The sequence below is a fragment of the Dendrobium catenatum genome, unplaced genomic scaffold (genome assembly GCF_001605985.2).
Source record: "Dendrobium catenatum unplaced genomic scaffold, ASM160598v2 fragScaff_scaffold_651, whole genome shotgun sequence".
In the NCBI taxonomy this organism is placed as follows: Eukaryota; Viridiplantae; Streptophyta; class Magnoliopsida; order Asparagales; family Orchidaceae; genus Dendrobium; species Dendrobium catenatum.
In genome coordinates this window covers 1,589,595-1,649,636 of record NW_021319113.1, presented here as the reverse complement: position 1 = coordinate 1,649,636, position 60,042 = coordinate 1,589,595, and the positions used below count along the sequence as shown (strand labels likewise).

Sequence of the window (60,042 nt, the reverse complement as noted above, 5' to 3'; positions counted from 1 at the left end):
TATCTTTCCAGCCAAGGATATGAGCTTGCTTCCCCAAGTGTTGATTTTCATTAATGATTTCTCAATGATGAATTGATAATCATTAGCCTTCAATCTTCTTAGTGCCATCTTGATTTCAAGGTAAGTAAATTCTTTTACTTCCTTGATACCCAAAGTTCTTGTAATAGCCCTCCTTCTATCAACCACCTTCCCAAATAGAACTCCAGATTACCCCATGTTTATATATTGACCAGTCCAATTGTTGAAATTGGATAGAATTCCTTTAACCTCCAAAGCCACCTTCTTGCTAGCTTCAGAATATAACAAAACGTCATCTGCGTAAGCAAATATGAAATTCAAGGTCCATAAGTAGAGATGTTAACTTCAATAGAAGTCAATGCTACTGCATTTGAAAGAAGCTGTGAGCACAAAATAAAAAGAAATGGGGACAATGGGCAGCCTTGCCGGAAACCACTCTAGGTTGAAATCCTTTCCGATTGGCTCCCATTGAAAATAATTGAAAACCTTGGCTCCAACACACATTCCAAAATTAATTTGGAGAACAATGGAGGAAATTCAAAGTATTTCAAGACTCCTTCAAGAGTATCCCAACTCATTGAGTCATAAGCTTATTCCATATCAATTTTGTAAGCTACTAATCCTTTAGTAGAATTAGAAAACCTGAATTTGTGAAATACCTCTTGAGAAATCAAAACATGATATGAAATAGATCTCCTTTGGATGAATGCCGCTTGCTCCTCTGAAATGACTTTGGGAATAACCAAGCTGAGCCTGTTAAGAATAACTTTAGCCGCCACTTTGTAAACAAAGTTACAAAGACTGATTGGCCTAAAGTTGGAAGGAATCAAAGGATTTGAAACTTTGGGAATAAGCACTATTAGGGTATCCTTCCACGACTTATCCATTTCTCCATATTGTAGAAAATAACTGATTGCATTCAAAAAATTAGTTTTAATAATGTCCCAATAAGATCTCAAAAATGAGTATGTGATTCCATCACTACCCGGTGCAATGTTAGCTCCCAATTGTTTAATAACAAACTCTACCTCTTCCACCGAGAATTCTCTATCCAGCCAAGATTTGTCACCACAATTCAAGGTAAAGATCGGCTTAGGCCAACCCTCCAGCGTGCATTCCCTATATCTCCACTTTTGCTTAAAGAAACGGATAAGTGTTTCCTCAATTTGATTTTGTTCTTCCAGAACATTTCCATCCTCATCCTTGATCTTCACAATGTTGTTCAACCTTCTTTTTGCACTAGCATATGAATGAAAAATTTAGAATTGCAATCTCCATCAACCATCCATTTGACTTTAGCTCTTTGTTTCCACCATATGTTCAATCTAGCCAATGTAGAATTCAGCTCCAACACCATGGCTTATAATTTCCAGCAGTCTTCATCAGAGAGACAACCCATTTCAGCTTCTTGATCTTGAATTTCCAATATATCTTCCATCAGTTAATCTTTAGATAAATTCAAGTTAACCTTCTTAGCCTTACTCCAAAAGAAGAGAGATCTAAGAGATCTTCTAAATTTAGAGTTTAAAATATGAGCTTGGCTTCCCTGATAATTAATAGCCCAAGCCTTCTTGACCACCTTGAGTGCAGCCGGATAAGAGACCCACACATCCTCAAACTTGATAGATTTCACGGTTGGTAGTTTCAAATTGAGGATATTGAGGATGATGGGACAATGATCGAAAGCTACTCTAACTAAGTGCTTAACAATCAATTGAGAAGATAAATTTAATGCAAATGAGTTAAGGAAGCACCTTTCCAGCCTTTCCAAGATTCGAGCTTCTCCAATTTTGTTGTTGCACCAAGTGAACCAGGGTCCAATGAATATTACCTCATGGTAATCATTATTGGAGAAGAAGGACTCCATTTCTTTAGAACCTTGAGTATATTGAAACCTTTTACCCCCTTTTTTATCTTCCCTTGAAGTGAGACAGTTGAAGTCTCCAGCAACCACCATGGGAAATCCAATAGAATAATGGATTTCCAACATCTCCCAAAGTTCTCTCCTTTTACACCATTCTTTGTTGGCATAAACTGCAACCACCCTCCATTTGTTGTTATTATTAATCAATAGATCTCCAATGATGCATTGATTTGAAGAATCAACCATTATGAAATCAGCTACATTTGCATTCCATAATGCAATAGTTCCACCTAATAATCCATCAAAGGAAACCATAACATAGTTCCATCCATCACCAATAAGAGAATTAACTTCTTTCCTTTCAAAAGAAGACAATTTAGTCCCCAACAATCCCACAAAAATCACATTATGCAATCTCACAAATACTTTAAGGAATAGAGAAGCACTCCTCTTCTTTGCTCCTCTACAATTCCAAAAAGCTAATGAATACATTAATGAGTGATGAGGGATTGAATCCCCAAAGTACCGTTTGCTTCCATTCCATTCTACTACTCCTCAAATTTGAACTGATAGGACCCAAGTCCTTCAATTGCTTAGATTTTTTCTTCCTCACTGTAATAGATTCATCTTCACTACAATGCACCAAAGGAGTTATGATACTACTAGACCCAATAGTTATCTTATCTGGAGGTTCTTCTATAACTTGGTCTTCAACAAAGATTTTTGGAACTATTTCCCCCCCTTCCACATGTTTGCTCAATATACTGAATCTATTGCCATTAGATTGTCTTAGATTGCTCACACCACCTGGAATATTAATTCCAGAATCATAATCATGCTTTGGTTGATCTTCAATTATCACTTCCGGGTCAGTGTTTTTGGACACAGGAGCATCAGCAATAACTTGATCAGCTTCTGTATTCTTCATATCAGCATTTCCAGAATTCCTTGTAGCTTCTTTTTTCTTCCACAAATTTTTGTTAACTATCTGATGAGGACGGTTCAGAACTTGATTTTGCTTTGGATAATTAAATGACTTCCTGCTTCAGTTCACTATTAGCCATGGCCCATACCCAGCACCCTCTATATTCCCATCCTTTTTGTTTTCAGGATGTACATGGTTTCCTGCATTACTTGTTTCAGAGACAGAAGCCTTCTCCGAATTTAATTTAACTTCTACACCTTCTTTGCAACCTTCTATGTTGTGACCAATTAGACCACACTTTAAGCAGAAGTTTAGAATTCGTTCATACTCAATTCTTTGGTAGAATCTCCCAGCTTTCCCTTCAATCCAAACGCCAAGAGGAAGCTTGCTATCCAGCTGGATCTGGACACAAACTCTTCCGAATTCTCTTCTTCCCCATTGGAACATATTTCCATCAATCAAATATGGTTTTGCAACCATCGAAGCAATTCTACAAAGATTGATATTATCCCAACATTGAAGAGGAAGATTTGGTAATCTAATCCAAATCGGAGCTGTCAAGCCTTTTAGAGAGTTTGGAGAAAAAGTTTGGGACCATTTGTCCATCCCAATAATCTTCCCATTGACAAACCATGGTCCATTTGTCATCACAGCTTCCATATGCTCTGGTTCATAAAAAGAACATAGCACCCATCCCATGCCTAGCATAGTTAGATGAAATTTTCCATACTACATCCACTGTCTCCTAAGTTTAGAGCTGATAACTCGTAATGTAGGATCTCCTCCAAATACCTTGATGACAATTGAGTTACAAAGCTTGTCTACATTATCTTTTTTGTTTTGCTCATGCAATTTCACAGTCACACCGTCTTCAGCTATGAAGATGCCCAAATGAAGTTCTGAAACTTTGATATTCTCCTTTTTCCTCCACGCATTCTTCAATTCTCCGTCGTCATCTCCAGTCAGGATTGGAACAGCCTCTACGCAGATTCCCTTATCAGCTGCTCCACCTCTCTAACTTTCAATAAATCAGAGAATAAGATTTTCATCTTCTGTATAGCTGATTTCTTCTTCTCTTCCAGGTTCTTCGTATTTGCAGAGCTTGGACTTCCCAACGAGCTTAGAACAAGCATCTTATTCTCCTTGCCATTAACATTTCCATTCAATGAGGGGCTTTCTATCATAATTGATTTGGAAGACGGCGATGCATCTAAACCTTCAGAAGGTATCAATGCAACTCTGTCTTTGAAAAAATTTTTAACATCCCCTTCAATAACTATGCTTTTCCCTTTTCCGATAACCTCTGGTTCTCTCCTTGGTACAAAACCTCCTTTAATAACAATTCCTTTGTTGCCTTTGGATTTATTAATCATACTAAATCCAATTTTTTCATCGCTGAACGCCGGAGGTGAGAGCATTGGACGGGATGAACCATTCATAACCTTCGGAACAGAACGACTATCCTCCAGAGTTCCGCCGGCAGGAAGATGCCGGAGAACGTCCGCCGCCATCAATCTCCGCAACTCCCGTGAAAAGAAAAAATTGAAATCCCGTGAAAAATTCAAACTATTTTCTCAGAGTTTCTCTCACTACTTTAGGTGTAAAGATAGGATTATTCAACTAGATTGATGCCTTAGGGTGGGTCAAATGCATTACATTTATAAGCCTAGGGTCTTTTAATTAAAAACTTCAAGATTTGAAGTGATTAATTAATAAGGTTCTTTAAAATCAAAATTAATAAAAACACATAAATAAAATGAAGTGCTTTATGCATATGGCATGATCTCTTAGGGCGGATAAAATACGTTACAATTATGACCCTAAGATTTGTTGATCAACATCTTCTAGAAATTAGGCATTGTTAAGCACCATGTTCTTTAAAACTTACAATTAAAAAACATAAACATTTAAACATATTTTAATAAAATGTAAAATACTAAATCATGATAACATAAATTTTAATTAAACACTTTGACGTTTTATAAAAAAATAAATGAAAAATGTTGATAATGTAAACAAATTAAAAACTAATCATATCCATGCTACATAGCTTGTCACACACTTTAGATTTCTTTTCTATGATAAATGATTTTAATTATAGCTAGGATGATGTTCCATTTTCAAACTTTGATATGGTGTGAGATACCTATCTTGGATTATGTCTACTTACTAAAAACTTCAAGATTTGAAGTGATTAATTAATAAGGTTCTTTAAAATCAAAATTAATAAAAACACATAAATAAAATGAAGTGCTTTATGCATATGGCATGATCTCTTAGGGCGGATAAAATACGTTACAATTATGACCCTAAGATTTGTTGATCAACATCTTCTAGAAATTAGGCATTGTTAAGCACCATGTTCTTTAAAACTTACAATTAAAAAACATAAACATTTAAACATATTTTAATAAAATGTAAAATACTAAATCATGATAACATAAATTTTAATTAAACACTCTGACGTTTTATAAAAAAATAAATGTAAAATGTTGATAATGTAAACAAATTAAAAACTAATCATATCCATGCTACATAGCTTGTCACACACTGTAGATTTTTTTTCTATTTTAAATGATTTTAATTATAGCTAGGACGATGTTCCATTTTCAAACTTTGATATGTTGTGAGATACCTAGCTTGGATTATGTCTACTTACCATGTTCGTTTACTTTCTTTGCCCTGATAAGTCGAGCATTCATTGCATTGATAGAAATTGAAATTACACATTATTTTTACTTGCACTAAAACCTTACTTAGAATGTTGCATGATCATTTATTTAGTGTAAATATTTACTTTTTTTTTTTGCGCAAAGAAGAATGTAAATAGGAGAAATTTAAAGTGCAAATTTGTAATGAAAATGTAAAGGGTAGATCTCTTGTATAGTTAGATTTAGTTGTAAAGTGTAAAGAGTTGTAAAATATCTAATGGTGATTGCTTATATGCACATGTAGAGCTTTAAAAGGAAATGTTGAATTTACATTTATTGAGTTAGTGTTAGTATTTACATTTTTGCATAGGGGGTTAATGTAAATAGGAGAAATGTAAAGTATAAATTTGTAAATGTAAAAATAAATTGTAGATCATTATAATATTATATTGAGTTATAAAGTGTAAAGAGTTATAAAAGATCTAAAGCTGATTGCCTATATACACTTGTAGAGCTCTAAAAGCAAAATTTTCTCTTCCTTTGAGAGACAATCCCTTTTGGAATTCTATAGAAGGCCAGAATCTTGAAGACATAACGATAATAAGAAATCATATTTAAATATAAACTATTCATATGAGTAGAAATCCAAATTTGCTATGGTGGATCCTAATCACCTTACTTTTTAGTAGATCCTCAGTTGTACTTTACTATATTTATAAATACATAAATAAAGGTTTTTTTAAACATTATTTCATACATCATGCATTGTATTTATATTGGTGGTAGGTTGTAATAAATCATAGATGACATTTTTATAGGATTTTTGTGTATATATTATTGACTTTAAAAAAACATACATACAAGATATAGGATGATACAATAGTAATACTCTATGCATGAACACTTTTCCCCTGACATGCATACATACATACATTTTACTTTCAGTAATGTACAATAGTCCAGTACACACGCCAATGATAAGCAAGAAATAAATCTTGCATGTGGGGCGGAGTCTGCCATTCCTATTGACTTGGATTAAAATTATATCCTTAGTCTAAATTATGAAAGTTTAAATAACGTTGTTAAATCATAAATAAAGTCTAAATTCCCTTCTAGTTTAAATCATATCCTTAGTCTAAAGACTTTTGGACTTGGATTAAAATTAAATCCTTAAAGTCTAAATTATGAAAGTTTAAATAACGTTGTTAAACCTTATTAGCCCAAGGCACACCAAGAGGGGGGATGAATTGTTGTTTAAAAAGCTATTTTTCTTTATAAAATTTGAATCAAATACATAAGAGGAAGCAAATAACAAACAACCAAATAATATTTAAATTTTTTATTTTGTAGAAAAATGAATAGAAATATATTTTTGTTCTTTTTTATTTTCAATTTTTTTCTTTCTCATAAACATAAATCCAAAGAAATCACAATACTTTCAATCCATATTTCTAAGAATATAATATGTTGAAAATTAAGAATGCAAAAGATCAACGTATTAAATAAAAAAGAAAAAAACACAACAAAATATTTTTATAGTGGTCTAGTCAAACTTTGACATATGTCTACTCCCTATAGTACTCTTTGGGTATTGAACTAATCATTTAAAAACACTCTTTTAACTCCCACAACAAGGAAGAGAAGCCCTTACAAAATCACATTCATCCTTCCATGATGCGACGAAAAAGCTGAAATCCTTTTTACCCTCCTGGTAGGGTAGAAAACTTAAATCTCTTTCACCCTCCTGGTGTGGCAGAGAACCCTGAATCTCTTCGACCAACCTTGTACAGCGGAGTGGCTGAATCCTTTGATGCCATGAGGCTCTCATTGGAGTATCCCTCAACCAAAAAAATCACTCTTGGAAGAAGAAGGTGAATGTTCAAGAAGCAATCGTGTAGAACCCCTCTCACACACTCCCTTGATCTCACAAGGCTATTCTATCTCAAAACCTCACCTCACTCTCTCCTAAAACCGTTGCTCTCTCTTCATACCCTAACTTAAACACAAATCTCTTAGATAAAATTGGCCAAAGATAATCTTAGATGAAATAAGATATGTTTAAATACAAGGCTCCAAAAAACCTTAATTTTTCTATTTAACCAACTCTGTTCATACAGCACTATAGTTTAAAAACCCTTGTCCATTTTGTAAAATTAACAAACCCTAGTATGATTAGTTCAAGAATGTTAAACTGATCATATAGTATGAATCATTGATAGAGTAGTACGATTAGTACATTTTTCTTATGTTCATCCTAGATGATTCTGGGGACAATAAAAATCTTCTCTAGTAATCGTCCAGCATAATTAATACTGTATTGTATAATTGTATTCATTAATTTAACCATGATTTAATTATTTAATAACAGGGGCTAGTATAGACATGATTTCAAATATAATACAATACAAATTTGTTCGTACATTACGATTAGTTCAAAACTCAAAATTAATACTTAAATTTGATTGGTGGCTAGTGGCTCGGATGTAAACTAGTCATCATGTATGTTGAGTTCACATTATATGATTAGTTTAACAAATTTAATCTCTCTATTACCCATTTTAATTATTACTTAATGAGCATATCATTCAGTACAATATAGATGCTATTGTATGATCTTTATAAAATCTAAACTTCTAAATTTCACTCCCCCGCCTATGTGTGCACAATTGCCAAGCTAGCATACATCTTCTGTTAAACTTTTGATTCAAAAAAAGATAAAAAAATAAGCAAAAAATACACTCTTGCAATTATAAAACCAATTCTACCCAATCTTAAGTCTTGGTCCTTTATTGATGCATGGCATATGATCTACCAGAAATATTACTGCACATAAAAGAAATATGCAACAATAGTATTAGGAGAAATAAAGTGAAATCCAATAATGTTTGTTATTATTAATATCATGAGCTCAATATCCCAGTTTGTAACAAACTAAACTCCAAAGTTATTCCAGTTTAAACTTATTCTAGGGATTTAGTAAGTTCAGCTCAATATTTTCTTTGGGCTTAAATGTTTTTATCTAAACCCAACAAGTTTAGAAATGGATTCATAATTCTAGTTCAATTTTAGAAAGTGGTATAAAACTGATATTTTGCTTCCCAATAAACTCAGTTTCATTTTCAACAAGACCTAGTCTACTGAGAACCCTATGATCAATTTTGTTCTTGATTCAATAACATTAAGTTCACCTTCACTACACCACAACTTAAATGTTTTTATCTAAAGCCATCATCAACATCTAATAAAAATTTAGTTCCTCTAAACAATCAAAACTGTTACACATTGATAAAGTCTTTGGGATATAAAGTTTTGGATCAAGGTGGTATAACCCCAATATCTCCAGCTCCTCCTTGTCAATCTATAAATAAATTTGTTAAAATCTTTTGTTACTCTTTTTTTCATTGATCAACAAGAGTTAAGCTGCATCCCTTAGAAGTTAGTGAATCATCCTCATGTTACAATATGAAGAGGTTGAAGTCATTAAATCACCCAACCTTAGTATCTTACGGGATGAAGGTTTGGTGGCCTGAATTGGTTGTGACTTTGACAACACTCATCACAAATAAAAATCATGTAGTGGAGGAAAGAAGAAGTAAAGGATAATCTCCTGTAAACTTTTTCACACTAAGAGAGTACACTCCAATTGATCCACATATTATCTTAGGAATATTAATAAAAGAAACAATGGATCAGCTAAAGGAGAGTACAAGAAGATAGACAAAGAAGAAGCTATTGAGATGTGTACTCTTTATGAGTAAATGCGTGGGATATCTCAGAATCTACTCAAAAAGAAAAATGTAAGAACAAAGTAAATCCTTTAGATATAGAGGTAGAAGAAGTTGATATATTGAACCTAACGCAGCATTTATTTGATAAACTAGGTCAGAAAAATGAATAAATAACAACAAGAACATCAAGCCTTTATCCCATTACGTGGGGCCGGCTACATGAATCCTTTTTCTCCATTGTAAAAATGAATAGATATCTACAATGGAGAGAAACATGGAAGAGTTAATGGTTGCTAAGGTCATTTTTTAGAATAAAGAATTTCCATCTAAAGCTCAAATTGAATCAGTTCTAGTAGAATTTGTTCATTATTGTAGTAAACGTAAGAAAATAATTAAATAAAATAAAGAAATAATAGTCAAATTATAAAAACAATTAATACAACCTATATAAATCTAGCAGTTAGTAGGGGCAGCAAGTCAAAGAGTCTTTAACACACTCCTAGGGCATTTCATCTGTTCTAAAGAGTATAATGTACTGATAGGAAACACTTGGATTCACAAGTGTTCCTAGCCAAAATCAGTAAACTGCAGCGATGATATTGCTGTCCACAGCAGGAAACAGCCCACAAACAGAGAAAAACAGGAGTTTTACACGAGAAATCTGAGAAAAAACCAAACAAAACCCTTGTATTTTACTAGTAGATGAATAAAACAGCAAAGATACAATTGATCCTCAATTCGAGAGGAGGATCGATCTCTCCCAAATCTCTAGACGCCGCTAGAGCCCAAAGAAAACCTAAATCTAAGATATCTCAAATTTCAGCCAAATTCATGATACTCAAACCCTAGCAAAATTAACTATTTAATGCATACAAATCAAAAGGAATTCCCTAAACAGTCCCTACATTCAAATTTCTCTCTGAAACCCCCCAAAAATCCTTCCTAAAACGCTCTGGTTTAGCTGTCGGCCCGCCCGATCTCCGCAGGAGGCGGAGATCCCGCCTGTTCGCGCCTCTGCGGGTCCCGTGAGGACCGGCTGAACCGGTCCAGTGGACCGGTTTAACAATACTCCCCTCCCGAAAATCCACCTTGTCCTCAAGGTGGAGATATGCTCGTGTTCCAGAGGAGGTGGCCATCCTTGAGGTGACTAAAAGTCCTTACTGTATTGCTGAATCAAGGGCTGCACGGACAGGGAAACATCCCCTCCCTCTTCCAATCTGATTGCATCCCACTGTGTAGTCCCACTAGATAATCTTCCCCCACCTCTTGTACGTCCCTAACCATGGTCTTAAGTATTGTGATGGCTTTGGATAGCCCTGCATCTCCCCTTATGACTACCCTTCTCCCATCCACCATTAATTCCATTGTGAGTGCTCCCCAATTGTCCTTGGTTTCCCCCAAGGTTTGCAACCACTTCATCCCCAGGATGACATCAGTGCTTTCTAACTCTAATGGGAGAAAGTTTGATAACATAAATTTTAATTAAACACTCTGACGTTTTATAAAAAAATAAATGTAAAATGTTGATAATGTAAACAAATTAAAAACTAATCATATCCATGCTACATAGCTTGTCACACACTGTAGATTTTTTTTCTATTTTAAATGATTTTAATTATAGCTAGGACGATGTTCCATTTTCAAACTTTGATATGTTGTGAGATACCTAGCTTGGATTATGTCTACTTACCATGTTCGTTTACTTTCTTTGCCCTGATAAGTCGAGCATTCATTGCATTGATAGAAATTGAAATTACACATTATTTTTACTTGCACTAAAACCTTACTTAGAATGTTGCATGATCATTTATTTAGTGTAAATATTTACTTTTTTTTTTGCGCAAAGAAGAATGTAAATAGGAGAAATTTAAAGTGTAAATTTGTATTGAAAATGTAAAGGGTAGATCTCTTGTATAGGCAGATTTAGTTGTAAAGTGTAAAGAGTTGTAAAATATCTAATGGTGATTGCTTATACACACATGTAGAGCTTCAAAAGGAAATGTTGCATTTACATTTGTTGAGTTAGTGTTAGTATTTACATTTTTGCATAGGGGGTTAATGTAAATAGGAGAAATGTAAAGTATAAATTTGTAAATGTAAAAATAAATTGTAGATCATTATATTAATATATTGAGTTATAAAGTGTAAAGAGTTATAAAAGATCTAAAGTTGATTGCCTATATACACTTGTAGAGCTCTAAAAGGAAAAATATTATCTTCCTTTGAGAGACAATCCCTTTTGGAATTCTATAGAAGGCCAGAATCTTGAAGACAACGATAATAAGAAATCATATTTAAATATAAACTATTCATATGAGTAGAAATCCAAATTTGCTATGGTGGATCCTAACGACCTTACTTTTTAGTAGATCCTCAGTTGTACTTTACTATATTTATAAATACATAAATAAAAAAAAAATTTAAACATTATTTCATACATCATGCATTGTATTTATATTGGTGGTAGGTTGTAATAAATCATAGATGACATTTTTATAGGATTTTTGTGTATATATTATTGACTTTATAAAAACATACATACTAGATATAGGATGATACAATAGTAATACTCTATGCATGAACGCTTTTCCCCTGACATGCATACATACATACATTTTACTTTATGTAATGTACAATAGTCCAATACACAAGCCAATGATAAGCAAGAAATAAATCTTGCGTGTGGGGCGGAGTCTGCCATTCCTATTGATAAAGGGCTATTATATTGCTAAATTTTTTTTAAAAAAAATTGGTCATGTATATTAGATTATAATTAGAGTATAGAGTTCCTTAAGTGCATCATAAAGAATCTCTAAGTTAAGTGAAACATAAATTTTAAAAACATTAGCCAGGCCTTTGCATTTTTTTAAATACTTGATTAAAAATTTGAATCCAATCCATAGATTTTAGGCAACTCTGCTTGAATTTTAAATTATATGCTTTAGGTGGTTAGCTAGTTGTCCACTTCATGTAGACATAAGTTCAGGTAGCGTACACTTTCTATATCTTCCTCCTCGGGAGGGTTATCAAAATCTTAAATAAATTTAAAATTCAAATCAATTTTTAATCATTTTATATTCAAACTTTTGATCAAATCTTTATACATTTTAAAAAGTCTAATCTCACTTTAATAAAGAGTTTTCATGATACTTATCTTGAGATGAAATTAACAATAAAGGCTTACCTCTATTAGGAGTTTAGAACATTATAAAAAAATAAACCCTACCTTAGTTCTAAAAAATTGGAATAAAATCTTATGGACACACACATAACTTTATTCCTTCGTTGGTTATATATTGAAAACAAAAGGTTAATATTTATTTTATTTTTAAGTTGAATTTAAATTCCTTATGCCAGGTTTGATTATGAACATAAATTATATTTCTATTTTTTGATCGATAGTGAAGCATTAATTCATATTTTGAGATGCTATGTTGTTATTTTTATAGATTTGATTATAAAAATATAAATCAAACTAGTTGGCACAATTAATCTTATCTATAGATTTTTTTTGTTGGCTCTAGTGAGGATAGACTCTTTTGTTCATCTTTGGTGAGGACTAGATTTTTTTTTTTTTAATATATAAAGATTTTATTAAGCATTTGAGTTTACTAGATATTTTACCATTATACCCAAGTTCAACCACTATAGATGTCCAACATACTAATTTTGTCCTACATCTGGTGGAAACCATGGTTGATTCTTGTTCAATTTTAAGTCTAAATTTCTTATCTTAATTGCCTCCCTCGTCTAAATTCTTGTTGACTGGGTCTAAGTTCATGTTCAGTTTGTGCAAATTCCAGTCTAAATTTTCTCCTTACTTTGAAGTCTTTCAAACTGGGTCAACGTTTAATTCATTCCAAATAAAAGTCTAAATTCCCTTCTAGTTTAAATCATATCCTTAGTCTAAACACTTTTGGATTTAACCTACAATTAAATCCTTAAAGTCTAAATTATGAAAGTTTAAATAACATTGTTAAACCTTATTAGCCCAAGGCACACCAAGGGGGGGGGGGGGGGGGGGGGGGGGGGGGGGGGGGGGGGGGGTGGAGAATGAATTGGTGTTTCAAAAGCTATTTTTCTTTATAAAATTTGAATCAAATACACAAGAGGAAGAAAATAACAAACAACAAATAAAATTTAAATTTTTTATTTTGTAGAAAAATGAATAGAAAGATATTTTTGTTCTTTTTTATTTTCAATTTTTTTTCTTGCTCATAAAAATAAATCCAAAGCAATCACAATACTTTCAATCCAAATTTCTAAGAATATAATATGTTGAAAATTAATAATGCAAAAGATAAACGTATTAAATAAAAAAGAAAGAATCACAACAAAATATTTTTATAGTGGTCTAGTCAAAACTTGACATATGTCTACTCCCTAAAGTCCTCTTCGAGTATTGAACTAATCATTTAGAAACACTCTTTTAACTCCCACAACAAGGAAGAGAAGCCCTTACAAAATCACATCCATCCTTCCATGATGTGACGAAGAAGCTGAAATCCTTTTTACCCTCCTGGTAGGATAGAAAACTTAAATCTCTTTCACCCTCCTAGTATGACAGAGAACCCTGAATCCTTTCCTCCAACCTTGTACAGTGGAGTGGTTGAATCCTTTGATGCCATGAGGCTCTCACTGGAGTTTCCCTCAACCAAAAAAATCACTCTTGGAAGAAGAAGGTGAATGTTCAAGAAGCAATCGTGTGTAGAACCCCTCTCACACACTCCCTTGATCTCACAAGGCTATTCTATCTCAAAACCTCACCTCACTCTCTCCTAAAACCGTTGCTCTCTTCATACCCTAACTTAAACACAAATCTCTTAGAGAAAATTGGCCAAATATAATCTTAGATGAAATAAGATATGTTTAAATAAAAGGCTCCAAAAAACCTTAATTTTTCTATTTAACCAACTCTGTTCATACAGCACTATTAGTTTAAAAACCCTTGTCCATTTTGTAAAATTAACAAACCCTAGTATGATTAGTTCAAGAATGTTAAATTGATCATATAGTATGAATCATTGATAGAGAAGTATGATTAGTACATTTTTCTTATGTTCATCCTAGATGATTCTGGGGACGATAAAAATCTTCTCTAGTAATCGTCCAGCATAATTAAGATTGTATTGTATAATTGTATTCTTTAATTTAACCATGATTTAATTATTTAATAACATGGGTTAGTATAGACATGATTTCAAATATAATACAATACAAACTTGTTCATACATTACGATTAGTTCAAAACTCAAAATTAAAAATACTTACTTAAATTTGATTGGTGGCTAGTGGCTCGGATGTAAACTAGTCATCATGTATGATTGAGTTCACATTGTATGATTAGTATAACAAATTTAATCTCACTATTACCCATTTTAATTATTACTTAATGAACATATCATTCAGTACAATCGAGATGCTATTGTATGATCTTTATAAAATCTAAACTTCTAAATTTCACTCCCCCGCCTATGTGTGCACAATTTCCAAGCTAGCATACATCTTCTGTTAAACTTTTGATTTTTTTTTTTTTGAAAACCAAAAAAAAAAAAAATCTTGCAATTATAAAACCAACTCTACCCAGTCTTAAGTCTTGATCTTTTATTGATGCATGGCATATGATCGACTAAAAATATTAGTGCACATAAAAGAAATATGCAACAATAGTATTAGGAGAAATAAAGTGAAAGCCAATAATGTTTGTTATTATTAATATCATGAGCTCAATATCCCAGTTTGTAACAAACTAAACTCCAAAGTTATTCCAGTTTAAACTTATTTTAGGGATTTAGTAAGTTCAGATCAATATTTTCTTTAGGCTTAAATGTTTTTATCTAAACCCAACAAGTTTAGAAATGTATTCATAATTCAAGTTCAATTTTAGAAAGTTCCGAAATTTATTCATAAAAACAAAAAAAAACAAAAAAAAAAAAATAAAGGTTCAATTTTAGAAAGTGGTATAAAGCTGATATTTTGCTTCCCAATAAACTCAATTTCATTTTCAACAAGACCTAGTCTACTGAGAACCCTATGATCAAATTTTGTTCTTGATTCAATAACATTAAATTCACCTTCACTAGACCACAACTTAAATGTTTTTATCTAAAGCCATCATTAACATCTAATAAAAATTTAGTTCCTTTAAACAATCAAAACTGTTACACATTGATAAAGTCTTTGGGATATAAAGTTTTGGATCAAGGTGGTATAACCCCAATATCTCCAGCTCCTTCTTGTCAATCTATAAATAATTTTGTTAATCTTTTGTTACTCTTTTTTTCATTGATCACCAAGAGTTAAGTTGCATCCCTTAGAAGTTAGTGAATCATCTTCATGTTCCATTATGAAGAGGCTGAAGTCATTAAATCACCCAACCTTAGTATCTTACGGGAAGAAGGTTTGGTGGCCTGAGTTGGCTGTGACTTTGATAACACTCATCACAAATAAAAATCATGTAGTGGAGGAAAGAAGAAGGAAAGGATAATCTCCTGTAAACTTATTTACACTAAGAAAGTACACTCCAATTGATCCACTTAGAAGAAATAATGGATCAGCTACAGGAGAGTACAAGAAGATAGACAAAGAAGAAGTTATTGAGATGTGTACTCTTGATGAGTAAATGCGTGGGATATCTCAGAATCTACTTAAAATGAAAAATGTAAGAACGAAGTAAATCCTTTAGATATAGAGGTAGAATAAGGTGATATATTGGACCTAACCCAACATTTGTTTGATCAACTAGGTCAGAAAAATGAATAAACAACAACAAGGACATCAAGCCTTTATCCCACTGTGGGGTCGGCTACATGAATCCTTTTTCTCCATTGTAAAAATGAATATATATCTACAATGGAGAGAAAGATGGAAGAGCTAATGGTTGCTAAGGTCATTTTTTAGAATAAAGAATCTCCATCTAAAGCTCAAATTGAATCAGTTCTAGAAGAATTTGTTCAACATTGTAGTAAACATAAGAAAATAATTAAATTAAATGAAGACATAATAGTCAAATTATAAAAAGAATTAATACAACCTATATACATCTAGCAGTTAGTAGGGCAGCAAGTCAAAGAGTCTTTAACACACTCCTAGGGCATTTCATATGTTCTAAAGAGTATAATGTACATGGAGGAATATGACTTGGTTCCTTATCTACAAGGATTCATGCCACCCTCATTCAAAAATTTTGATTGTATATGGAACCCTAAGAAACATTGGCATATTTTTGGGCCAAATATTAAATGCAGGGGTAGTGGTGCCATATTTGTATGGAGTACATCATGTAATGGAGTTTATGAGCAGCTTGTATGGAGTAGCTTTTGATTGGTATGATGAATTTCCTAATGGGTTAGTTGATACCTTTGTAGAATTTGAACATCTATTTGTAAAAAAGATTTCTTGGAGCACTTCATCATGTAATAGACGGAGATCTAGTGATCAAGAAATAGAAACATGGTGAAATTTTGGTAGAAAATATTTGAAGATGGAGAAATCTTAGCATGAACTGTGAATCTTAGTTACAAGAAATGCACACTCTGGAGATTCCCCTTAAAAATATACAAAGTCTGTTGGCCTTCCTGTTGAACGGGTTCAATATAAAAAACATTTGAGAAGTTATTAAGTAAATCTTCTAATCTCAAGAAAGAAGCTTCTAAATTATCTTTTCTGACATATTAGCCCTTAGAAAAACTAAAGAAGTTATTATTATTATTATTATTATTATTATTATTATTATTATTATTATTATTATTATTATTATTATTATGTAAAGAAGTTAAAACCTCAAATTGTTTTAGAAAAAAAAGTCTAGGTCAGTGTGAACAATTGATAAGGGAATATATGCAATGAAAGTTCAAGCATAGAGTCTAGTTCATGCTTCTCAGTATCAATAATGTAAAAGGTCACCTAATAAATAGTTCAAACCTTGTTCCAAACTCAAGCTAGAAGAAAATAGTGAGAGGTTTAAGGCACTTAAAAATAAATCAGACACATTTAAATGGGAAGAAACTAAAAAACAAAAATCAAGAATCTTTTGAAGAAATCTATGTTCAAACTTCCTAACCTTAAAAGGTCAGAATAAGTGGGAAAATTAGGCCAACCCTAATACTACACATAGCAACCGATTTACTTGGGCACAAACTTTAATATTGCATAACCTTTAGGAGTGAATTGAAAAGAATATTAAATCTAAGTCAGTTGACAAACCCAAAGGGTACTTTGTAGATTGAAGTGAAGGATGTGCTAATTGCATGGTTGGTGAGCCTTTTACACCCTCTTAAGTGTGAAAGCTTGATGATGGTTGGGATATTATCTTATCCCAATATTCTAAAATGATTATAAATAAATTATATTATTTACCTACTCAAGTATCTCAAGAAGCACATAATCCCATCAATGTTGATTTAGTATCTCCTTCGGAAGAACTTCAAAATAAAGTTACAACCAAAGAAATAAGACAATTTTAGCTTGTTAGACTTTTATAGTTTAGGAGGAATACATAAATAAAAAGAAAGTGTAAATAGTAAAATATTAATTTCTTTAGATGGGAAATCAATGTCACTTATACCTCTTACACTATATGATTTCTACTTTTTCTCGAAAGGGACTAATAAAGTAATGAAGAAAAATTCAATGTATATATTGTCTATACTTGATGATGATCAAATATCTTATAACTGAAATAATTCAATAGAAAATAATTCTTGAGAATACAAAATAAACTTTAATGTACCAAAAGAATCTCATTATAATTTCTCTGATAGTGATTCCATTATCCATGATATTTAGCGTGATTCTATTAGTATAGAAATTAAGATGTTTGATTCTGACAATTGATCTGATGAAACTCTAAAGATATCTAATATTCATAAGTAAATAGTCCTATTACCTCTTCTAATGAAGAGGTTGTTCAAGTATACTTGGATAGTGGTAATGTTCTACCACCATGAATTTTAAAACCTGATAAAGGAAATCAAGTTACAAAAAGTCTAGAAAACTAAAAATTACTAACATAATGTTTTGATACATGTAAGTTTTAACTTCCAAAAGTAGACTACAATATCTAAACTCTTCCCAAAAAATTGCCTCTAAAATTGAGGAATTTATGATGTTCTAGTTTTTTTCCAAAGAAATCAGGGAGGATTCAATCAAAGATTTACTAGATCTAGAGATCTACATTGCTCTATTAAAAATTAACACAACCTAAAGATGCTTTGATTTTCAAAAAGTTTCGTGAGTAATATTCATGGATGAAGACTTATTTTTGGTAACTGCTTATCACAATCATCCTTTATATATATTCTAAATATGAATAGTTTCATATGATCCCCTACCCTTGTTGATTTAGGTGCATCGATCAACATAATGACTCTTAGAACTCTTGCCTACATATGGGTGGATGCTTGCAAACCAATCTATGATAAAATGATGTTGGAGGATTCAATGAAAAGGTCAAGATGATTTTAGGTTCAGTAACCATACTCCTAGAAATAGGTGGCCTAACAATTCAAGCAAAGTTTCATATAATAGTTTTGAATACTTCTATTAATGCTCTCCTAGGAATACCTTAGCTCCATGAATATAGAATGGTGCCTTTCCCTCTTCATCGATGTATTAAATATTACTATGAGGTCATTAAACATTATACAAAGGGATATTAACAACCATTTTTAATTCATGAAGTAGGGATATACAAAGATGCTACATATTATCTACCTAAAAAGTAAATAGTCTTCTAAAGAAACTTCAAACTAGTTGAAGAAAATAAAGGAAAAGAAATATAGAAGGAAGAAATTAATAAAAAAAAAAATAAAAGAGTCTTGACCTCAAACATGATGTTTATTGGTGACCAACCCCTCCATCATAAAGTGGTGGAAGAATAGCTCAATGATTTAGAGGGAGAATTAGAGGATGAAAAAATGAGAAAATAAATATAAATAAAAGAGATTATGCACAAATAAAGTTACTCATAATACATCTTTATTTGGAATCTAGTTAGAAGAATGAATCTTATGCATATGAGAAAAATAATTGGTTGTAGAATATTGGAATGATATTAAATAGCCAAGGATTTACAACAACATCTTTCTGCATCAATTGTATCATCATATTCATTTGTGTCATCATTTCACTCATCTTGACATTAAGCTGAGAGATTTCTTTATCTTTCTTTTTCATTTCTCGTTGCATTTCTCTTTGTGTTCGAGCTAGTGCAACAGCATCAATTAATACTGGTTCTTCTTCCTCTTCTTCTTCTTCTCCTTCTCCTTCTCCTTCTCCTTCACTTTCTAAGATAGGAAATAATCTTTCTTCGCCTTCTTCTTGTTGTTGCAAGAGATCAAGAGGAATAGTAGTTGAAATTCCTTGTTGTTGATAACCTTGTGAACTTGACTGTCCACTGGTATGTCCTATCATATAAGTAACTTCAATACCCATTGTTTCTTCTTCTTCATTATCTTCTTTTACATGAATTTCAGAACGATGCCTCTAATGAACATATGGTTCTACAACGGGCATCAACAAACTCTCCCCTAGAGGATCAGAACTAAGCACCTTCTCCTCTTCAGAAGCTATGGCTGGATGATGATGGGATCCTTTGGAAGATTCTCCAAAGTGTCGACCACCATAAGTATTATCAGCAAAGATTTGCTTTGGAATCCATTCTTGTTGGATTTTTTTATTAGCGGATCTCTAGAAATATACTCCATATGTCACGGCTTTAAACTTTTCTTCATGAGGCCTTGGCCTCCATATTTCTTTTCCTTTCGCCGGCCCTTTCGCCGGCGGATTCTTGAACATGCGGTCCAAGTGTCATGCCCTGATGTGCTTTCCACGGAGCTTGTCGTTGATAACTTCTTCATTCAGCTGGTTCTTTGGGCCTCAATAACTAGTGGCCTTTGAAACTTCTTTTTCATTAGCCCCTTCTCTTTAACTGTCTTCAGTACTCGATGTACTCTGGCAGACAAGCGTTCGGGCTCTTTTGTCTTCTGAGGGGTCAGAGCTTTATGTCGACGCTCCCAGAAGGATTGCTTGAGCTCACAAGAAGAGTTGTTTCTCTTTATCCACCTCAGGTTAGTGAATCTATTATGGGTGGGAATATTGATCTATAGTTCTTGTGCTGGCAGGTTTGAGGGATGGACTGGTACTGGCAGCTGTTGAGCATGTAACTATGTATTTCTCTTCCTTATTTGTCTTCTCGTAAGCCCTCCTCCATATAAGGAGGCTTCAACATTATATTTTTCGGATGCAGGTAACCCGATAGATAGAGAAGTGGCATAGGCAGATACCACTGAAACCCTTCCACCAGTCACAATTCTCTTGGTGGTTGGAGCTTCCAGTTGTGACAATCGTTCGAACACAGAAATTCTCCTATGAGGGTTCTCGGCAGCAACAGTTTGCGTAGAAGTCCTGATAGAATGGGTCCCCTAACAAACTCTTCAGAGTTTATGCCATTCACAGGAATGGCGGCAGCCATTGTAGTAGCTGCAAGAAACTGTAACCCACCAAACTGGATAGTGGCCCGAGTATTTCCAGTATTTATTACAGCGTTGGCTAGGCGGATGTTTGCTCCACGCCCAAGCTTCATAGTAAAAGGAGTATTTTGAAGATCCATTCTGCACAAATGAAAGATGGGGATCAGTGATCAAAGTTTTGATAGATTACCCCACACTTTCAAAATGCAAAAACTCAATAAAATAAAATAACATAACTAGATAAGCATGGTCTTTCCACAATTATAGATTATATGTTATGGTGCTTAGTTTACTACTATAGCTTATATGTGACTAGCCAAAGATGGAAAGAAAAACCTATCCCCAGCGGAGTCGCCAGAAATCTGTGGGCTTCAAAAATTAGGCCCGGGCCTCCATTGCATAGGAGAGTTTTAACGATGTTCCAGGTCAAATTTTCAGAAGGCAGATGAAGTTTGGGATAAAGCACTACCCAGAGATTTCTCCCTCAGTTTATGAGGACTTTATAATATGGTTCTAGGTTTTCCATAGGCGCAAGTACCTATGGTTAATTACCTCTCCCGATCACAAGAGAGCACTTTCGATTAAGGCTAGTCATTAAATAAGCATGAAATACCTATCATATAGTAGCAGCATATGAAATTTGGAATTATAAATTTATTATTTTTATACCTTAAACGGATGGTGGGGGGATGATGATGAGCCCGATCAAGATCCTATGGTTCCATCGTCCCGGGCCATCGTGGTCCCTAGTCTACTTAGTCAGAGGAGGTAGCCGACCCAACCTGACAGAAGGATCCTTGTCAGTAGCGATGGGTTGCTTCGTCCAAGGGTACCTTATAGACTAGGGGTGGATGTTTGTTTAAGGAGACAAATTTTAATCAACCTTAGCTAACAGAAAGGTTTATGCCTTATTGAGTGCACCCTATGATTTATTATTCAAGGGGCTTTTAACCATTGGAGAACATACGGGCTTTGACCGTAACCGTGATATTGTGGTGCTATTTTGCAGCAAAACCACCCGGTCAGAGGGCACATGCCACGTCCCCGTTGGCGAGAAATCATTTGAGAATGAATCATAGTGATACATTCAATTAAACATTTTGCTCTTTGTGAGCTAAAGTTATTCTAAAATTTATCATTCTTAACAAACGTTAGTGGATGATGGATGAATTTTTGCTTTAAGTTTTGAATAATAAATTTATTTGAATATTATAAAATTTATTGAGATTTTGTTCCAAATATGATTTAATTTTGAAATTTTCCCCTCCGGTTAAAATAGACATTCAACATGGCCATCATCAGGGAAACTTTGAGGCTATTTGAAAATAATTGCATTTCATGAGCATTTGGATGCATTTAAAGGTGTAGAGTCCCCTCCGGTTGATATAAACATTCAACACGGTCATCATCGGAGAGTTATTGTAACCATTTGAAAATAGTTGCATTTTATAAGCATTTGGAGGCATTTGAAAATGTAGGCTTCGTTTGATTCGGTTTATGCTTACATAAAAAGGAGTTTTAGAAAATGAGGTTGAGAAAAAGCCGTTTAATAAAATGGAGTTTCAATAATGAGATATGTTTGAATAATATTTTTAAAAGTGCTTATTAATACTTGAAAGTAATTTTAAATTGTTTGTTTAGGAGTTCTGTTTTTAAGATTTTATTATAAAAGACATAATTTGTTTCTGAAACTCCGTTTTGTGACCGAAGAAGCAGATACGAAAAAAAATTTGTAACCGCCGAAAAAACGATATTTATTAAAAAGGAATTATTGTTAAGCTTTGATTCCAAACAGTAAATACTAATTGATTTCGGCGTATTCAAACGGAAACGGAGAAAAAAAGCCTAATCAAACGAGGCCGTAGTCCGCTCCGGTTGATATAGACATTCAACATGGCCATCATCAGGGATTAAATAGCATGTATATTAGGCTTTTAAAATTTAATATGCACACTTCTCGATGTGGTGACTTGCTTCTCTAGGCGATGGCACTCTTCTCGAGGCAGTCGCTTGCTTCCCAAGGCTGTTATACGCATTTTAGAGATGTCAACACCTGCTCAGTGCATCATATTGAAATTGAAAAAGTTATTTTTAAATGCAGAAAGGGGTCATGAAACCCCTTCTGTCCGCTTGTAAAAATGGTGGTGACATCCCCATTTATATTCGGAATACGGATAAAAAATCCAATCACATTCAGTTATTCTCAATTTTAATCTTTAATGTTTATTCTCAAAGTAAACATAATAATCATATAAATCAAAACCTCCCGTCCAACGAAATTTGCAAAGAGATATTTTATCTCCATCATGAACTAAAAGCTCTATTTAAATTCCTTCCTCTTTGGAGCTGGAGAAGAGTGATGAGAATTTGATTGAAATTCAGAAATCATTTCATCCTTCATTTTCTTTGTTTTTTTTTATTTTTTATTATGCTTGTCAATCCATGCAAGTGGTTTGATGTGTGCTGCCACATGCTTGCTTACTATTGATGATATTTAGAATTGCCTTGCTCATTATGATCATAATCATAGCAACTTCCTCAAGAAGCCATGGAGATTTAATTCAGATAATTATGATTCATTGTAGTTGATGTATATGAAACATGCAAAGTTAACAGCAAATCTTATTTAATATGTGAAAGTCATGGCTATGTGGTTGGTTTAATTGGAACAATATAACAAAGACTTCACAACTTTAAATACTTTGGTGCATTTTAAACTATCACGCTTGCATGGATTGGATATTCATGCATGGTAATCTTCAAAGAAATGGAGAGCAACAAGAAGCATATTTATATTGAAATTTGTGCTCCTTTAAAAGATATTCTATGAAAACAATTTTGAAGCTCAAAATGAGTCTACTTTTTGTTTTAATGAGATTTTGTTCTTGATGGAGAATATATATATAGATTTTTTTTTTTTTTGAATTTTCCATTTAAGTTTAATAATTCTCCAAAAATTATTCCACATAAGCTCAATAGTTCTCCAAAAACATTTTGTTCAAATTTTTTTTCTTCAGTCAAAATTTTGGCAGTATCCCGGCATCTTCCCCACGTAGGGGGCATCTACGGAAAACTAGGCCATCCCACCACGCTACTCAAGCGTGTATGGTAGGTGTCGGGGGACACCAGGCCGTACATCTTTCATCCCACCACGCTACACGAGCGTGTATGAGGCCTTCAAAAATACTCGTATGAGAACACAATTGGTTTTCCCTGCCACGTCACAAGGGCGTGTACAGGTACTTAAGTAACATCCTCACCACGCTACAAGAGCGTGTATAGGGCTTACCCACCTCGCCGTATGTCGCACTAGACTCCCTCCTACCGTGCTACGAGAGCGCGTATAGGTGGTTCGCCGGCTCGCCACAAGCGTCAAGAACGGGATTTGAGATTTTAGAGTTAGGCGAATGATATACCTTGACGAGCGAGCGAGGCGACGACGACGAGATTTGTGGCAATGCAGAAAAGGATTTATTAGGTCTCATCTATATGAATAAGAGCCTTCTGGCATTAGATGGTTGCATTTAGATTATTGAATCCTAAGAGCCTACTGGCATCTCCACCATCCAAATGGAGCTAAAAGCCCTCTCCAGAGCAATTAATAAAACTCAGAATATTTATTGGCATCATAATGCTATTAGATGTAGCGTTATAGCCTGAATACTACATTTTAGTTTAGTCTCACTGTATTAGCATACGTCAATGTTATCTATATTTAAGCTGTTTGGTTTACTGTTATATTTGAATTCCAATGCACTTATAGTAAAATACCCTTTTCAATAAATTTCAGGATTAAAAACTACTAGCTCCTGCACTTTTCAGAGAGCTAAAATGCAGCAAATAATTACAATAATCAAAGAATATATTCATTTTTACATTACTTATTGAGTTTGCCACTACGCTTCGATATATTACAATAGAAATTGTTCTCGAATAAAAATAAGAATATCTTTCTAGTTCAAATTTATTGCTCTTTCTTTCTGAAGGGCAGGGTTGCAAGGCCAATGAACGCAGGAAGAAATAGAAGGGACGCATGATATGAATGATAAAGGAAAATGATGAGCACGAGGATGTCAAACAATCAAGCAAAAAGTTATGAGACCAGCGTTACAGAAGAGCAGCAAATCTCATAGAAACGTCACTACTTTTATCCCTAATAATTGAAAAACCTACAAGAACACATATAACCCATATATATGTCGTATTAAAAAACAGAGCTTTAGATATGTCATTGTATTGACTCAAAAAAAGTTTGACAACTCAGATACAAAAAATTACCGAATGGCATCAGATGCTATTGCTCAACATAACTGTGATATTAAAAATTTATGATAATCAAATTAAATTAGATGAAAATGAAAAAGTATAAGCACCTATTTCCTGTAGCATTCACTGATGATTAAAACAACTTCGACTGCCATCATGCCCTTTATTAGGAAAATAAGATTCTTCGGCTTCCAGTAATATATTCCTCAAATGCTTTTCTTTCAAATTTTCCTGTAGAATCAACAGTATAGTAAATTCTCAAAAAATAGCTCTTTGTAATAGAAACAAGTATGATTGATATTCAAAGAATGTATATAGCTTACAAGCATGCTCAAAAAGTTCAGAATATGAAGAGTTAATGCATGTCTTAACATAAGTACATAACAAATAAAGACATGGATAACGAGAGAATCAAAAAACAATAAAAAGGAAAGATATTAAAAAAGGATTATGATGTGATTCTTCATAAGACCGACTTCATCCTTAGAACTTAGAATCATCACGAAGCAGAAGAGAAAAAGTGTCTATAAGAAAAAAAAAGGGAAGTGATAAGCATTAAGAGAAACGCTTCACTCTTGTACAAGCACAACCCATCAGCCCCGATAAAGTCAAGATAAAGACAAAGCAATGTGATGAAATAGAGATATTCTTTCATATCATTAACATTGAGTCCACTGCAAAGAGGAAATGAATTCTAGCCAACTCTATTCATATGTATAGTTTTAACACCGGAAATGAGTATTACATCAGATAGAATGAAAAAGACCAGAGTTAAAATCTGGGATCTCCTTAGCCATGATAAAGTAATCTACTTATGTAAACATGACTTATCTTGGTCTCAAGCTGTTATTTAATGAAATCAATTAAAAGATGAGATAATCAAATCATCAAGCATCGCACCCCACAACTAAGAACTTAAACAGTACAAAAGATCGCAAAGAATATGCCCAATGAAAGCTTAAAAATCCTACAAACGTGCATAGCTTCTTGGATAAAAGCAGAACAATTTTAGCGACATAACTGTCGATCTTATCTTGAATATTTGGATTGAATTCATTAACACTCATTCCTCATTAATCCACAGTTGATGCTAGATGAGATATTAAATCTATTATACATAAATCTTTCAACACAATTCACAATTTCAATCTTTTTTTGAGAAGATGCCAAAGCAATTTATTAGAAACAAACTACAAACAACTAAATTCCTCCTTTAATAAAGCTAAAAAAGGAGGAGGAATATTATTATAAATGAGAGAATCCAAAAAAAAAATAGCAGAAATAACTATCTTAGCACACATATCAGCAGCTTTATTACAGTCTCTTTTCACATGCTGAAAAATAACTTGGTTGAAATCTCTAAGACAGAGGAAATCCTTCGAATTCAAGTTCCCTGCCTCAATTTCCATCTTATTCATGGTATTCTGAAAGAATTTGATAACATTCAAGTTATCACCCTCAATGATAATGCCTTTCCAATCATACATTCAATTTTGTATGAATTTACCCAGAAAAGAAACAAAAAGAATATCCAAATGTGAGCAGTCCCAATGAACCATGATGATCCCAAAAGCACTTATGAACCACCATTTGTTGTCACGTAGAACGCCACCTATGCCTGCCATATTAGAGGTTGATAAAGAGGCATCCAAGTTAACTTTGATCCATCCCGGAGGAGGGGAATACCAAGATTTGCAAGACAGCTTCATAAGCTGATTAGCATCCCAACTTTCCCAGATGTGATCAAAACTAAAAGAGGCAGAAGCAAAGATAACTGCATTAGCAGCTAGATAAGAAGCACAATCCTCCAATCCACCATGAACAGCCTTATTCCTGCTCTGCCAACATAAAAAAAACAACCAAACAATACAAATTTCCCAAGAATGCATGGATGCTGACGAGAACACTGCTGTAGAAACAACAAACAACTCTCAAAAGAATTTATCTCAGGAAAAAGAAAACCCCACTTAGCAAGGACAGCAAAAACCTGAACCAACTTCTCCAAATTAACAGCCACATGATGAATATCTTCAATACCTAGACAGCCTCTCGGGCAGCTCTCAGAGTTTGCCAATCTTCTGTAGAATAAAAAAGTCATGGAAGGAATAGCTCCAAACTTTAGTCTCCACCAGAAAAACTCAACTCGGGGCCTTAGTTTTACCTTTTTCAACCAAATCAGATAGTCATCATCTTCTGCATCAACAAACAACTTCTCTGTAGCAAGAGAAGAGATAGTTTTACCGGAACAACTGTACAGCAGCTCTGCACGATCTTCATATAATTCATTATTAATAGGAATTTCAAGAATAAGCTCTACCATCATAACACCAAATTTGCCTCTCAGTTTTTCCACATCCCAAGCTCCATCTTTAATAAAATCAGAAATCCTTTCTTCCTCCAATATAGAGCCATCCACATACTGGCCATCTTTCAATCTTCCTGTTCAGAATCCAAGTATCCTTCAGCATTCTGATTTTCAAACTAGTTCCAATACTCCATCTGATCGCTGGATGTAAAGCTTCAGCACCTTGTAAAATTATTTTCCAAGTAGGAGAATGACATTTTCTCCTATCCACATTCCAAGGATCATTCCCATATCTAGCAATCAAAGACCTATTAAGCAGAGAATTTGGATTTGAAATGAGGCTCCAAGAAAACTTGGCTCTCAAAGGTTCAATCTTATCAACAACCGACTGTAAACCCCAGCCAACTTTCGATTTTGGAAAACACATTATATTCCAAGCAACATAATGTAGACCAAATTTACCCTTGTTATTATGCCACAAATAATTTTTGCACATTCTATCAAAGTCATTTAAAAACCTCATAGGAATTAGAGAATGAGCTGATAAAAAAGGGGTAAAGTAAGAAATGAAGATTTGAGCAAAGTAAGCTTTCCAGCTTGAGAGATAAATTTATTTCCCCACATATTCAGCTTATTAACAGCTTTAGCCATAAGATTTTGGAAATCTGAAAATACCTTCTCTCCTCAACACTAATTTCACCCCAAGGTAATCCATCTCATTTACCTTCCTGAAGCCCATTTTTTTTGCCAACTTACACCTCTTCTCCTCCTCACAGCATTGCCAAACATGATCAAAAACTTCAACAAGTTGATCTTCTGTCCAGTCCACTTGCAATAGTCATAGAGAATTCTCTTAATAATCTTTAAACTATACCAGCTAGCATCAAAAAAGACCACCACATCATCTGCATACATTAAATGAGAAATCAAAGGCGCAGTCGGAGCCACTTAATTCCTACACCCTTTCCATTCTGATCAAAAGCATCAGATAAGAGCTGAACAAACAAAATAAAAAGATAAGGAGAGAGTGGACAATCTTGTCTGAATCCACTGCTGCCTACAATCCACTCAGAATTTGTGTCATTTATCATAATAGAGAATTTAGGATTCTTAACACACTCCATAATGAGATTCAAAAATTTCTCATGAAAGCCAACCCTCTCAGGAACTTGGCATAAAGTATCCCAACTCATACTATCGTAGGCTTGTTCCATATCGACTTTCAAACCATACCTTTTTTTGCACTAGAGAATCTCATCTTATGGAAAATCTCTTGGGCAAGCAAAATCTGCTCAGACATAGATCTATTTTTAATAAAGGCAAATTGAACTCCCGAAACCAACTTAGAAAGAAGACCACTGAACCTATTCAGCAGAATGCTAGCCACCACTTTGTAAATAGAATTACAAAGGCTAATGGGACGGTAGTGAGAAGGTAAGCAGGGATTGCTAGTCTTAGGAATCAAAACTATATTTGTTTCTTTCCAAATAGGACATAACTCCCCAAGAGTAAAAAAAGATTTGATAGCATACCACACATCATCACCAATAACCCACCAGTAGTTTTTAATAAAAGAATAGGTTATACCATCCATATCTGGCACTATATTACCTCTTAAATGTTTAATTACCTGCTCCAGTTCCTCCTCAGAGAATTCCCCTCTTAACAAATCTCTATCTGAATCAGAGAGCCGTGAAGACACCGCAGGCCAGGAATTTAAATAGCTGAAACGTTTTTCCCATTTCTTATGAAAAAACTGTAGGAAAATTTGTTCCACCAATTCTTTATTTTCAACCAGCAACCCATTGTTGTCTTTAACCAGCTTTATCCAATTACTACTCCTGGCCGATGCATAGAAGTGAAAAAACTTGGAATTAGTATCCCCTGCTTCCATCCAAGACACTTTCGATCTTTGTTTCCACCACCTACATAATCGACCAAGTGTCGAATTAAGTTCTCCAACCTTTGATTTCAACAGAACCAGATTAGAATCAGAAATTCCCTTGCCGCAAGCTTCTTCCTCCTGTAGCTTAAGAATTTCCACTTTGAGTTTGTTCTTTAACTCATTTAAATGTTTGTGTTTGGCTTTACTCCAATAAAACAACGCCTTCAAGACTCTAGAAAACTTTTTATTCAAAGCTTCAGCCTCATTTCCAACAACAGACTTCCTCCAAGAATGAGCCACAACTGTATAGGAAGCAGGGTAAAAAGATCAAACATCTTCATATCTCAACTTCTTATTATTCCGAAACTCAACAGAAGAGATCTTCATCTTGATGGGACAGTGATCCAAAGCTACTCTCGCCAAATGCCTTACCATAGGTAATTTCAGTTTTATTAAAGCACTAGAGTTAATAAGACAACGATCCAACCTCTCTAAAATTCTCGCTGAACCAGTCTTATTATTACACCAAGTGAATTTGGCCCAACAAACTCAACTTCATGTAAATCACAATTTCTCATAAAAGCTTGCATATCTTGAGCACCTTGCGAGAAGAAAAATTTCTTACCACCTCTTTTATCATCTTGAGAAAGAACACAGTTGAAGTCCCCTCCCATAATAGAAGGAATAGATTTATCTGCTAAATTTTCCAAACAGCTCCAAAGCTGTCTTCTACAATAAACATCACAGCTTCCATAAACTGTAGCCACCAACCAAGTATCCTTTTTATTAATACTTAATTCACCAACTATCACCTGAGAAGAAGAGAAAACCACTGAAAAAGAGGCAACATCAGCTCTCCAACAAACCAAAATACCACCAGAGAGCCCATCTGATGGGACTTGAAAGCACTCGCACTTATTTCCTATAAACATTTTGACATCCATAGCATCAATAGAAGAAATCTTGGTCTCAATTCTTTCTGCAGCTTGAATTTCATATTAAATGAAACATTCTCCACCTGTTTCTCAAAGGCTTTGGATATATCTTACCCCTTGTCATAGATTTCCCCTCATGATAGTCCTCCACGGTGAACCAGTCCGCCAACTGACTCACCTTTGCAACCTTTTCCACCTTGTCTAGCAACTGAAATTTATTGTCAATAAGAAAAATATTATCACTACAAACCTGACTTGTCTGATTCCCAGAACAAACAATAGTATCAACCCTCTTAATATTTTCCAGCTCTTTACCGTTCAGAATTTTCTGTAAATCAGAAGCAACTTCTGGTACACTAACTGGTTGCTGAACCCTACAATCGTCCTCCTCACAGACATCCATCCTGCCGTCTTGAGCCAAATTTTTCTCAGCCAAAGAAGAATAGCCAACTTCTGGAATAGCCTGCTTCTGATTTGGAATAGCTTGCTTCTGATCGAAATTTTCTTCTGTTAACATTGTCAAACTTTCTTCTAACCCGATTTACATGAATCCACGGCCCATAATAAGTATTAACTTCATCAACCTTATTTGGAACATTGACCTCCTTTCTACTCCACTCCATAACTTTCTCCTCATTACATATTTCCTCTGAAGCAAACTTCTACTCACATTCTTTTATCTGATGACCAATTTTCCCACAACTAAAACACAATGTTGAAATTTTTTCATATTCAAGCTTTTGGAAAAATCTGCCTCCCACTCCTTCCACCCACACGGCCAATGGAAACTGCCTGTCCAATTCCATACGTACACAGACGCGAGCAAACTCTCTACACGCCCATTGGAACATATTTCCGTCTATCATTAACGGAGTTCCCACCATAGAAGCAATCCGAGTAATGTTTACTTCATCCCAACAATACAACGGTAAGTAAGGCATCCTAACCCAAACTGGAGATGTCAATCCTTTTAAAGAAGTAGCAGCGAAATCAGTACTCCACTTGTCCATTTTAACCACATGTCCGTTCACAAACTATGGACCTCCTGATAAAACACTATCCATGGCTTCGAAAGAAAAGAAAGAGCAAAGCACCCAACCTAACCCAAGAATGGTTAGATGAAATTTACCAAATTGCGTCCACTGCCTACGCAATTCTCGAGCAATCATCTGCACCGAAACATTACTCCCAAACACCTTCACAACTATTGAAAACTGCAACTGCTTTGAATTGGCTTTAATATTTGGTTCAAACAACTTAACCGCTAACCCATCTTCAGATAAAATAGATGAGTCTTTCTCAAAATTGATTTTGATATTCTGCAGTTTAATCCAATGATTTAAATCAACACTGTCCTTGCCTAAGCGATTCTTCTTGGCCTCTTCTTGGGCAAAAATACAAACGTTTGAAGATGCCTTCTCAATACCCTTAGTTTCTGTAACATCCGTATCACCCACATCCCCGAACCTCTTCACGATGATATTAACATCCGAAGAAGAAGCCTCCTCACCAATACTAAGTCTATGTGATAATGAAACGTCATTACACAATAAAGGAGTTCTGGACTTATCTCCTTCAACAACCAATTTTTCCTTTCCAGATACCGGAGAACAAGACTTCAATTCAGGAACCTTCGGTTCTTTAAAAACCAGAGGACCTTCTACTCTCCACCGACGATCAGGAAGAAGATTACCACCACCAGATATCTGAGGCTGACGAACCTCAACTCCCCCACGATCAAAAATGGCTGCCGTTCACAATTTCAATCCATATAACCTTTTTACTACTTTTAACTCTCAATTCTTCAACATTAATTTTACCTACTTTTTTTACTGATGCATATTTTACTCTAGTTGTTCATGCTTAAAAACACGCAAGTCTATTTGTGGCTAACATATTTTCGATAAAGTCAGCTTCCACCATCCATAGGACATAATCAAGTTTTAATGTACTTGACATGCTTCTTGATCCATATCAAGAAGGGGAAGGCACCTTTCAAGTAGGTGTAGACTCGAAGAAATGAAGAGGAGAAAGAAGAGATATTGGCGAGATAGAAAATCAGAAATTATTCATTACATACAGAATGATTACAATATGGCCTATTTATACTACTTGGGTAGGGAAAATTTATAAGATAGTCATGGTCTACCAAATACATGACTTCAAACAAAATAGATATACTTGGTCTACCTCACTAAAAGAGTCAAAATAATGTAAAGCTAATTACATATTTGTAAGCCATTTTTTCTATGCTATCAATCTTGACAATTTTGGAGTGTTCTTCTTTTTTGGTAGACTCTAATGTTTGTAGCCCCTTCTTCACATTTGATATATGGATCTAATCCCATATACTGATATCTAACACTTCCACTGCCATGGAAAAAAATCTAGTCCTCAAGGTTGAGAGAAAAAAAAGACTCAGAGAGTGAAAGAAATTCAAGGTAACTGTTAGTAATAGTTTGATTAAGATTTTTTTTTTTAGGATGGATCCTAACTTGTTGAGCGGCAGAACAAAAATAAAGTTTGAAAAAAAAAATGATTGTAGTTCATATAAAAATTCCTATACTATCGGCATAAAAAATTTAGCTTGAATGGTAAGTATTTTAAGGGCTATAGAATTCATGCAAAAATGTCAAGTACCATCCTGATCTTCTTTTTAAAAGAATGGATGTTAACAGGTTGAGATATGGATGGAAAATGAATATGATAGTCAATGTACTATTTAGTCTGACTGAGCATCATACACTACTAAACTTCCATCAAGTTTATGTGACTCCAAAAGGCTAACAATTGATCATTCTACGGGGTCTCCACACTCCCATATCATTGTCTCCTGCAGCAACGACTCCCTCTCTGCCAACAACGGGCTCGTCCACATGCTTGGATTTGGTTGCCGACTTGAGGATTACAATCTCCTTATAATTTCTTCCAACAAAATTCACTCCAGTGGAAGGATGAGATCCTTGAACAAGGAATACGAGAAAGAAGCAAATGGTAGCTCAACAATTTTTTTCACAATTTGCTCCTCACCACCTCTTTGATAGCCTTTTCAACAGCAATGATGATCTCCTCAATAACTCCAATCCGCTAGGATGCAATCACCTCCTTTAGGGCGGCCTCACTCATGCTCTCCAATGCACTCTTGGGAGGAAAAGGACAATTCATCAAACTATCATGACCATCACATTCTCCGGCCATACCTCCCACAGTGGGGACAGTTGGAACAGCCGCCTCCTTCATCCCCTCAGCAGGGTGAAATGACCGATCATCCTCAATGACAATCAAATTCCTGACATCAGCTCACATCCACTTCACTAGGGAAGTGTTTCTCTCTCAATCAGACAAAATCAAGTCTCCAATGCGAGATAAATCAATAGTTAAGCTAACAACACATCTCTCCCCAACAATATATTATTTGCAATTGAATCAACCACAAGAACACATCAAGATGCTACTCTTCCCCTCTCATCTCGATAGGGTGACCTCAGGCCGATTTCACGCTATACGTCGATCTGATCTCCCAACTACATCAAATGCTACTTGCCCCTCTCACCTCAATCGGGTGACTTCAGACTAGCTTCCTACAGACATCGACTCGATCCAAGAGCTCATCCTACTCTCATCATCTCTCATTGAGATCGCCACATCACTCATCATAGATGACCAAACTACATCAAAGATGGATAGAATAATTACTACGTCCCATACATATTCATTGCAATTTCCTAAGCCCTATAAAAGGAGGGGAGAGGGGGTATAGAAAGAGAAGATTTTTCCCCTTTTCTCAAAGAAGAAATATGTTGTGTCATCCTTAGCTTATGCTTTGCAGCATAGAGCCCTCGCATCAACAATTCTTGTACATCTACTTGAGTAATAAAGATTTTTTCTAAATCCACATTTTATCACTCCTCTCGTATTTTGGCTTCATCATATTCACCTTCAAGCTCTTAGTCCACAAGTGGCCCAAAGTATGACCCGGCATAATCCACCAGAAAAAATAGGATTCAATACATTGATTAATGGGCAAGGAATTATAATATTTTTAATCTAGTTTCTCACAGTATAAATTGTCTTTATATGGGGATTTTTGATATCTTAGGATTATTAGAAAGTTATATCCTTAGAAGGTGATGAGAGACATGATAAAATATTTGTTAATGTTTGAAGAGGTTGGATGGGTTTTGGGGTTAAGAAAAACTAGGCTCGAGATTATATAAAGGAGATTAGAATTATGATAAGATAGAAGAGAAATAAGGATAAGAAAACATAATTAAAGACTCACCAAAGCTCTACAAGATCAGTTACCAAGCATTATTAAACAATAAAGCAAACATCAAATCTTTCTATACAAAATTTGCACAAGCAAAAATAATTTTATTCGATTACAAGCCCAAAATATTCACCTGACTATTATTAAATGCCCAATGTAGTATCCAACTTTTATGATGCCCCCAATTTAGTCTCCCAACTATCAGAAAATAATATCAATTTGGTCCCAAAGTCAAAAGTAACAGTTCAAGTAAACCTAAATAGTTGAATGTAAGGGCATTATAAGTATTAGGGTGTATGTGAGATTATATTATTATGTTTATATATTTTATCATTTATCATATTAAAATAAATACAAAAATTATAACAAAATTTTACCACATTTATTAATTATTCACTCTTGTTATTTAGTTGGTTAATTTCCATTATTATTATTTTTTTAATACGATAAAAAAATATACATAAAAAATAATATAATCTCACATACATTATAAAACCTAAAATACAATTATATTTAACTATTGGGGTTAATTTTAACAATTATTTTCTGCCTTAAGTGGAATATTTTCTAATAGTCGAGGGACTAAATTGTGTCATCATGAAAGTCTAGGACAATATTAGACATCTACTAATTATTGAAAAACTCTTTTTATTCAATGAATAAAAAAGTATAAAGCAACATCTTATTTATAAGTCTTTTCCAAGTCTAAATAACTTTAAAAAATCTTAAAATCCAATAAAATATTATTATATGGATTGATGATTAGTCTTGATATAAAGAAAAATAAAATAAGATAAATCAAAGAAATTTAATGCTTCCAAATACATGAAAAATTGGATTGGCCTTAAAAGATAGGTAGAGGGGCAATGAAATAAAGCAATTTATAAAGAATTTTGCCTAATTAACCTAAATAGCCCATCTACCAATCAAGAGACGTTAAATTAAACTTCTTAATTATTATCCCCTTATATTAAGAGAATTATGGGTCGTCTATTGCCTTGCATGGCGAGTTAAATATGATAAACAGCCCTAATCTTAATGTAGAGTGTTGACTTATTACCTTTTCTTTGGTCTTTATCTTGATGCTACATCAAACAAGATAGGAAATTCAAGACATAGGATGGTATCTTTACGAAAATTTTGGAAGCTAACTATAGCTATGTTATATACTAATTTTGATTTCAAATAGTCATTGATTCATGGATTATAGTTTCATTGAGATATAGTGAAGCTCATTTTTTAGCTGAATCACTATCGAATGATTTTTGGTTGCATGCTACATTTGATAGTCTTCCAGAAATCCTTGCAAGTATCATGGCTAAAAACAATCGACAAAAAAAAAAAAAAATTGTCAACATTGCTTTTTTTTTTTAGAGAATGCAAATTTGCATTAATAAGAAAGAAGAAACAATCTAATACAAACTAGGAAGAAAACTAATAGATCCTTGCTTAAAAGGATCCTTATTGAAAGAAATTTTGTTAACATTAAACTTATTATTTTTGAAATGAAACCCACTGTTTCCTATTTTGAAACCGTTGAGATGCAGGGGATGCCAAAGTTTGAAACAACCCAAGGGTTGGTTAGTATCCCAGAGTTCCCATCCGGTTAGAGAATAAGATCCAGTAACGATCTCATAACCAAATATAATAAGTTTAAAAATAAAAAAGCCAAAATAAAAAAGAAGCTAAAAAAGATAATCAAAAGAAAATTACAAAGATAACCGGACAATCTCAAAACACCTATGTGAAACAATAATAGGTATTTTAGATGTCTTTTCCAACTACCAATGATGAGGTACCAAGCAAAAGATATGGAAAATTCTTTGGACAAAATTTCCAACCTTATGTATCTTTCAACTTTACTGCTTGCAATGAGAATTTCGAGTATCATATCACTGAGATGTTTGGGAAGAACTCCTCAATTCGTTCTTCATTCTGAGATCAGTAGTCCTCCTAGTTTGATCTTTCACCGGTCCAAGATCTTGTAGTTCTTTAAACAACTTGTGTCAACATTGCTTTAAACTATTAATTAATGAATTTATCTATCCAGCTCAATTTTTCAACTTTTATTTGTCTTAGGGAAACAATCAATGATAAAAAAAATCAACACCTTATTTAAAAGGATTTCATACATTTATACTAAGGAGTATTTTCACCCAAGTATTAAGTTAAGCGTTGTTGAGATGAGGATGCTCAGGCAAATAAGAGAATTTACTCCTAAAGACAAGATACGAAACGAGCATATCCGTGAAAAGGTTGGAGTAGCTCAAGTGATTGATAAGATTAGAGAGAGTCTCCATAGATGGTTTGTTCATGTAAAATGGCGGCCTTCCAATGACACTGTTAGGAGAGTAGATGTATTATATTTGGCCTATATTAAGAAAGGTAGAGGTAGACCTAAAAAGACTTGGTTAGATAATATTAGAAATGACCTTTCATTATTAGATTTAAATGAGAATTTGACTCTTATCAGGACCAACGAAGAAAAATGATTCATGTAGCCGACCCATGTAGTGGGATAAAGGTCTAATGTTGTTGTTGTTGTTGTTGTATTTTCACCTAAGGTTGACAAATGGTCAAACCCCTTTAACCATAATCTACTCATATTTGACCAAAACCTTAAAATGATACGAAAGTCTAATCTAAAGACCAAAACATAATTAAAAAACACTACTTTTGACTTTGATTGGTCCAAGATCATTCTTGGACAATTTAAAGATAAGATTGGTCCATGATCAAACTTTTTAACCAAAGTCAACTATTAGTTTACCCAAATATCCAAAGCACCCATAACCTTCCTTTTGGTCATCCAAGGTCAATCTAAATCTTTAGACCTTAGACTTGAGTCAAAATAACTCAAGATCCTCTAAGAGTAAATATGACTTAGCCCATACCCATGGTCGACCTTTGTTGGCCATTGTTTGATCCAAAATCCTTGAAATATCAAAAATATCCCTAAGGCGCATATCATATGTATCTTAACCTAAACCCTTTAATTGATCAAATCCTTGTTAAGAGTCATTCTCTACGAGGATGTTAGGAATAAAATTCTAAATTTCCCCCTGCTGGTATCATGGTCATGGCATATATTTCAGATGCATGTTTCATTGTTTGGGGACTTAACCTAATTTTTTAAAATTTATTTAATTTATTTTTCTATTTTTAATAATTAAAATGATTGATATATCAATTATTTAATTTGAAAACTGGCATTGAAAACTGGCCTTAAACATTTGTGGAGTGTTTAAACATAACATTTCATATTATTTGATGCATTTAAATAATTAAAGAAAAAAAAAATTTTGCTCTATCCCATAGGTTGGGGAATAAAAGAGCACTAGTGAGAGAAAATCCTGAATTCTAGTGAGAGAAAGTCTGGTATTTTGAATTTTTTTATGGCGGCAAAGGTCCGGTATTTTGAATTTTTTTATGGCGGCGGAGGGTCGCCGATCATTGATTTCTGGTGATCGGCCAACCCATTCTTTGTTTTCATCGAGAGAATTTAAGGATTTGAATCGTTCGATTAATTCTGGAGGCAAGTTTCAATATTTCGTGGTAATGATCGTGATTATCAATTCAAACAGACACCTCTGATTATTCAAGAAGGTGCTTGTTTAAATCCTCCCAGATTGACACCTGTGGAAGGTAGATGCCCAATCTGCATCATTGAAGCTTGGAATTTCTGGTTTAGAATCGAATATCAATGATCTGGAAACTTTCACTTCTTCAGGTTTCAAATTGAAAGTTAATAGATTTACTAATCAGGTTATTTTGGATGTAAATCGTGATGAATTTCATTCGCCTGCTCATGTGGATAAACTTCCTTTAGTTGATGATGAATTTACAAAAAAATCCGTTGAAGAATAAAGTTAATGTTTCTTCTGTTTTTGTTGGAATTTCTGAGCCTGAGAATTTGGTTCAGAAAATTCTATTTATGAATGCCTGGAGTAAAACACATCACATCAAAATTAATCATCTTGGCCTTGATTATGAACTGTAAGAGTAAAATGTTGTTAGACTTAATGAAGGAAGCTGAAAATGTCAATGTGTTGAAAAACACTCTTATAGTTAAAGTTTTTTGGTAAAAACATCCCATTTTCAGTTTTTAGTATTGAACTAAGGCGACAATGGGGCAGATTTGGTGGATTTCATTTAACATCTCTTGGTTTAGATTGGATTTTATGTTCATTTCAGTCTAATGAAGCTATGGAAGAAGTTCTGAGTGATGGTCCTTGGTATGTGGGTTGACACATTATTGATATTGACAAATGGACACCTCAATTTTCTCAAGTATCTTTGAAAGGATTAACTTCTCCAATTTGGATTTGTTTGCCTCATTTACCATTACAATTTTGGATGAAATTAATATTGCTAAGATTGCATCAAAAGTAGGGTCTCCCATGTTATTAGATGGTAATATGTTTAAATGGAGAAGAAGGGAGTTTGCTAGAATTTGTGTATGCTTAAATTTGAATTATAAACTACCTCATGGGGTTAGGGTAGAAGGAATGAATGAAAAATTTTTTCAGAAAATTGAATATGAGAAAATTTCCTCATTATGTTTTAGTTGTGGTAAGATTGGTCATAATGCTGATGTGTGCCTGGAAAATCTTAATAAAGCAGCTCATAATTCTAATGACAACACAGTTGAGGAAATTTATTGAAAAGCAAATGATAATGCTTCAGTACTGCATAATGAAGTTGAATATGGCCCTTGGATGTATGTAAAGTTAAGGAATAGAAGAAGAAATGTCTGGTTGAATAAGAATTTTCAAAAATCTGGTTTCAACAGTACAGATTCTAATCATTTTAAAAATCCTGAGAAAGTGGTTGTTAAGCAGTATGTTAAAAACCTATCTAAACAATCAGATTATGTTCAAAAATCGGTGGTTAATAATCTTAATTCAATGTCTGCAAGTTCTCATCTAGGTATGCTTGGTGTTGAGTCTGTTACAGCCAAATGCTCAGATGATGATTCCAGTTTTGGTTTATCTGGACCTAATGACAATAAGTTAAATGTATTGTCTAATGTTAGTGAAGAGTTTGCTACTGAAGAAAATCTGGAAGACCGTGAAGCTGATAAGATCGTAAATTCAATTTCTATGGCATGTGTTGTTGTAGTTGATGGTGTCCTTGATGATGGAGTTCCTGATGATGGTATGGAAATTCAGAAAGTGGTTGTTGATAAAAAATATGGAGACAAAATTATGGGTATTCTGGAAAAAGATGAGAAAAGCGTGGATGGGCTAAAGTCTCAGTAGAATGCTGGGTCAGACTTCAACAGTGCTGCCTTCAATCTAAATTCTGAAAGCAAGATGAGTTCAAAATCAACAATTTTATACAATGAGGCTTTAAACTCTTCAAGTGTAACACAAAAATGCTTGAAAGAACTTAAATCCTTAGGACCTATTGAAAAAATTCCTAGGAAAAGAAAAGGTGAAGTGAAGACGAGTCATGGAGGCGGGAATGGTTCCCCTTTTGTTTCTTAAATGTCATCTTTTCTTTTTTGGAGTTGTAGAGGGGATAAAAAGGAGAGGCTTCTCTATATCTTAAAAAAATTATTAAAGACAATAATGTTTTTTTTATTAGGTTATTGGAAACTAAGCTTTCTTGTATTGATAGGAGGGACATTAATAGGATTATTGGGGATGATTGGGATTTTTTTCATTATCCAGTTGTGGGCACTTCAGGTGGGATTATTGTCTTATGGAATAGGGTGGAGGTTTCTTTTGATTTCACTGAGTGCTCTTCTCAATTTGTGTGGTTCTATTCAAATCCCTAATATTGGAGTGTGGAATGCAACTACGATTTATGGTAATAAGGATTTGCATATTAGAAGAGGGTTATGGGATAGCATTCAGAGACTTTATTCCTCTAATATTTCTACTATTGTGGGTGGGAATTTCAATTGTTTGCTTTCTAGAGAAGATAAGAGAGGGGAGGAGATTCATATTCTCTCAAGGCCTCAAGAGATGAAGCCTTTTATGACTAATAAGGATTTTCATGATGTAGGTGTGATTGGACCAAGATTTACTTGGTATAATAATAAGAAACATCAAGAATCTAGGAAAGGTTGGATAGATGTTTGCTCAATTCTGCTGCAATCCAATGTGTTCCATTTGTGATGATTAGGCATCTTGCAATAGTTGCTTCGGATCATAGCCCACTTATTTTCAAAATAAGTGACATCCCTCATCCGCATAAGAAGTTCATCTGATTTGAAGATGTATGGAAGCCTTATCCAGTGGCTTGGAATGTGGTTCTGAAATCCTGAAGAAAATCAGATTTTGGGGATGATGCTGAAGTACTCCATAGAAAAATGAAGGGGTCATTGAAGGCTTTATATTTCTGGAATAAAAATAAGTTGAAGAACTTAAATGAGCTAAAAGAAGAGCTAAAATCTGAAATTTTTAAGCCCCAGCTGAAGGAAACTGAGGCTTCTGGTTTTTCTTCAGATTTTATAAATTTGCTTAGGATGAAAGTGAATGAATTGAATGTGACTTTGAATCGGTTAGCTAAATGGTGGAACCAAAGAGCTAAGGTGAAGTGGATTGATGAAGGAGACTCGAACTCTAAATTCTTTAACAATTATGCTTCAGTTAAAAAGAATAGCAATTTGATCAAGCAAATTAAAGATGGAAATGGGCATTTGGTTGAAGATCATGTGGAAATTGAAGATGTTTTTTAATTTTTTTTTTACTATTTGAAAAAGAAATGTAAGGCCAGGAAGTGTAAACTGACGGGTTGGCCTGAGGCCCGTGAGGATCAGAGAATTAGCAATGCTGATTATGTTAATAATCTTGATGCAGAATTTTCGTTTCAGGAGTTCTATGAAGCAATGCATCAATTGGCCAACAACAAATCCCCTGGAATTGACGATATTATTGCATCAATTTGAAAATTTTTTCTGGAATATAGTTAAAGATGATACTTGGAGAGCTATTAATAGTTTTTTAAAACGGAAAAGATGAATTCTTTATGGACCGATACACTAATTGTATTAATACCCAAAGTGAAAAATCCCATTGAACCATTTCAATTTAGCCAATTAGTTTGTTTCAAACAATCTATAAGGTGGTAGCAATAATGTTAATGAATAGATTGAAGTGGTGTCTTTCCAAAATTATTTCTGAATATCAAGTTGAATTCATTTCGGGGAGAGATGTCTGACAATTGCCTTTTAGCTCAATAAATCTTTAACAAATTCAAATTTTCTAACTCTAAGAAGGGTTTTATGGCTGTTAAGATAGATATGGAGCAAGCCTATGATAGTATGGGCTAGTTGGCTTTAGTTAAATCATTGAATTAATTTGGATTTCCTATAAGGTTTTCCAATCTAATTGTTGAATGTGTGAAAAAACACTAGATTTTCTATTCTTATCAATGGAAGAATGTCTAAATTGATCAAGGCTAAGAGTGGATTTAGACAAAGGGTGTCATTTATCTCCATATCTATTTATAATGTGTTCTCAAATTTGATCTAGGTTATGAGTTGGGTATTAAAATTGCACCGCAACCTGAAAACATTTCAAGTTTATTATATGCTCATGATGTGCTTCTTTTTTCAAATGCTTCTCATAGAGCAGTTAAGAATATGAAAGATATTATACATGATTTATGTGGTTGGACGGGAAAAAAGTTAACACAAAGAAATCTCAAATTATGTTTGGGAATTCGGTTGATGTTGTAAGAAAGAGGAGAATATCCAAGAGTTTTGGTTTTAGAATTGTCAAAGAATTGAAATATCTTGGAGTAAAAATTGTATTGAAAAGACTGAAATCTTCTGATTTTCAGGAAATTATTGATCATGCATTGGAAAGCATTAATGCATGGGGAAATAAATGCCTTTCTCTGCCAGGAAGAATTTTACTGATTAAAACATCACTCTTATCGCTTCCAATTTTTTTATCTACTCACTCTTTGGTGCCAAAGGGTGTGTTAGTGGATCTTGAAAATTTTCATTTGGCATAAGGATAAAGGAAGGAATTGGCTTCATTATGTTGCATGGGATGAAATGTGCAAACCAAAAATGTTGGGAGGGTGTTGTATTCATTCTATTGTAAGCAAATTTGGCTCTTTAAGAGCTAAGTTGGCTTGGAACTTCATCTAAAATCTTTCTTCATTATTCAACAGAAATATTATTGCAAAGTATGGGAAGAATGTTTGGAATGCGGAAATCAAACAAGGATCCTCGGCTATGTGGCATATGTTGGTGGATGGTGCTATTCATCTTAAACATATTATTAGATGGAAGGCAGTTAATGGTAACAAAGTCAGAATTCTTGATGATATGTGGGCTCCGAAAATTCGGCCCCGGCCTCCGCTCATTCTTCTTTTACTCGGCGATGGAGTTTTAACAGAATTAAGTTCCGGGGTAAATTTTGGAAGACAGATGAGTTTGTAGATAAGACACTACCCAGAGATTTCGCCCTCATTTTGCGAGGACTTTATGATCTGAGTTCTGGTTTCCTATAGGCGCAAGCCCCTATAGTTAATTACTCCTCCCGATAATGAGAGAGAACTTTCAATTAAGACTAGTCGTCAATCAGATACGTAGAGAATACGTGTTATCTGGCATATAGTAGCAGCAATGGGCATTAAGGATTTGAAAATTTGAAGATTTTGAAAGGATTGAGAATTTGAAGGTTTGATATTTAAGATTTGAAATTTCACCATCTTTCACTTAAAGCGGATGGTGGGGGAATGGATGATGGACCCGATCAAGATCCCATGGTTCCGTCGTCCTGAGCCATCGTGGTCCCTGGTCTACTTAGTCAGAAGAGGTAGTCGACCCAACCTGACAGAAAGATCCTTGTCGACAGCCATGGGTTGCTTCGTCCAAGGGGACCTTATAGACCTGGGATGAGTATTTGCCTAAGGGAACAAATTTAAATCCACCTCAGCTAACAGAGGACTTTGTGCCCTATCAATCATATCCTATTGATTCATATCTCAAGGATTTGATGCCAATAAGGATTTGATGCCAATGAGAGAGAAAGAGAGGGAAATAGAGGATTTGATGGGGCTTTTTGGTGGAAGAGGCTTAGGGTGTGAAGGAGATTGGGTGAGTGAGGTTAGAGAGAGAAAATCTCTCTTTCTCTAATCTTTGGAGAGAGAAAGAGAGAAGGGAAATATTTTTCTCTAGGGAAGGAATTTGGAGGCATGGTGGAGAGGAGAGATGCTTGGGGTGAAGATAGAGCCATTCATGAAGAGATTTCACTCTCATTCTAGAGAGAGAAAATTTTCTCTCTCTAGGTTAGAGAGAGAAAATGATGGATGGTGAATTTTTTTTAATGGGTGGGTGTAGGATATGTGTAGGAACATTTTTTGTGAAGGGATGTGGGTGGTTTGGTGAGTGGATGTGAAGAAAAAAAAAGATTAGGGTTAGGGTTTTGTAGGTTTAGAGAAAGATAAGTTGGAGAAAGAAGAAGAAGATGAAGGAGAGGAAGGAGAAGAGAGGGGAAGAGAAAAATGGAAGAAAATGAAAGGAAATATGGAAGAATGAAGAAGTAAGTAAGAAAATGGAGAAGAAAAAGAAGAGGGAAGGAAGAAGAAGAAGAATGTAGGAAGAAGAATGGAGGAGAAGAAGGAGAGGAAGAGGAAGAAGCTTTACCTTGAACCTTGGAGGGAGGAGGGAGGCCGAAGGCTTGGAGAATCGCAAGAGATCTTGAGGGGGGCGGCCTTTGGTGTGAAAATGAGCGTGAGTGGGGAGAAGGGATCAGTTGGGAGAGAATATGAGGGCTTAGGGGTATTTTAGGGTTTTTTTTGGATTTTTTATTTAAAAGAAACATTTTCTTATTTAAAAATCCCCCTTTCTCTCCCTCTCTTTCTAAACAAAAATTTAATTATAATGCACAAAATAAAATAAAAAATTTTAATCTTGCATCGAGTTAGTCACCACGTCCCCGCTCGTACAAGTCGTCGTCTCGATTCGCGTGCCCAAAATTTAAATTTTTGCTGACCGTTGACCCTTGTCAATATGGGTGGCGATCTTAGTTGTTTCTGTTGCTCCGGACGCATCGACGCTGTCCGTTTCCCGAACGGAGGTCGTTTCGGCGATTTTGGGTTTTGGGTCGACACACATCGGGTGAATTATGCGCGATTTCGTGCTCTTTTGCTTTCGAAATTCACCTTGTGCGGTCGACTCGATCCCGACAATAGTATTGGGCTCAACATGATACTTGGATCCTTGATAGAAGTTTCAATAGATGGCTTTCATGTATTGATCATGTGGTATTACAAGACAAGAAAGTTCAACATTTCTTATCTTCGGATGGAAACTGGAGTTATTCCATAAATCCAGAAATTCCGTAATCAAGAGCTGATTTCCTTAATCATGCAGGTTTTGGTTTATTCAAATATTATGTAAGATCAAATCGAGTTACTGCATCAGCATTTTGAAAAATCTATCACTTTGTTAGCTTATCAAGCCGAGCAGGATCATTTATATGATGAAGAAGTGGATGCTTTCATGAAATGGTTGTCTAAATTTAAGCTTAAACCAAAAGTGCATTTCTTTGGTGGAGAGTTGGTAAAATTGCTCTTCCAACAAATGAATTCCTCAATCAAAGAAAACTCATCCAAACTACTTCTTGTGTAAGAGGATGACTTGAAATTGAGAATATTGTTCATATTACAATGCTTTGTAAGTATCTTGTTGAGATTATTTTAAAAATTAGAGAGTGGGGGTTTATGGTTTCGGTTTTTCAATGTATGATAGGAAGGTATTGTTGAACTTAGAAGGTTGACAAAACTAATCAAATCATTGTTCGAGTTTATTTTAATGTTGTTTATTTTTCGTGGAAGAATCGGAATTTTGCTAAGCATGGTGGTTCAGTGCCCTCAGCTTCTTTTACTGAAGTTAATGTTTTAATGACAACTTTGCAGCCAAGGTGTAATCTATTTCTTGAAGACTTGAATGTTAATCTCCATTCGGAGTTTTTAGATTATTGGCATCCCCCACCACTAGACTGGATTAAAATCAATGTTGATTCTTCTTTAGCAAAGTCGAGTCTTAGAGATATTGGTGGAGTAATAAGGGATCATAAAGGTAGATTACTTCTTGCTTTCGGCAAACACTTAAAGCATTGGGATAACTCCCAATTAGAACTTCAAGCTGTTTTAGCTATTAGAGAAAGTTTACAAAATTGCATGTTTGAGTACAAAGAGGTTGTTATAGGAGACGATAGAAATATCATCAATATGATATGTGATTCCATAAAGGCTTCTAATTGGAAGGAGGATAGATTTTGGAATAAGGATCTCATATTTTTGCATAGTTTTGAAAATGTTATCTTTCATTTTGTTCATAGGGTTTGTAATAAAGTGGCTGATTTTTGTCCCACTTATGCACTTAGTAGTAATTTTCTTTGGGACTGTTTTGATATTGGTAACATTACTTCTTCTTTTATTTCTTTGTTAAAGAGGGAATGTGAAGATTGTTCTTTTTTTAGTAGTTTGTAATAGCTTTTCATTTTAATGTTATTTGTAGTTTTCAAAAAAAAAAAACAAAACAAAACAAATTTTCAACTCCAAACATCATTACAAGCATACAACAACAACAACAATAAGCCTTTATGTCACTATGTGGGTCGGCTACATGAATCCTATTTCTCCATTGTGTCATGTTAAGGGTCAAATTCTCATCTTAATCTAATAAAGAAAGGCCATTTCTAATATTTTCTAACCAGGTCTTTTTAGGTCTATCTCTACCTTTTTTATTATAAGTCAAATCTAATACATATACTTTCCTAACCGAGTCATCGGAAGGTTGCCATTTTATGTGACCAAACCATCTAAGGCGACTCTCTTTAATCTTACCTTCCACTGGAGCTACTCCAACCTTTTCATATATATGCTTATTTTATATACTGTCTTTAAGAGTAAAGCCACTCATCCACTTGAGCATCTTCATCTTTGCAACAGTTAACTTAATATTATGCTTCTCTTTTATGGCAAACATTCTGCACCATAAAGCATTGCAAGTCTCATTACCATCTTATAGAATTATCCCTTAAGTTTGAGAGAGACATTTCTATCACATAACAAGCCCAATGTATTCCTCCACTTCAACCATCCAACTTGAATTCTACTAATAATATCCCCATCTATTTCACCATCACTCTAAACAATAGACCCAATATATCTAAAATGTGTGCTCTTATCAATGACTTAGCGCCCAAAATCACAATCCCCTCACCATATCTACTATTACTAAAATTATACACCATATATTAAGTTTTAGATATACTCAAACGAAAGCCTTTAGACTCTAAGGTTGACCTCCATAATTCAAGTTTATCTTCAACTCCCTTTCTAGTCATATCAACAAGAAGAATATCATTAGCAAAAAGCATACAACATGGTACAACCTCTTGCAAATGTCTAGTGAGAACATCCATAACTAAAGTAAAAAGATATGGGCATAAAGCCGATCCTTGATGTAATCCAACTGAAATAGGAAAATACTTGGTGAAACAACCTTGTGTTTAAACACAAGTAACAGCTCTTGCATACATATCCTTAATGACTTGAATATAAGCATTATTAACCACTTTATTATGTAGAACTCTTCATACCACTTCTCTTGGAATTTTAGCATATGTCTTATATAAATCAATAACAATCATATGTAGATCCTCCTTATTCTCTCTATACTTCTCCATCAAATCTATCAATAAATGTATAGCTTACAAAGTAGACCTCACTGGCATGAATCTAAATTGATTTTAAAAAACATTAATGTCACGCCACAACCTATGCTCCATAACCCTCTTCTATAGTTTTAAAGTATGACATATTAACATATTCCTCTATAATTGGTACAATCTTGTGCATCACATTTATTCTTAAAAATATGAATCAACACACTCATTCTCCACTCATATGGCATCTTTTTAATCTTCATAATAGTAATAAAAAGTTTAGTGAGCGAAGAAATTGCTTCATCTCCTAAGCATTTCTACACCTCTATTGGAATATCATCAGATCCAACAGCTTTTTCACATTTCATTTTTATTTAAAAGCCTCTTTAACTTCATTATTACTATGCCGATAAAAACAAAATTCTTTATTTTCATTTAGGATGCTAAGATCACTCAAGTCAATTGCATTCTCATAATCTTCATTAAAAAATTAAGCCAAATATTTCATCCACCATTGTTGAATATCCTTTTCAAATAAAAGCACTTTTTGATCTTTATCCTTAATAACTTCACTTGAACTAAATATTTATTACTCATGCCTTTTTGTTTAGCTAACTTATACATATATATTTCGACCTCCTTAATATATAATATATTATATAAATCATTAAAAGCTAAAATCATTGCATTGCAATTTGCTTTCTTAAACTCTTTACGGACTTAATTATATCTTTCTCAATTATCAGAATTTTTACAACTAAACAAATTTTTATAACAAATCTTCTTATTTTATGTCTTTTCTTATACATTTTGATTTCATCACCAATTATTTTTACTATTTGTAGATTTTTCCTTTGATACTTCAAGCACATCTTTTGCAACATTTTTAATATCACAAGCTATTTTTTCAACATAACATTAGCTTTCCTCATGCGCAGACAAAATATTAAGATCTATAATCATTATAAGCATGTTTGAATATAATCCAAATTTTTTAGGTTTTTCTAATTTTTTAGAAAATTTTCCTAAATATTGTAATCTCTATAACAATAATGAAAAATATTAAATAATATTAAAAAAATCTAAAAACATTTCAAATGTTCATTTTATTATAATGATCATATAGCCCATGTTTTAAAAGTATTAAACATATATTTGACATATATATTTCGACCTCCTTGATATATAATATATTATATAAATCATTAAAAGCTAAAATCATTGCATTGCAATTTGTTTTCTTAAGCTCTTTACGGGTCTATTTATATCTTTTTCAATTATCATAATTTTTATTACTAAACAAATGTTTATAACAAATCTTCTTATTTTATGTTTTTTCTTGTACATTTTGATTTCATCACCAATTATTTTTACTATTTGTAGAGTTTCCCTTTGATACTTCAAGCACATCTTTTGCAACATTCTTAATATCACTAGCTATTTTTTTCAACATAACATTAGCTTCCTCATGCGCAGACAAAATCTTAAGATCTAGAATCTTAAGACCTAGAATCATTATAAGCATGTTTGAATATAATCCAAATTTTTTAGATTTTTCTCATTTTTTAGAAAATTTTCCTAAATATTGTAATCTCTATACCAATAATGAAAAATATTAAATAATATTAAAAAAATCTAACAACATTTCAAATGTTCATTTTATTGTCATGATCATATAGCCCATGTTTTAAAAGTATTAAACATATATATGACATGATATGTATTTTTCATTACAACAACAACAAGCCTTTGTCCCACTATGTGGAGTCAGCTATATGAATCCTTTTTCGCCATTGTGCCCGGTTAAAAGTCAAATTTTCATTAAAATCTAATAAAGATAGATCATTTCTAATATTTTCTAACCAAGTCTTTTTAGGTCAACCTCTACCTTTCTTAACATAAGTCAAATCTAATACCTCAACTTTCCTAACCGGGTCATCAGAAGGCCTCCGTTTAATGTGACCAAACCATCTAAGGCGACTCTCTAATCTTATCTTCCACTGGAGCTACTCCAACCTTTTCACGTATATGCTCATTTCGTATCCTATCTCTAAGGGTAAAGCCACTCATCCACCTAAGCAACTTCATCTCTGCAACACTTAACTTAGTATTATGCTTCTCTTTTAATGGTCAACATTTGGCACCATAAAGCATTGCAGGTCTCACCACCAACTTATAGAATTTTCCCTTAAGTTTGAGGGAGAATTTTCTATCGTACAATAAGCCCAATGCATTCCTCCACTTCAACCATCCAACTTGAATTATGCTTATAATATCCCCATCACTTTGAACAATAGATCCAAGATATCTAAAACGTGTACTCTTATTAATGACTTGATAGCCCAAAGTCACAATCCCCTCATTAAGTCTATTTTTACTAAAATTACACTCCATATATTCAATTTTAGATCTATTCAAGCGAAAACCTTTAGACTCTAAAGTTGACCTCCATAATTCAAGTTTACCTTCAACTCCCTCTCTAGTCTTATCAACAAGAAGAATATCATCAAAAAAAACCATACACCAAGGTACATCCTCTTGCAAATGTCTAGTGAGAACATCCATGACTAAAGCAAATGTCTAGTGGTGGCTTAATTTAGTACTATATTATTTTTACTGTATCTTACTAAATGCTTTCTGTATACAATAAAGTATAGACTGTAAAACCCGCAAAATGTCATTTTAGGCTTCACACGCTTTTCAAAGCGCCGCGACGAGTTTTAAGTGAAAAATTCGAGGTTGTCGGATTTCGACGGGAATAATTTTAGAAAATAAAGCATAAAATTCTGATCGTTTTGATGCATAAAACCCATAGCAAATTTTAAGTATTTTAGAAATTAAAATTTCCAGAAAGTTTTTAATAACAATTGTACCCCTTATGCCTTTTGAGTAGAGAGGATGTTTAAGTGAGGGTAATTGGGACTTTGGGCATTTAGTATGAGGCCTCCACTCTAAATAGGGGACTGAAATATTTCGGTCCCCCATCCATGCTTGAAGACTGAACACGAGAGGAGAAGGGGAGACCGCGGGTAGGAGGCAACGCCGGCTTTCCTAGAGGTGGTTTCCGGCGACGATTCTCGAGGGAAATTGAAGGGAACTTGTAAGGAAGGCTAAGGTAAGTAGTTTGCTAGTGTTTCCTTTTCTCTTCCTCGAGTTTTCTCTAAAAGAATGAAATTAGGGTATTAGGAAAACTTGAGTTTTCTTTAAGGTTCCTTTGAGAAAAGTTTAGGGAAGGGTTAGGGGAAGTTTTTAAACCCTAATATGAAGTGTTTTTGTGAAAAATATGAATTTTTGGAAATTAGGGTTTTGCTCAAAAAATTGTTTCTTTGGAAATATCTTCACAAATGAGGTTTCTATTAACCTAAGGAGGCTTCTAATGGAAAAATATTGAATGAATGATGAAAGTTTTGATTTTTGAAATTTAGGGCTTTTTCCCTAATCATAGAATTTTGATCCTTATAGTTCTAATGGGCTTTTTGAAGAATTTTAGAGACTATTATAGGGCTTTTTCATGAAATGCAAGTTTTTCTAAATTATGGTTTACTTTAATCCGAAAATTAAGGATGTTTTAATTAATGTTTGTTTGTAGGAAAATTGTTTGCATATATAAGATCCATGATTTTAACTAAACCTAATTGAGAGTAAATGGAAGTGAAAGATATCATGAATGGTGGAGGGGTTTAACTTGAAAGCGTAGTTATGACATTAGAAAGAACTCTTTTATTACTTTAGAATTAGGGGTTTAGGATATTGTATAGGGATTAGTTACTTATATTTTTCTTTGTATATCTCTTTTAGATATTAACCATGTGGAGGGAAAGAATTTGATCGGACAAAGAAAGGGGTGCACGGATTGAGATAGGTGGAATGGAAGTTCTTATAAATTTAGTCCACTCTTCTTTCATTGCAATTACATAGAAATAACAAATTCTTTTATGCTTATTATGAAACTCTTATGCCTCATGTTCCCTTGAAAGTTTATGGACACTTGAAGCAAATGCAAATGTTCTCTTTATGCAAATATAAGATTCATGAATGTATCTCATGGTCATTTCTCTACTTTTACTATACATGTATTTCTTTTTTACATGCAAAAGTACACATAAGCATATCAAGCATGCATATCCCTAAGAAAGCATACACTTGATTAGTTTATGAATGGTTTACATAAAGCATCTCTTATGGTTATATATGTAATAAGTGTATGTGCATGTTGACGCGAGAGTATCACACGGTAAAGGAGGCTCTTATAAGCCATGTTATAAGAGCCTCCCTTACCATATGATACTCCCATGTCAACATGCACATACACTTATTACATATATAATCATAAGAGATGTTTTATGAAAATCATTCATAAACTAATCAAATGTATGTTTCCTTAGGGATATGCATGCTTGATATGCTTATGTGTGCTTTTGCATGTAAAGAAGAAAGATATGTATAGTAAGAGTAGAGAAATGAGCATGGGATCTATTCATGAATCGTACATTTGCATAAAGAGAATATTTGTATTTACTTCAAGTGTCCATGAAGTTTCAAGGGAACATGAGCCATAAGAGTTTCATAATGAGCATAAAAAAATTTGTCATTTCGGTTTCGGTTGGGTTACATCAAGGATCAGCCTTAAGCCCATATCTTTTTGCTTTAGTCATGGATGTTCTCACTAGACATTTGCAAGAGGATGTACCTTGGTGTATGCTTTTTGCTGATGATATTCTGCTTGTTGATAAGACTAGAGAGGGAGTTGAAAGTAAACCAAGGGAACATGAGCCATAAGAGTTTCATAATGAGCATAAAAGAATTTGTCATTTCTATGTAATTGCAATGAAAGAAGAGTTGACTAAATTTATAAGAACTTCCATTCCATCTACCTCAATCCGTGCACCCCTTTTTTTGTCCGATCAAATTCTTTCCCTCCACGTGATTAATATCCAAAAGAGACATACAAAGAAAAGTATAAGTAACTAATCCCTATACAATATCCTAAACCCCTAATTCTAAAGTAATAAAAGGGTTCTTTCTAATGTCATAACTACGCTTTCAAGTTAAACCCCTCCACCATTCATGATATCTCTCACTTCCATTCACTCTCAATTAGGGTTTAGTTAAAATCATGGATCTTATATAAGCAAACATTGTTCCTACAACCAAACATTAATTAAAACATCCTTAATTTTCGAATTAAAGTAAACCACAATTTAGAAAAACTTGCATTTCATGAAAAAGCCCTATAATACTCTCTAAAATTCTTCCAAAAGCTCATTAGAACAATAGGGATCAAAATTCTATGATTAGGGAAAAAGCACTAAATTTCAAAAATCAAAACTTTCATCATTCATTCAATATTTTTCATTAGAAGCCTCCTTAGGTTAATAGAAACCTCATTTGTGAAGATATTTTCAAAGAAACAATTTTTTGAGCAAAACCCTAATTTTCAAAAATTCATATTATTCACAAAAACACTTCACATTAGGGTTTAAAAACTTCCCCTAACCCTTCCCTAAACTTTTCTCAAAGGAACCTTAAAGAAAACTCAAGTTTTCCTAAAACCCTAATTTCATTCTTTTAGAGAAAACTTAAGGAAGAGAAAAGGAAACACTAGCAAACTACTTACCTTAGCCTTCCTTACAAGTTCCCTTCAATTTCCCTTGAGAATCGTCGTCGGAAACCAACCCTAGGAAAGTCGGCGTCGCCTCCTACCCGCGGTCTCCCCTTCTCCTTTCGTGTTCAGTCCACAAGCATGGATGGGGGACCGAAATATTTCGGTCCCCTATTTAGAGTGGAGGCCTCATACTAAATGCCCAAAGTCCCAATTACCCTCACTTAAACATCCTCTCTACTCAAAAGGCATAAGGGTTAAAGTTGTCATTAAAAATATTCCGAAATTTTTAATTTTTAAAATATTTAAAATTTCTTATGTGTTCTATACATCAAAACGATCAGAATTTTACGCTCTATTTTCTAAAATTATTCCCGTGGAAATCCGACAACCTCAAATTTTCCACTTAAAACTCGTCGCGGCGCTTTGAAAAGCGTGCGAAGCCTAAAATGGCATTTTGCGGGTTTTACATAGGCAAAGGTTCTCGACTCAACATAGACTTTCAATACTCTTCCCAGTACCTAACAAATAGGATAGATACATTTGAATCAAGTTGTAAGGACCAGGAGAAGAGTGATTAATAAAGGCTTACATTTTTTCATTTATATCTTTTCATATATTTAGGTGTCAAAGCATGAATTTAAAAGCTCAACTTCTATTTTTATCATTAGGGGGTATATTTAAGTCAGCTTGCCAAGTTGCGACAGCATATTTCATATTATTTTATAGCTATCAGTGCACACTGTTGTATATTATTGTGATTTTTTTACAGTAACTTGATATGCTATCTTATCTTTATTATTGATATATAATTGTCACACAATTTTTTGTACTTTCATATAATTTCTTTACAATATTTTAATATGTTGTCTTCGTTTTATTATTTATATACGATTGTCCGGGATATAAATAATATTGTGATAAACTATTAGGATAAAATCTTTTCTATCAACTTTAATAAATTAATAAATAATTAAAAATTTCAGGAAATGACTTTCTTAACTTAAAATTTTAAAGAGCTCTGTAAAGACATTTTCTTAAAAATAAAATTTATTCTTTTTGTATCTCCTAGATGAGATAAAAGATTGAGCAAGCTAGCAATTAAAGCCCCAAAGTGCTAGTGTATCACTACAAAAAAGTTAATAGTTTGAAGCAGACTTTACGGAAGAATTTTTTTGAAGAAAATGGCGATGGATGTGCGACGAAAATCTTTGACGAATTTTTTGCGGCGGAATTTTCGTCAAAAATTTTGTGGCGGATTTTCTGCCGCAAACAATTAATAAATAATTTTAAATTAATTCAATTAACTAATTAACAAACTTCTTAAATTACATAAGAATTTCACGGTTTGAATTAATTAACTTGCTACGGTTTGAATTTCATGATTTGGATTAATTAAGAATTTCACAGTATGAATAAATTAACTAACTGCTTGTAATTAAAATTAACTAAAAAACTACTTTGAATTAATTAAATTAAGCTTAAATTATTTAATTATATTAAATTTAAATTAAGCACTCAACTAAGTTAAATTACAAGCCCACTGTTAAATTAAATTTTAAGTTAAATTAGTTCAATATGTTAAGTTTAAATTAACTAATTATAAAGTTAAATACAACAACAACAACATCAAGCCTTTATCCCACTACGTGGGGTCGGCTACATGAATACTTTTTCTCCATTGTGTCCTATTAAAGGTCAAATTCTCGTTTAAATCTAATAAAGAAAGGTCATTCCTAATATTTTCTAACCAGGTCTTTTTAGGTCTGCCTCTACCTTTCTTAACATAAGCCAAATCTAATACCTCTACTCTCCTAACCGGGTCAATGGAAGGCCGTCGTTTTATGTAACCAAACCATCTAAGGCAACTCTCTCTAATCTTATCTTCTACTGGAGCTACTCCAACCTTTTCACGTATATGCTCATTTCGTATCCTATCTCTAAGGGTAAAGCCACTCATCCACCTGAGCATCCTCATCTCTGCCACACTTAACTTAATATTATGCTTCTCTTTTAATGGCCAACATTCAGCACCATAAAGCATTGCAGGCCTCACTGTAATCTTATAGAATTTTCCCTTAAGTTTGAGGGGTACTTTACTATTACACAACAAGCCCAATGCATTCCTCCACTTCAACCATCCAACTTGAATTATGCTGATAATATCCCCATCTATTTCACCATCACTCTGAACAATAGATCCAAGATATCTAAAACGTGTACTCTTATTAATGACTTGATAGCCCAAAGTCACAATCCCCTTACTAGGTCTATTACTACTAAAATTACACTCCATATATTCCGTTTTAGATCTACTCAAGCGAAAACCTTTAATCTCTAATGGTGACCTCCATAATTCAAGTTTACTTTCAACTCCCTCTCTAGTCTTATCAACAAAAAGAATATCATCAGCAAAAAACATACACCAAGGTAATTATAAAGTTGAATAAACTAACTAAATAATTTAGAATTTCAAATTAACTAATTATATTACAATCTCCTGCAAATATTACAAGCCTGGCTCGGGCTCACTGGTTTGGCGGGCAGGCTGGGGCTCTTATTGGATACAGGGGGCAGGCTCCGGCTCACGATTTGGAAGGTGAGCTGGCTCGGACTCACGAGCTGGCGCTCGTTGGGTTGTAATCTTTTTTTGGATGACTTTTACGGTGAAAATTCAGTCACAAATTTCCGCCGCAAATTTGCAACGGAATTTTCGCAGCAAATCCGCCATAAAAACTTTACGACGGTTTTTTTCTGACGCAAATATTTTTCCGACGTGGCTTTTAGCATCAGAATATAATCCGCCGTAAATCTAATTTAGCAACAGATTTGGCTTGTTTTGCGTCGGATTTTTCCACCGGAACTTGACTACTTTTCTGTAGGGAATATTCATAACAAAGCCTAACAATTATGCATAATAGAAATATCTCATACACTTAAGGATAGATAACTTTACATTACATATGATGACCATCAGGATAGAGCTCTTTTATTAGGCATGGATTTTAATATGCCTAGGGGTATTCGTATGCTAGATAGTGACAGCTCTGACTCAGATAGGATTGTAAGCCCAATTAAGTGGCTCGAGTTGTGTAAAACTGCACTATCTCATTTATTTATGTCTGAGGGCAATTGCCTATACCACTAGAGAGTGAAAGTCCTTCATCTTTTCCAATTCTAACTTTTAGAATTCATCTGTCTAAGGAATTTGAGTTTATTTCATTGGTTTGAAATCATGAGGCTAATATTAGACGATGCACTTCATGATTATTGATAGAATCCCTCACTGTTGAGTTAGGTCAACTATTTTCTTAATTAAATGATTTCAAACTTGATAACCTGGATATGATAGATCCATAAAATTCTAATTAAGGCTATTTTTATCATTTCCCGAATTTCTTACTCCCTATCCACTATCATTTGTTGAGCCCGTCATAATCATTTATTTAGTCTTCGATGATTCAACGAGTTTAGCTATATAGAATTCTTATGCAAAAAGATGATCATCTTGTTTGATCACAGAGGTTCACTCTCTTCCATGAAGATTAATTCATCTTTAAGCATAAATTGAACTATTCAATCCAGAGTCATAGAATCATGGTCTTTCCTTTGATAACTAGTCTAAATAAATCAAGATAAATGCATATTTTATACATCAATAGTTGCTCTAAAAGGTGTCCTTGAGTGTAATTAACCTTTGATAGTTTAATCCCCATAGTAGATAGAGTAAGCCACACACTCTTGATTTTAATTTCTAATTCTATGATTTTTTGTGAATATTTTAACACAGGTTCACATAGGATTTATTAAACTTGTCACTCAAGGCTCCTTTTCTTATCTCTTCATATGAAATACTATACACGAGAACCACACCTTCATATCATTATCCATCCCCTAAACACCACCTTGGGGTTTAGGTGATATGAATTACTACAGTACACAAATATTCAATACTTAACCCCCGTGATGAAATTCCACATTGAACCTTATGCGTTGCTAGCAAAAAGATCGGGATCACATTGCTAGGGATTTCAGAAGCAGCGAACCATATAAAAGGGAAAACCTATGAAGAAAGATTTACAAGTTGCATTAACCAAGTGGTTTATCATCTAGCACGTAAGAAGAAAAAAAAAAGAACCTTCTCATTTTTTTTTTCAAGTAAAGGTAGAAAATTAGAGAATTAACAGGAAATACGAAGGGGCAAACAATTTCTCACCGCAAGACATCCTCTGTACTTTTCCCACTCGGCGACGCACTCTTCTTTATCGCACTTGCCCTTGGAGAACCTCTCCGAAAACCACCTGGAATTCACGGATGAATCCATTCCAAAAGCAAGCAAGATTATCGGGTGAAGAATCTTCAAGAGAATAGGAGAGCAAGTGAAACCTATTAAAGCAGTCGTGGTATGCGGTTCGAAGATCGGCGCACTGAGAAGCTGGAGAAGACTTTACGAACCCCATGAAGAGGAAAGAGAGAGAGAGAGATGGAGAATAAAAATGTAAGAGAGAAATTATTGTGTATGTAATCCGGATATAGAGTTATGTTCGGATGTCAATAAAATCTTTATGTCTGGTGTGCTTATGTGAAAAGTTAGGGATATTCATTTGACTTGTAACCCGACCCGTTTAGTCTTTTCGGACCGACTGGAGACGAACAGACATCTGCCCGCCCAAAATAAAGGTAAAAAGATGAAAAGACAGAAATTTTTCACATTTCAAGCGCCAATACAGTTTTCCGGCATTCGCAATTCTCCGAGGTTCCTGCAAAAAATTATTCTCAAAACTTCCAACATTCTCTTCTGCTCAAATGGAGGAAAAGGAGTCACCTGCAAAAAAAAAGGTATGTTATTGCATACAACAAATAAAGTGTACTCCGTATTTTCTTGGTATTCACTGTGTATTTGCTAAAGAAATCATAAAAAATAAAAACATCCCGATAATGATATAATATTATATATTTCTCACCTTCTACATGATTTCTGTGTATATTTTGCTTATTCTTTATGTATATGTTTTTTCTTTTTTTAAAAAAAAAGCTGCAAATGCATTTAAATAAAAGAAGTTATTACAATCTACTTAGTGATAGAAACATTATCACTTTCCTCCTTAACCAAAGAAAAAAAAACTAGGAGGAACATTATTTAAATCTTCCCACAAAAAAATTACCATCTAAGGCTAAGTTAGCACAAAGATGTGGTAACTTATTGCAATCTCTATTAGCAAATTGAATTGAAAAACTCCCAAAATCATTAAGAAAAGAAAAGTCTTCACCACTTTCCTCTTCATTTGGCGAGCCTAGATTTCCAATTGATTTATTGAGATAATTGATAATATTCAAATTATCACCTTCTATGATAATGCCTTTAAATTCCAGCATCCATTCCTTAATCATGATCTTCAAATGCCGAAAAGCCAATGATTCCAAGAAGCCACTATCCCAATGCAAACACTTATAACCAAAGCCCAGCAGCATTCTTCCTCTATTGTCTCTAACAACACCACCGAGTCCAGCATCATTAGAATGAACTAAAGCTGCATCAATATTGACTTTGATCCATCCGGGTAGAGGGGGATGCCAAAATGAATTCAGCTTGAAAAGATAGTTAACATCCCAGTGATCTGAATAGAGAGTACATTTAGATGAGATAGATGCATAACAGACCACATTAGAAACATTATTCACCAAGCCAAGTTCATTCCCATCATGAACTAACTTGTTTCTACTCTTCCATATGGAAAATATCAATGAACGATAAAGATGTATTATAAAAGGATTTGTTTTAACAAACCTTTTCAAATTTTGTACACATTCATGTATAGAAGAGAAACTTTGAATCTGAAAGCCCCATTGATTAAGTAAGGCTAATGCTATAGTTATCTTGCCACAACTGGTCGCCACATGCTCTATATTTTCTACCATCCTGCAGCCTCTCGGACAATGGTTTTCATTTAGTAATCTCCTCTTCATTAGGAAATCTGTAGTTGGGGTCGCTTCTTTTAATAGCCACCACCAGAAGCAATCAACTCCCGAATTCAATTTAAGCTTCTTCAACCACTTCCATTCCTGAACAAGAACAGAGTGCTCTACAGATTTCCGATATGTTGCTGCTGCAATAAAAGATCCAGTGAAGTTGTTGATTAATTCCAGCTCATCCTTTAATAGATTTGAATAAATCTTAGTGCCAGTAATCACGGATGTAGACGAGCCTTTCCCTTGGAGATCCTCCCTCAAATTCTTCTAAGGCCACAGGAGGAGCAAGATGCAGCAAGTACGGAGCAACCGTGTGATCTCCCTCACACCTCTTCTCCCTCACAACGCTCACCTTCTCCTTCCTCTCTCAACCCTAAAGAACTTCTCTAGAGCTCTCTCCCTTGGAATCCCTCTCTAACCACATTCACCCCCTCTGTAATTCTTACTGAAAAAAGACTTGATTGACATCTAAAAACGGCTCCAAAAATCCTCTGATTTCAAAAGTAGTCGTTATTGTTCGTACAGTACGATTCAACATCGTACAGTACGATCTTTATAAACAGACGTCGTCCTGGTACGAAGGTGTACGAACAATTCAAAAATAATTCGTACTATACGATATAATATGGTACGGTACGATCCACAAAAATACTATTCGTACAGGCCGATGGTCTGGACGATCAGATGTCGTCTCTGTTCATTGTATGGTACGATTACTATCGTACAGTACGATGTGATAAAAACCAAGAGATCGTCCTGGACGATATCCGGGACCATCAAACTTCGTCTCTGTTCATCGTATGGTACGATCAGATTCGTACAGTACGATGTTCAAAATTTAATTAGGCCTGGATTTCATGCACTAATTACGGGTTAATTTAAGTAAGTATTTAAAATAGATCGTACAGTACGAAAATGTTCGTACAGTGCGAACGGCGCAAAAACACTTAAACTAAACTACGGCTAGGGTTTTGGATCTGAATATATCGTACAGTACGAAGATATTCGTACAGTATGATCTATTCACAGAATCATCCACATAGCTTTGATCGTACGGTACGAATTAAAATCGTACAGTACGATCTCCAGAGAACAAATTCTATAACATTTTGCATTTAAAAACAAACTCTCCCCCTGTGTGTGTGCATGGTTGCTCTTACTCTTATGCATTTTGTGGTCAGACTCAATAAAATAAAAATAAAATAAATAGAAAAATACAATGTCTGACTCATACTCCTAATCTACCCGTTCTTGAGTCTTCCTTTTGTCCCGAGTCACTTGTGATCTTCCTGAAATGTTAGTACTCAAGGACAATAGCAAATAAAATAATATTCAATGAAAAGTTGTTCCAAAACACTCATTATTTGGCATCATCAAAATCTTAAACTCGGGGTCATGGGTTGCAACAATCTCCCCCTTTTTGATGATGTCAAATAATTTGTTGCAAGTAAGTACGAATAACATTTCTTTTGTTTTTGTTTTTTGTATTTATATTTTTTTATTTTTTT

At 33.9% G+C, this 60,042-nt stretch overlaps 1 protein-coding gene across 1 annotated transcript; it reads right to left on the bottom strand.

Moving 5' to 3' along the window:
- Positions 1-24,841: 24,841 nt before the first annotated feature.
- On the bottom strand, positions 24,842-57,048 carry LOC110115252 (uncharacterized protein At4g33100). The gene is made up of 3 exons (XM_020848442.1): positions 56,951-57,048; positions 56,781-56,865; positions 24,842-25,154 (listed from the first exon to the last, which is right to left on the bottom strand). The coding sequence occupies exons 1-3, from the start codon at positions 57,022-57,024 to the stop codon at positions 25,047-25,049; spliced, it is 267 nt and encodes an 88-aa protein (XP_020704101.1). The 5' UTR covers positions 57,025-57,048; the 3' UTR covers positions 24,842-25,046.
- Positions 57,049-60,042: the final 2,994 nt, after the last annotated feature.

Excerpts from the sequence above, each read along its gene's own strand:
- LOC110115252 (XM_020848442.1), bottom strand. The coding sequence starts at position 57,024 with ATGGGGTTCGTAAAGTCTTCTCCAGCTTCTCAGTGCGCCGATCTTCGA. Across the intron at positions 56,866-56,950 it reads TACCACGACTGCTTTAATAG|GTGGTTTTCGGAGAGGTTCT; the intron begins GTTTCACTTGCT and ends CGTGAATTCCAG. Across the intron at positions 25,155-56,780 it reads AGTACAGAGGATGTCTTGCG|GAAAATTTGAAAGAAAAGCA; the intron begins GTGAGAAATTGT and ends TTGATTCTACAG.